The following is a 72089-nucleotide window of genomic DNA, read 5'->3' on the forward strand; positions in this document are numbered from 1 at the left end:
CAAAATCTTATCATCCTTGTTTAAAGTACTTCTGAAAAAAGTGCCTGTGTGTGTGTGTGTGTGCACTTGTCTGGCTCCACTCCCTATGGTTAAAACAAGCTCTTCTATCACCCAATCTCCCCCTCCAAAAGACGAGTCACCTCTACAATGAGTCAAGCCCTGTTACACAAGAGTAATTAGTTTCAACAAGCTCTAAAAGAAAGAGAGAGAATGAAAGAGAGAGAGCAGGAGAGGAGATGGTAAATGTGTGTGATGCTCGAAGAAAACTAGAGAGGCATGTTTTAATGCTTTTAACACATTCAAGCTAAAATTTAAATCGTGGCACTGCCTTTACAAGATTTACATTTGGAACACACTGAGACGTGAGACGTAGAGACATGTGAAAAGACAAAGATATGCATTTATCGGTTTTCATTTAGTGACGTAAAGTGCAGCTCATTCGCTTTGTACATTGGAGAAAGTGGAGAGAGCTGAGAAGGACAGAGAAGGGCTATAGGACTTTCTATACAGAATTGTGTGACCTCGCTTAGCTTAGCTCAGCATACACACACGCACACACACACACACACACACACACACACACACACAGCAAGCAGTGCCTCTCAAAGACTCAGTGCAAAATGCACAGTGGCATGCTAATGAGATAAGTATATAAGATAAGAGATGGGCTTACTCATAAGTTGCTCCTCCCTCAGGGCCAATAGCAATAGGAAGGAGAGAGAGAGAGAAAGTTGCAGTCAGAATGACCCCACTTAACTTATTCACTAAAGGAATTTAAGTGTAAAACAGGGTACACGCATACACAATGCACAAAATACTCTAGCACCTACCATTACGAAAGTCTAATGTACCAGTTGACAAGTCATCAATCAATGTTGCAGTCAGACACATCCCTGTGTTCCTTTCGAAACTCCATCTATCTTTATGAATTAAATGAATGAGGATAATCCCCAGGTTATTACATCTGTTTTAAAACAAGGCCTTAATATGATTACCATTTGGATCCAGCCGCATCCCCAGTATTAACAGTGACTAATGGCTCAAAATAATTTCCCTATGTGAGCGTGTAACATTTGCATTTTCTTTTAATTCATTTAGCAGATGCTATAATTTGCCATGACTCATAAGTCTAAAGGCATCTTGGGCACAGCAGAAAATATGGCTGAGGAACGAACACTCCGGTTCACACACAGGAAATATGACCCGAGCAAAAACAAATCATTTGTCTGAGTGTCTGAAGAGAGTCTGGAGCTCGGTTGAGAAGATGAGCTGCTGTGCTGCCCAATTTAGAAGGAGCAGGACAGGAGAACTGGCCATTACTCTAAGACTTCTACAGCAGTACTGAAGAGCTGCATAGGCCCTTAAACTCCTAAACTCAAAGAAACTCTAGATGTTTACACATTTTCACTCCTCATTGTTATAATATTAACTTAATGCTTTTGAGTTCTTTGAATTGTTGTTGGATAAAACTGAAATATAAGGAGCATAACAACTCTAATGTAAAAAGAAAATCTTTAGGTTCACTATTTTTCCCAAGAAATGCTTACACATTCAAACAATTTAAATAATAACGATCCTTTAAATTACAGATAATTATGAATAATATTAAATGAAAACAAATATTAAATGAAATTTAACAGTATTTTTTATTAATTAAAATAATAATACATTGTTAAAACATGTTAAAAAATGTTTTAAAAAAAACATTCTCACATTAGATTTTTAAGCAATCTTAATCCTAAAGCCCTAGAGAATCAAATAATGTATATTGCAGTAATTTGATCAATGTGAACATAACATGCGCACATTCATGCACATGTGGACTTGTGTTTGACAGGTCAAAACAACCTCTGCCGACCAGAATATTTGCTTCCACAAGGCACCTTGGTGTTTCTTTCTGCTATTACTTTGTTTGGAATGATTCTTCTTCTGTCTGTCAAAGAAAATACATTAATTAACTCTGTCTAAAGTGGCGGCACTGTGGTGCAGTGGTTAGTACAGGTCCAGAATTCTCGGTTCATTCCTGATCTCTGGTTACGTCTGTGTAATGTTCCATCCAGGGCGAATTCTCCCACGTTCCTCCCAGTGTTACCGGGATTGGCTCTGGATCCACCATGACCCTGACTGGGATAAAAAAAAGACTGTCTACAGTAACTAGCTAGAATAACATTTTTGCTTGTGCGAGCTGGTTAAGTTAGCTTGTTGATTAGATTGCTCTTCTTGTCTAATTAGTACCATAGACACACATGATTAAACTCATTAGGAAATAACTTGTCGTGTTGACTTAGACTTGTTCAAGAATATTTTTTTTTGGTATGCTGCTTTCAGTCCTTCCACAGGATCACTCACTTTTGTGGCTTCATGGAATATGGCAGCAGTTGATAGAGTCACTGTCAACACAGCTGGGGTCTTTCACCAGTACCATAATCTGGATGTGTACGTTATGTTACTGTCTGAACTGTCTTCATCTTGGCTACTTGCCACACTGGAGTTAATTTTCACACATTTATGCAGGTATTACACAACAGTTGGTTCTGATCCACTAATTTGATTGGACAAGTGCCCTTCCAAGAGCGATGATTTTTAGCATAACAGCACTGGGACTTTTCACTGTTTGTATCACTCCATTTGTGTTCACTAAATAAAATTCCAATTCTAGCAAAAGTTTGTTACACTGAAACAGTTATTAACTTTCTACAAGCTGTCAGTCAGTCTGTGTGTTGGCATGACAGAATGCAACACTCTATGCAGCTGTGCCTTCTTTGGGAACTATTTTCATTGGTGGAGCAAAAACAAATTATTTGGCCGTATTGTGTTTGAAATGTCAGTTATTCTATATTAATTTCTTGTTTATAGAACTTTTGAATAAAAGCAATATCACTAGCAATTCTGCTGCTGTGCTGAGTATCAGCACAGCTGTGATTACCGAATCATGCTGATATTCAGCACAACTGCACTCTTACTGTTTAAAAAAAAATAAAAAATAGGGATTTAACTCACTCAAGTCACTGAAGAAATGTAAATCAATACTGTAGAATTTTCAATTCTATGCACATATATGCATTTTTAGGCTTCAGATGAACATTCAAATGTTACAATGACATTTGCATTCGCCACGTGGTATAAAAGTATCAACATTTCATTTACACAGATATGTACAGTATGTTTCATTTCATTATATCAAGAAATAATGAAGTGTATACATTAACATCCTCCAAACCATATATCAATAGCCATTAATAACAGGCAATAGTTAAGTATTAACATCTTTTTAACTCATTATGTTAATTACTGAAGTGACTTGCAGTATTTATAAACATTATTTCAATTATTAATTGACTTCATGTACACATTATAGGTTAACCAAACTTTCACTAGGCTATTTATGTAACTTGGGGCAATTCACTATTCAAATTTTAAGTTGCTTTGAGACAACATGGTCGAAATCAAACCAGGTGAAACAGGTGACATTTTTAATATGTATATTTCATTTGTATGTATAACATATTATCTGACATTGTTTTCAAACATATATTGCAAAATACAAATGATCTTTATTACTATTGCAAGCCAGCATATTAATTAACAGTATGAGTTAACAAGATGCTATTTAAATATCACCTTCATTAATGACTTTTCGTATATGACTCAGAGGCTGTTATTGTATATGTTTCATTATTTCCTCCTGTGAGTATTAAATATTAATGCATGATTATTTGTGGATTATATTTATTATATTAGTGTTACTGGTTCATGAATACCTTTATTAAGGGAAAGGGCAAATTTTTCAGAATTTCCCAAATCTCACTCCTGTAACTACCTGTTTCTCTGTAGTTACTGAATAACATGCTTTACAATGAATAACCAAATAATAAGCTAAAACATATAGGTAGTAAATGGTATCTGATTGCCTTCTATTCCTGTCACCATTGTCTCTTATCTGGGATAATCGCTGTATTATCCCAACCTGCACTACCCGATTATTACAAAAGTGCATTATTAGTATTTGTTTCCAATATTGGCAGCCATATGGGACCCCAGTACCTGGTCCGTAGATGTGATCTCATTCTGGTGGTGTGGACCTTTACAACTCCAGTGGTGTGTCAGGTTTATCTCCACAACACTATTAGAGATGACTGCAACGCTTTACTGGGTAGCTATTACAGATAGATAGATTCTTTATTGTCATTGCACAGGGTACAACGAAACTGAGTGTCCCTCCTAATGGTGCATAAGAATAAATATTTATACATTTATACATTTTAAATATAACAATAGAAATTAAAATTAAAATAAAACTAAGGTATTGCACATTATAGTATTGCACATTCGTTTGTTGAATTGCTATTTTGTCTTATGTACAAATTATTATAACTGAAATGACTAATTATTGCAATATTCGAGCAGCATCTCTGTTGAACTAAATTATCTATTGCCCTGTTCATGGCTTCTAGTATTTAACAGTGTAAAGCTGAACACGTCTTCTAAAGCTGGAGTGGAAAGAGGTGGTGCTTCATCTCAAGAGTATCTTTAAAGCATCTATTAAGGCAATGTGATTTCAATATGTGACCACGTGAAGACACCACTCTCTGTCTCTTTCTCTCTGTCTCACTCACTCTCAGCCAATGATTCATTCAGACACACCAAGTGGCTCTGTGGACTGTGTGTAACTGTGTGTCTATATGTGTTTTATGCGCATGTGCAGCTATGTGTTGTGTGTCACGCATATGTGTTGTGTGTGTGTGTGTGTGTGTGTTTGTATTGGCTGGCCGTTAATGATGAGCAGATGGTGGGAGCAAGTCGATGACCGGACATACTCTCAGAGCACGTGGGGGACATCTGCTGCATAGAAACACATGCATGACAGTCGTGGTCACTTCTCAAGCAATGTCTGCTTTCTCTTCTTGTCCTTCACTGACATGTTACTGCACAAAATAACCCAACCTTCTGTCACTACTATTAATTTACACAGCAGAAACACTACAGCCTATTCTATAATAGAAATGATAAGTCATCTTGTCCGCAAAAAATTAACCTGTGTTGTTTAGTTCTATGTTTTGTGGTAATTGAGAATGTTTCTACAGAGCATGTTTTTCCTGTCAGTATGCTTTAAAGCAGTGTTTTTCAAACTAGGGTCCAGGGGACTGGAAAGAATAGTCAAGCAGTTTGTGTTTTGATTCTTCATGTTTTTAATGATGCTGCATGATTGAAGATCATGATCGACAAATATTAGAATCATTAGTATTTTTGTATAGACATAAGCCTAATTGGCCACTTCAATAGATTTTTTAATCCAAACGTCAATAATTTAAAAACATTTTAACACAGCATAACTGCTTTGGGTTATCTGGGTGGCAAGCATAGAAATACAAAACAGTAATTACTCGGTCAAATAAACATGATTTTCAAATAGTTGTATTAAGTTCATCAAATAAATCTGTGCTCTGATCATAAGAGGGTCCATAGAAGTTTTTTCTTTTTTTTTTACACTGAAGATGTCTATGTTTGGAGTTCTCCCTGATTAGTGGGCATTATATGGCAGTTGGGTGAGGTTAAAGAAAGATTTTTTTTGTTGGGTATATTCAAAAATAAATGTTAGTGTACTGAATATTACATCACAATAATACTCCTGGATGCTGAGAGTTAAACTGAACTGAAAAGTGACACATTTCAGCAAGTTATAAACAAGCCCTTGTCAGCATGTTATAAACATGCCCTTGTCAACGTCTTCTCACGACCTAGAAGTGTGTGGGCTTTCACCTACATAAAGTGCGATTCAATCACAACACACTTGCATCTAGTAACAATAACAATGTAAACATGCTTTCAATGGTGACTTCTTGTAAACAGTGTACACTTCAATGTGTAACTATATTATCACCCACATCACTTCCAGCTTTCATCCACAAAAATGTTAACACTGATAACACTGATATCATGGAAATGTGATTAAAATAAGGGGTATAATTTATCAATCATTTTCTAAAGTTGTATGTAAATGTTTTTGCAGGCAAAACCAAAAAAAAATCTTGTCATATTTACAAAAGCACAGTATCACTGATTTTCTCTGATACTCTCATGTGCATATAGATTAAGTGCCAATCAGCTAATGTACAAAGCATATTTACAGCACAGTTGATTTACACTTAGTGACACCTGCCATACTCCAAAAAAGGCAAAGCTCACAGAGAGCTGTAAATGAAAAAATGACAACAGTGAAAGAGTATAAAATTTCAGAAACTCATGATCACAGGTTACGCCCCCTGGTCCTGGAGTACCCCCTGTCCTGTACATTTTTGTGTTTTCCCTGCTCTGACACACCCAGAGAAATCCAATCCTTCCTCTGAACCTCTAGCACTGCTCAGTTACACCACCACCTCTCAGCGTACAAGGAAGGCATGCATCAAAGTTCTTCTCTGTTCTGGCACCTAGGTGGTAGGATGAATTTCCCCTAGCTGTCCAAAAAAGCCAGAGTCACTGTCTGTCTTCAGATGACAACTAAAGATGTACCTCTTGCACTTTGTTATTTGAAGAAAAAAAAAAATCCCATATTATACTAATCTCCCCAAAAGGGTTTTTAGACTGATAGCTCTCATATACCTTACAGCACAGTGAAAATCTTTTCTTGGCATATCCGAGCTTGTTAGGAAGTTGGGGTCTATGATATGGCACCCCTGGAGCAGAGAGGGTTGGGCCCATGAGCAAAGCCCTTAACCCTATTTGTCTTACCCATCATACTAGAAAAAGATGCCATTATTTGCCACATATACATTACAGTGAAATTCTTTTCTTCGCATATCCCAGCTTGTTAGGAAACAGGGGTCGGAGCCATGATACGGCACCCTTGGAGCAGAGAGTGTTAAGGTCCTCGCTCAAGGGCCCTACAATGGCAGCTTGGCAGTGCTGGGGCTTGAACCCTTGACCTTCTGGAGTAACCCAGAGCCTTAACCGTTAAGCCACCACTTTCCAACATCCTGTCGCTCAGCAGAGAAACTTCCAGAGCGTGATTAAGGGGGTGAGTCCTGGAGGACACAGTGCAGAGTGGATCGTGAGTGTGTATGATTTGCAGCCGCTAGGTGGAGACACTGAGAGAGAGTGGAGCAGGAGAGCAGGGGAGCAGGCGGAGCGGCAGCGGCAAGACAACGAGCACTAGCACAAGCGCAGAGAACACACACACACACACACGCACACTCACGCGCACAGAGCACCGAACGGATCACGCTGTCGCTTCATGCCGCCTACACTGCAGCTGCTGGACCAAACGCTATAAGCATCTACACAGCAAACGGGGGAGAAATTAGAGCAATCGCACCATGTTCCGTAGCGGAGGTGTGGTGCTGACGCTCGTCGCTGCTTTGCAGGTAAATTATTTGCAATGTTCGCATGCATGTTGTGCGCGCGCTGGAGGCTGTGACGGTCGGTTCACGATGCTCTAGCAGCCTCTTTGTGTTTGTGTGTTTTTCCCTACTTGTTTTCAGCTCCAGCGTGCTGCTTGAAGTCGACCTTACAGCTTTAGAGGGTTGAGTATGCAGATAGGGCGCAGCTCCTGTGGTCGTGCATTGCTATAGCGGATTTCTCTCATGCAAGAAGAGATGCCCGGGTTGTGGACTATGGCGCATGCAGTTAATATGCTAAACATATAGGGCAAAGCTGTTATATGATGCAGGTTGGTGCTTTGCAGTTTGCCTGCTAGTGTAGTAGTTCATTTCACCTCGACTGTGCTCTGTAGTGCTATAACACTCCTGGAGTAATGCTGCCCGTGCTAACGACTCTGTGTGGGAATGAGAAGGGAAGCATCTATGTTTCCTCCTGGATGTGAAAGTTTTGCACTGGTTTACTGTTGTGCTTGTTATGAACAATGACACCATGAAGGTTTCAATAAGCATGTAATGAAGAGCTCGTTGAAGTCCCCGCAGGGCGTTAATGCTGTTCCCTGAATGGGCTCCATGCTGAGACCCGCTCAGTCCTGCAAATGGGATTTCTCGGCTGGGTATTGAATTTGTTATTTAGTTATTTACTGTCCGGATATTCAGGATAAACAGTGGTTATGTGCATAATATGACAGAGTACTCCACTTTGACATGTGGTGAAGCTATCCATCAGTGTCCAGCATCAGTACTGAGATGCACCAGCACTGTCCTAAAGCAACAGTCCTGAGGGATTATTTTTAAAAATCTGTTTTTTTTAGATTAGAAGAGGTGCATTATTCTTTTAATGTACAAATAATAAATAATACTAATAATGCACGAAAATCTCTTTGCTGAACTCATAAAGAAAAAGATAGTTTTTTAGGTTGTGATGGTTTTTGTGATCTTTTCTTTTAATATTCATTATATTTATTATATGTTTGTATAATTGGCGTATTTGTATTTGCTTGTCTTTGTATGTCGTGTATTCTACAATAAATGTTGCTATAAATTACCCCCAAGGGGGACAATAAAAGGTTAAGTAAGTAAGTTAGATAAGAAAAGGTACATAATTCCTTTAATAATACGAGTAGCATCCTAAAGCGTTCTTCTGTTTGCTCCATCAAGGATCCCTTAAAGGTTCTTCGAGGGTTTCCCTTCAGAAAATGTTCCAAGCACAATCCCTTTAGAAAGCTAAAGCTGTTGACTGTGCAAAGAACCCGCTCAGAACACATTTTCCCCCTCAAAGTGTTAGTAGTTATATCTTGTCAGTGGTTTTGTATGTACAATATACAGATGTTGAAATATTGTGTTGTTCTATGTGTGCTTGTCTTCTCCTGTGTAAATGTGTATATTTAAAGGCTCCATGCCTGTTTAAATCCTGCTGATAGGGACCTAGGGTGGGGGTCTGTTACCCACCATGCAGCCTGGCTCCAGGTTGGGACTCTGGAGGTCACGCCTAAAAGGTCTTGATTAAGGGGAGATGTGATTAAAGGAGCATGCGCTGATGCCGCGCTGTGCTCCTATATCGCGCCTCTTCTGCTTCCTCCTTTTGTGAATCCTGGTGTCAGCAACATCTTGGCCATTCCTATCCATCTGTATGGATATTTGATATGCACCGACAGCATGGTGCTGTGCAGATGCTGACATCCGATTTCAGTCCAGTGATTCACGGGTGCTAAGTATACACTGGAGAACAAAAACCTCACACCAGCACAATCTGACCACCAGCACGTTTCTATGGAAATCGGCGCAAAGTGTCTTATCAGGCATTGTGTGCGAAAGCGAGTAACAGGTCACTCAAGCCCCCTTTGAGGTAACAAGTAATTAACATGTTTGGCGAATCAGCCGTCTCATTAACAAACAAGGCAGCCGTCTCCTCTCCTCCTCTGATCTCACTCCAAAACAAAGAGGCCAGTTCACAGTGGACATCAGGAACCAAATACTGCCTGCCTTTGATCTTTAAATTCACCCTTCAAGAGCCAAAATAGACGTTTACTCACACTGGGGTACAGAGGATATGTCGTACAGCATCTGAACTAGATCTTCAGTGTGGCTTTGGTAGTTTATGTTGCTGCGTAAAGTGAAGAGAAGCTTCGGCTGTTAGTCCTGGGTTGAGCGTTGCTTTGTGTTGCTTTGTCTTGGGCTAGGCGTGTACCGATATCAAATTTTCATATAGTAATTGCCTAATCTTTTATCACAGTTTCTAACAATGTCACAATGTTGTATTTAAAAGGAAGATTACACATTTACCACAACCTGGTTGATCAGGCAGCAATTAAACTGACAAAGAGGCTCAGCGGGCATTTATCACACAAAGGCTGCCCAAAATACTGTCTACCTAGGCAGCCTAATCCACGCTGCTTAGCAGCAGTAGTGACTGTATTTTAATTAAAAAAAAAAATACTTGATGATGCGGTATAGCATAACAGATAATGACACATTCCAGTTATGTGCAATGCTTATAGGACTTAGGAGAGGACTTACAAAGCTCGAGTGTGTGTGCACCAAGTGTGCCTCCAGACCTGGCTTGTAAAGCCGGACCATGTGTTGGACAGTCAGCCCCGCTTGGCAACGTCTCGCCCTCATGACCTCATCAGTCTAATTACACCCCACTCCAAAACAACAGATGCTTCAGTGCCATTGGGGGGTAAAGAAAGAGCAGTGGAGGTGGGGGAGGAAGAGAGAGGAAAAGAGAAGAGAGCGCATGGCAAGCCCTCAGGGAATACGACACTCATGAGATATACTGAATAATTTAGCAGACAGAAGAGAAGAAGGTTATTAATGTTTTTTCACCTGCAGCCACTAAATCAATTGATCGATGCCCAGTGGCACTGCACAATGAAATATACCCAGTCTGCCAAGAGGTCATCATGAGCAGAACTGAGTTGCACTTTGCTGTGATATAGGTCAGTTCAACCGCATTTTTTTTTATAGAGCTAGACTGACCATCGATCAGTGGAAATCATCAGACTGTTCTACTGGGGCTGTCGAAATGTTCAGAGTTTAATCATAATCATTTCATAATTCTTTTTTTGAAAGCTATAATCTACATCAGAATGTTTAAAACCACGTTATACTTCTAATATATTGACATGCTGTTCAATATGACCTTTGTTTGAAATAAGGAAAGAGCTCTGAATAACAGTGTGTCAAATATATATTTTTAAATATATACCTTGTTTGATTTAAAACATATTTTATATGTGATATCTCATGTAAGTTTTTAACAATTTCCAGCAGGCACTTGAGTGAGTTGCTTTTTTTCTGTGTCTGAAAATGAAATGGTGTTTCATTAGGCCCATGGTGCACTATGTAGTGACTGTATATAGTGAAGAGGAAACCTGAGTAGCATACAAGACATAAAATCAAGCTATATATCAGAACTACAAAAAAAAAATACAAGAAAATTTTATGAGTATATGAATAACCCGCAATCTGAATTATTCAAGTTGCTGGTAAAATGATATTGACTTGGGTTTCTCTTTGCAACAGGGTTTGGTGCCTGGGTAAATATGTTTTGATATAAACGCATAGGTCAGCACGACTGCTAATGATCGTTCTGTCTCTGGTGGCTCTCGCCATATTGTTGTGTCTAGTGTTCATTAAGTATGTAGTTAATGATTACTAAGCGAAGTGATTTGGTTGTTCTGGCAGGTGGTTTTGCAGGCTGCGGGGACCATGCCATGCCAGCCAGCCTTCACTCAGCAAGAGTACAGCATTGTCGTCAATGACATCATTACCGAGGGACAGGCCCTGCTTAAAGGTGAGTGAGGAAGTCCTTTGTAATCTGTGTCTTCAATTCTTGTAGCATTTGCTGCTTGATGTTACAGATGGTTGAAGCAGCTGTGGTGGATTGCAGCAGGATTCTCTCTCTAGCTTTCTTTCTGCTTCCCTTTCATCGGCTGATGAGAAAATAGTGTGTGGTTGTGTGTCAGAGTCGGGTGGGGGAAGGTGCCCAGTTTGTGTGCCTGTGTTTGTGTGTTTATGTGAAGGCAGAGAAGGGGGAGGGCTGTGTTTAACCAGTGGGGTGTTTATAGGCTAGAGCACCCGTGTGTGTGTGTGTGTGTGTGTGCGTTTGTGTGTGAAGTAAGAGTGATGATTTTACTTTGGAAGAAATGTGAGTTTGTTGCGAGCGTGAGATATTTGCGGTTTAATATCAAATTGCTTGGTTTGCACACACGGCTGGAATATCCACTGATCAATAGCATTGATTACACACCCTTCCGAGGAGGCTGTCAATAGCACAAAGCCTACTCACCCATACTCATATGGTCATTTAATCTGAGTTCAAAGATCCACAGGCGCTGACTTCAGCAGGGAGGAAATGCGAATGTGTATATATATGGCACTTAGGAATTACCCATGATGCTTTTTGTTTAGGGCTTGATTTGGAGGGGGGTGCTGTTCCACAGCTAACAAAATGACAAAACCATTCCTGTTGTCAAATTTCTATCATCCCTTTCTTTCTCGTTTTGAATTGTTGTTTGACATTTCTCGTTTTGAATTGTTGTTTGACATCACTTAAGATGTCCTTTATCGATAAAGATCACTCGACAAAAATCATCATGTTGACTGTCCTTAAAAGAAGTTAAAAAAAAAAAAAAAAAAGATAGCTAGCGCTAATGAGTAAAAACATGACCAGAGATAAACCAGATAAAGATAACAATCTTCTTTGAGTGTTTAATTTTAATTAATCTGGAATATTTGTATATTTCATTTTCCTGTGTGCATTAAATAGGCTTTTACGCTATTAGGTTAGGTAGCTAACTCACAGGTTCATGTGTTTTTTTCTGCATGGCAAAACTTTTGACACCTTTTAAGGTGAGATAAGTTTGCCTTTCTTACTATGAGATGAGTGTTAGGGCATTTACAGATCAATTTAAGTTTTTTTGTTTGTTTGTTTTGAATGGGGGAAACTTGCTAGCTAAGTTAATCCTGAGGTAAAACATAAATATAATTCTCCTCAATGTCTCCATTGTTTAATTCACAGTCTACCCTGAAAATGTTGACTGTGAAGGTCACATTTACTCCCAGTGAATAGTGTGTTAGTAACTGAAAGTCCACATACACCAGACCTTCAGAGCTCGCATTAGTGATGCACTTTTCTTTGGTAATATAGATAAACCTGTGTGAACAGCGGATTTCTATACCCATTCAACACTTATATGTATTTCTTTCTATAAGATTTTGTCTGTATCTTTTTGAAATACAAAGACACATTTGCAAGTTGTTATCCTGTCTTTACTTTTGATGTGTGGGAACTCACAGCTCCCACACATACACACACACACACACACACCCTGGCTTGCACCTACACTGACCAAGAGCAGTTAAAACAGAGAGACAACCATGGCTTTAGATTTCACACTGGGAGTCAACATTTCACAGCCTGTGGGGAAGTTTCGAGTTTTTTTCCAGTAACTCATTTTACATGTGAATGGGTGTGTGTGTCCAGTAAAACTGCCCCACACTTACAAAGAAGAGCCAGCTGATATCCATGTTGACTCACAGATCTGCTTCCTGTGTTCTTTCAAGTTGAAAGATGGAGCACCATGACATTCACACGCACAAACACACACACACAGTGACTAAAACCTGTCCTTTACTGCAATCTAATCCCTTTTCTCTGGACTCCTCTGTTGGGTCTCTGTTAATACCTTTACTAACAGTATCTTTTGCTAATGCAAGCGTGAAAACTTCATCCTTTTCATTCATCTCTCTTTCTTGGCCAGTGTGTGTGCCTCAGGAGGTTTGACCCCTGTATGCGGATTAGTGGGAGTCTCTTGTCTAACATGAGGAGGATGTTTTGTTTCAGTAACACTCATTCATCACCTCCTTTTTAAAGCAAATGACTCAGGGATGAATACTTTCACCATTCCCCCCTTTCTTTCCTTTTCAGCTGAAGAGTATACAGTTAGAGGTGTCTCGCTGACTACACTCGGTGATCCACACTGATAAAATGCGCTTACGAAGCAGCACTACACTGTGAGATAGGATGCAGACACGCGAACTTCCTATGACTCTCCTGTTTCATCCTTATTCATGTTCCCCCTTCCTCTGTATTTTTCCACTGACACAGGTCACTCAGTAACTTCATTTTAATACAGTAACTAGTAGCTGATTCAATGTTGTGTATGTGTTTTTTAATGCAGCACTCCACTTTGTTAGCAACACCCGAATATCCTGATCCATAGGTAGCATCATGAAAATTGTGTCTTCAAGTATAGGTCTGCCATATTACACACCTCTGCATCACTTTTTTTCTTTTTTTCCTTTCTTGTTTCTAAACCTGTCTTTCAAAGAGTTGCAGCCTGAGAATTATGAGACTATTTTAACCTCTATGTTTGTCATTTGCTTTGATATTCTTTGTCTTCTTTTTTCTTCATGTTTTGAGCACTGAATACAAATACCATATTCCCTTGTAACTTTTCTATGTTATCTTTTTTTTGTCTTGGAGAAAGATAACACAGAAAAACCTCACTTTGTCCTGATAGATGAGAGAGCGTGATCACAAGGAGATGTGGAGTTTGTGAGGTGATTATGTTACTGATCAGAACCCACAAACACAGACAAATATATACACAGAGAACTGCTCCAAAGGTGTGTGTTTGATCATTTCTGATGAAAGGACATGAGAGAACCTTGAGCTTCAAGCTTTTTGTGTTTCAAACCTTACACAAAACCAAGTGAATCTTGGAGAGAGAGACAGAGGGAGCCAGACAGATAAAGAAACAGAATGCCATTTTTGGCCTGGGACATGGAGACTTTCTTGCAATAAGTTTATCCAATCAGAGTGCAGCAGTGAGGTCATCAGCATGCGGGTCAGTGCTTCTCTATGGGCTGACTGAACTGGAATTAAATGAAGAACAGACAGTGTGTGTGTGTGTGTGTGTGTGTGTGTGTGTGTGAAAGGGTATTTTTGGGAACTTGCTTTTGTGATGTCTGGTTTTTAAATGGTAATATGAACTCTTAAGTCCAGCCCCTAATTAACAGGTTTTGACTGAATGAATAAATGGGCAATTGTCCTTGAAGTTCATATGATAGTGCACAGCTGATTATTTCTTTTCGATATAGTTGATATATTTAGTCACTCCAATACTTTGTATGATAAAAACCTTTACTGGATTAAATGATTATTCTACCACAGCAGATAAGATCCATTCACATGAATTAAAAATTAAACTATTAAAATGTAATAAAATACATGAGTGAATTGAAAGTCAATTTGCTTATTGTACATTTAAGAACAAAGTGTCATGTATGAAAAAATGCATCTCATCTCAGTGTATTTTGATAGCTGATGCCATCGTTTTATATCTAATGATATGACGCCACAGAAGACCTTTAAACAATGGAATGGAATGGAAAACAACAATGCTCAAAATACATGTTGAGGCAGGCATCTATGTGAAAGTAAATCCCATTGCTTTAAAATGTATAATGGTAACTTACATAAGATGATGTAAGTTTTATTGATGGATCATTATCTAAGGTAACTCGCTAGCTACATAAGCTAGCCAAACTTTAGTTAGTTATGTTAGCTTGCTAGATTACACTGTGTAGCCAAGTTCATTTAAGGAACTAAGGTGGCTCAGGCATATTGGAGAGAAAAAACTCAATGACAAAGTCATTCTTAATTTAGAAACTTTTAAGAAACAACAGGTTACTGTATAATTTGTACAAGAATGGAAGACCTGAATTTTTATTTTCAAAAAATAGGAACACGGGTGTCAATCCCAAGGCCCAGACCCTCTGTCTTGTTTCATTTGGCCCATGCAAACTTGCAAAATTACTGAAATAGCCCATAGTACCTACTGCTCAGCATTTCCACACTACACAAGTAACATCTAGAATTCACACCAGACCTGTAACGAAGCGACTGAAGGCATTCCTTACACACCACTGCACAGCGTATGTGGGTTCACATCTCATAAGGATGGAATGCTGGCTAAAATCAACACCTATCTGCTTCATTTGATGCAAATCAGACTTGCGTCTAAAACTCATCAAGCACTGGCCTTTAGTGTGGTTCAGTGATATGTTGAAAAAAAGATGATAGTGAGAAGAGAGATGGGAGACAAAGGACATGTATGTTTTTAGCAGAGATAATCCTATGTGAGTTCTTCTTAAATCTCTTTATTAATATTACATTTACAGATATACATGTTAGATATTTGGAAAACAGCTTTTGAGCTGCTGGTGCAGTGTGTCCAGCAGTGTACTACTTCCAGTTATCTTACCAGTTAACATTTCCATCGTGTTAGAGCTCAACTTTACAGTATATAAATTGTTCTATAAATGTTATTTACTTGTATGAATCTAAGTATTAGGATAATCAGATGTTCCAGATGTTGCTTCATTTCTATCACTGTGTGTGTGCAGTGTGTGTGTGCATGATTGGCTGAGTAGAGCTACTGTGTGTGGCAAAAAGCACGCACATTGTTCATACATCAGATCACTGGTGGCTCTATCTGAACAGAGCAGGCAGACGAGCTCATGCACTCATCCCCTTAATTACTGAATTATTGAATCGCAGCAGTCATGAATAATTAAGAGTTTTGTGGAAAGGACGCCTGTATTAAACTAGGATAAAGAAGCTGAAACAGCAAAGCAGTAAGCGAGAACCTTTACTCTGGCGTCTTCACACCAGGGTTCAGAAACCAAATTAAAAATGTAAAAAAAAAAAAAATTCACTCTGAATAGAACCAGTATTTTAACATTTCCAATCTTGTGTTCCAGACCCAGCATAATATTCCTAGACTGGTTAGAAGAAATTAAAAAACTGTTTAATTGAATTCCTTTTACATAGGCTGTATGTAGTGCTAATATAATAAAATGGTAAATTTGGAAAGCTATTAGACCTGGCAGCTGTGTATGCCTTAAGGCTATTCACATGGAATGTGGAATTTTACTGTTCGTGCTCCATCTAGCTATGAAATAGCCCAGTATAATTTACCACAGGTTGTTGTTATCACAGGAAGTCCAAATGCAGTGTTTAAAGTTGCCAACAGAGCCAGCAGATTCCAAAATCCCTAAACAGTTAAGAATGATTACGGGTTGCATTTTTGATCGGAGCCAAATACCATTTGCTTCCTGTTTTCATTTTCGAACTGGTTCGGAGCTCAGCTTCACACTGCTAAATCTCACACATGCACACACACACACACACACACACTAGCAAGCAAACATTTACACACATTGATGTAGTGATCGATGCTTCCAGGGTCTTTGTTTTGCTAGATCGATGTAAGGTAATGAAGTCCATGTGTCAGAGAGAGAGAGAGACAGAGAGAGAAAGAGAGAAAACCAATGATATAATTATGGATGAAATATATAGGAGAATTTGCAGTATTTTAAAAACATCAACTTGAGTAGGTATTGGCAGGTACATCATGATGGACAATACAATGCAATAGGTGCAAGAACACTAAAAAAAAAACTATCAGATGAAATCAGGAATTAGAGATAATGCAAATCATTCATGTCTAGTGATTGATCAGCTTATTGAGCAACATAAAGGTTAATCATAGCCATAATGTAATTTCAACTGTGATGGCAGCAAACAATAGGAAAAGCTAATTTAATATTGGTATTGTACTATGTCTAGTATGTCAATACACACACTGTTGACTTATATGCATCGCCAAAATTGCGTTTTGTACATATGCCTAATTCTAATATGTACAGTTTTTTATCAAAGATGAAATTCATATTATTTATTTTATTTTATACTCTTTATACTATTTTATATCTAAATACATACTTAAATTCAATACCACCGTTATGGCAGATTGGAAGATTTGTTGGAAATGAGCATAAACCTGACAGCGATTCCTCTCCCCTTCAACATTTCTCCATCGGCTAGGAAACATTTGCAAACTGTCAAAGCTAAGGCACCTTGAACAGCCCAAAAATAATCGTCTGCCCAAAAATCCTTATTCTCACCTTAACTGTGTCTGTGTGTGTCACATTTTATTCAGATGTCATGGTCTTGTCAGTCATAGCAAAAGGCCCTGTCTGACCCAGGCTAAGAGCTGTGTAGACTCGGCAGAGTTCCGGCCTCATGGCTGTTTGAGTTGATCTACAGCAGACAGTGCCACGAGCTAGCTCATGTTTTGAACACAAGAAGTATAGCGTGTGTGTAAAGGTGCAGCAGGTCTAAGCCCTAACTAACATCGCTCATCTATGAGCTCCAGCAGGTTCTCATTCTAAGCTGAGCTGATGGTGTAGCGTTAAATTTGGAATTTGGAAAAGTTTGTAGTTGGATGTGGTTGACTTTAGCTACAGGATATGTTTTTCTTTTTTAGATAAGTGCTTTGCTCAAGATCAAACGGCAAAGCTGTGTTTGCACTTAGTACCGAATTGTATTAGACTTGAACAAAGCTGTGAGAGCTGGCACTTATGGATGCTTTTAGACGCAGGGCTGCTGAGGTTCTGGCATTTCTACAGAGGAGACGGGGAGACTGACCCAGTAATGCACCATACAAACAAAAGTCTAACTCTCTCTTTCTCTTTCTCTCTCTCTCTCTCTCTCTCTTTATCCCCCCTTCATAAGCCTCTTTTGAGTGTTAAAGGATTATTACAGGATGCCCTGTTGTCATGGATTCTGTTCTTTCAAGCTTATTGTTAGAGGTCACACTGATTTCTCCTCTTATTTTTAGTGTATATTTCTGAGAGAGTGAATGAAGTTTGTCTGTAAACTATATTTCTGATGCTCTGTTTTTTATGTTTACAAACAGACATTAATATTTTGTAATACATTTGTAATAAACCTTCTTTTCCACATTAACTGATGAAACTCCCAGGACCTGTTAGCGAGTACACATTTCTGACTCTCATAACTACATGCTTTTCCTGTTGGTCTTTCCATATTCACAGAATAAGTCATAGTAGTTATAAGATAATACATGTTAATAAGCTGTGACTTGAAGGGGTTAGATACTTTATTTTTTTTTAATATAAATATTTCTAAACTAAGAGGTCTTAGTTTATGCTTAGGTCTCTATTGTTTTGTACATGAAATTCATACGGTGCCTTGTTTTGCAAAATACAATATTGTAATATATAAAATACACTGTAGCTTATGATTTGAAGATGTATGATATTTCTGGTTAAATTTAAGGAGTTAGTGAACAAAAGTGAACTGGGAAATGTTTGTGCAATGACGTTCTTAAAAACAAAGTATTTGATGGAACATTTGTTATTTTCTTATTTAATTGCCAAGAGTGGGTAAACTGTAAATGAAAATAAAACATAATTGACAGGGAAGTGTATGTATAAAATATTACTTTACAAATAATACTTGCATGCAGCGTTGCTAATAACCCTAGCTTGAATTGAGCACAGGAGAGCGTTTGACAGAGAAAGATGCAGTGAATGTTGGACGGTTAGCCAGCACCATGGGTAAATATTTCTGCACTGCTTGCACTTTTGAAATAACACACACCCTCACAAGGCCTCCCCTTAAATTCATTTGTATGTGATTGCCCTGGTTTCCAGAGTATGATGGATCACTGCTTAGTTTGCCGGACTGTGCTGTATGTACTGTAGCCATCCGAAAGAGAGAGAGAGAGGGGGAGAGGGAGAGGGAGAGAGAGATGGGTGTGGTAAGTTGGCTTATTAAGCCAAGGAGTATTTAATGGCTGTTGAGCAGCCATAAACAAATATTATGAAGTAATTTCAACCATAATTAATGTAGTAATAGCATTTAATTACAGGAAACTCATATGCCTGCTTTGTGTGTCTAGTTGTGTTCTTATCATCGCCTAAACTACAAAGGGGGCTATCCCATCTCTCTCTCTCTCTCTCTCTCTCTCTCTCTCTCTCTCTCCCATCTCTCTATTCTTGCTGAATGAAGGCGTTTTGTGTTTGCCCTCGCTGGTACTGAACACGGCGACCGTTGGAAAAGAGAGCCCGCGGTCAGAAAGCAAACTCATGCATAGAGTACACACTCGAATGGTTGTCTGCAGAGCCCAGGCACCCAGAGGTCAGACTTTCGGTTGTGTGTGTGTGTGTGTGTGTGTGTGTGTGTGTGTGTGTGTGTGTGTAAGAATGCGGGGGTGGGTTGCAACAGCAGAGCCTGGTTTCAATCACTGCAGCTGATGGGATTGGGGGGGCGGTGGGGAGGGGTGGGGTAGCTATGGAGACAGATAAAGCAGAGTGTCCTAGACAGCCAGAGAGGGTTAGTGCAGGGGAGGTGAACTCTGAGTCCGAGTCCACAAGCAATGGCAGGAATTCAGTGAGAGAGCAAAGAGAAGAGAAAAGGTAAAGAGAGGACAGAGGAGCGTAACGGCTGGAGGAGAGGAGCGAGGAGTGGGTATTGTGTGTGTAACGTGTGTGCAGTCTGCTATGTTCGTGGCTTATTTTAAGCTCTACCAAATCTCTGAGTGCCCTTTTGTGAAGGCTGCACACTTTCAGCTGTGTGTGTGTGTGTATGAGTGAGGGATTTAGGTTGCTCTCCAGGAGCTCTTTGCTGTTGGAGTATTAGTGTTTATGGTGAACTCTTGAGATGTGTGTATCACTGAAGCAGACCTAAAGAGCACAGTGCTGTTGGTATCTCCCCCAGCAGACACAACACTCCCACCTTCCCCAACCTTAATCTGAGGCTTATTCTGGTTTATGTTCACTTCAGAACAGGCCAACGCATTTAAAAGAGGGGGAAAATTCACTGTGTGAAACATTGGAATGTGCACCTTCACAATATTTGGCCAGTAGTCATGAATAAAAGCTGGAAATTGGCAGGAGATTTGATTCTCCTGCTATGATAAGATGACCATGTTTAGGGAGATACTGTCTGAGACTTGATGCTGCACACTTAATGTAACTATGTTTCAATTCATTTGAGTTTTATTTGGTAGAGCCTTTAACAGTAGACATTGTCACAAAGCAGCTTTACAGAAATCCAGATGTAGAGTTAGATCTCTAATGAGCAAGCCAGAGGTGGTACTGGCAAAGGAAAGATCCATGAAACAATAAGAAGAAATCTTTGTAGGAGCCATCCTCTTATTAGTAACATGGGGTAGTGTGCTTATATAAATTATTATAAATCATTACAGTGTGCACATGTAGAAGAGTAAAGGCAAACAGGGTTCATGTTGAGAATATTGTGAGTAAGAGTCCTGGGATGAGCATTGGACAGTCTTTATGATTACAGCTATAGTTCTTAGAAAGAACAAATCTGGAGTAGATTATCCAGGTGAGATTATCCACTGAAGCAAAGGACATAAACTTCTTAGGCATAAATCTTTAGGATATCCATGTAGGACCATCTATAGCAGCAGAAGATCAGGCAAAAGTGCTTTGTTTTGTAAAATCCAGTAGTTTATAAAGAACAAAGTAGCATTACTTAGCAAGTTGTATAGTTTTGTTGGTTCGAGACATTTTTCCCGTAAGTCCCCACAGTGGAGATGTTCCTTTAGAGTTCGGGGCAGTTGAGTATTTTTTTGCTATGTAGCTTGTAGTGTAGCTAGCTGGAGTTTTCTAGATGTCACTAAAGAATAACCTTTTAGCAAGAAACTTTTGAGCATATGCTACATTCGACCAAAGGTTTTAACTCGTAATTTCCAACCCCTGACTAGGAAAACCCAAAGAAAGTGCCTCCTCAACTTGGGAACTCGGGGTAGCCTCCTCACCTCTGAGTTCAGCAAGTGACGTCAAATCAACATGGCTGCTCACGGCATCAGCAGTTAATAAAAAAAGGAGCACTTCTTAGCTTTAAATGAGTTATGTTGTATATACAAATATTTGCTTTGGATCAATCAACAAACAGACATATTACCTTGTCAAAATTTATAACAATGACTATACAGTTCGCTATTTTGAAGAGAAAAATATACATGACAGTTAGCTGGCTAGCTTGTTCCTAAAAAAAAGACGAACATGGTGGCATGTATGTGTTTTTTCACTTTGTAACTTGAATGCATAGACGTCGAAAATGACGTCATTCTGAGCTCTGGCTTCCCGCTTCTGAGGGAAATGCAGCGTTGGAACTGTTGAGACTGGAGGCAGAGCTAATTTTCAGGATGGAAAAATACAGGAAAAAACCTGAAACCTGCCCAATACATTGCAAAATTGTGAATCACAGTTGTCATTAAAATTATATGATTATTGTAGGTATAGAAACACCTTAATATTACAGTATTATAAACTTTATAAAATTATAATATTACAAACTTTGTTGCAGCCACTAATCGTACCGATGTTGTCATTTACTGTTGAGTAAGTCGGTTTTAGATTCAACACTGCGTTTTGAGTCATGTTTAGGAAATAAACACCACTTTGGGTGGTTGGTTTAATAGAAAGAGCTAATGGTGTAGGAGTAGTAGTAGCAGGAGTAGTTTGGCTCTCACTGTTTGACAATTATCTTGCTAAAATACCTCCTGTGCAGGAGAAGTTTGGATTAACTTAAAACTAAGATGACCTCAGCCTAGTACAATGTAGCCCTGCTGTGCTCGATCTGAGTTCACTTACTCACACACACACGTGTACACGCAATTTTTTTATAGAGCTGCTGTAATGAAGATGCTTTCCGTGGTGTTTAATGAGAGCAGGCGATAGCTTGTGCAGAAGTTAGCGGGTACAGGAGGTGATAATTGGAGTGAGTCATGTGACTGCCGCTGTTAGAGAGCTAAAAACAGCCAGTGGCACGATAGGAGTATGCAGTCACACACACACAGACACACACACACAACACTAGAATGCACAGAGGTGACGTCATCCTAATGGGCCTCACTTGTGCTTCTCTCTCTTCTGTCCTTCCCTCCTTCCCTCTGATATGCCGTCTTTTGTGTCTGTGCTTTGAAGCACTTTACTGGTGTATGCTTTCACACTCTTCCATTGCTGAAAGCAAACCTGCTGCCCTCTTCTTTGTTTTCTGCCCGTAACTCATCCTCCTCCCTCCTTCCGTCTCGCTCTACCTCTCTCCAGCACCCTCGGTGCTTTCTTTCACACAAGCAATACCTTCCTCAGCTCATATAACCCAGTCTCACCTTAACATTTAGGTTAATGGATTTAGTATTAAGGTGCAGCGTTGTTTGAAACATTTTTGTTTGTATAAGTAAACTGAAAGAATGTTTCTTGTGTTAGCAAAGAGGTCGGAGGTCATGCTTCCTTTGAGCCAGATTTATTGGGCCCATATTGATGTCCTTGGGCGTTGCTGATCGATTTGACACAGCTGACTTTTGCGCTGTGAGATTGGGGGAAGTGCACTTTGTGTGTGTGTGTGTGTGTGTATGTGTGTGTGTGAATGAGAGGCCCAGCCAGGGTTGCCAAGTCTGCGTCACAAAAGAAGCAGCCCAGTACCAAACCTCAAAATCTGCCTCCCTGAAACTTCATGACGAATTGCAGAGTAACATCATAACACTTAAATGAAGCAGTATTACAAACAGACAATTTTTATTTTATGTAATGTCATAACTAAAAAATATTTAATTTAAAAATTTTCATACATTTGTACTTTATGTGATTTACCCTAGTTACAGTACATTACTTCTGCTGATAGATCCGCTAATTGTACTTTAAACCACTGAAAGCACAATAGCTGCATGTGTAATAGTCTACGCACTGACTCCATTTTTTTAAAACAATTTGACTTATACAAATTTATGCAAAATGCCCTTGGGAAAAAAAATCTGTGCCGGTAGTTCAGGAGTAGCTTCTACAGGAAAACTGTAGACAGCACCCGGCCCTCCTCTTCTCTAACCACACCCTCCCCCACCCGAGGAAGCCATAGCGACTCGTAGGTTGTCAGGGGCGACCGGTGTAGAAGCTAGGCAACCTGGCCTACTTTGGCGATCTGGGATTGTGGGGAAAGAAGCTGAGCGTATTGTTGTGTAGTTAATGTGCACAAAGGCAGTGCTGTTCCACAGATCTGATTCACGCACACGTCCACTCGGAGTGCAGAGCACACACTTTTGTGTGTACGCGCAACAGAGGAGCACATTGTGTGTCCGTGTAACCCGCGCGCTCGGCTGCACTTTGCACAATCTTGTTTGGTTGCCGCTTTGAGTGCGGTGATGTGAATATAAGCCATGGTTCATTGTAGATTGGAAATACTGAACTCTCTCTCTCTCTCTCTTTTCTTAATTTTCTCTCTTAATTTTTCCTGTATGTATTTTCCGTCTAGTGTGTGTTTCAGCTGTCAGCATTCACACACTCTCTCTCTCTCTCTCACACACACACACACACACACACACACACACAAAGACACACACACACACATGAGCAGTAAACATTCACTCTCTGAAATTACTACTGGTACATTCTGCAAAGCTCCAACCAAATAGTGTATGCAACTTTCCTCTCTAGATTTGCCTACCCACACACCCTTTCTCTCTCTTTTACACACACACACACACACACACACACACACACACTCCTATACCGCTGTAGGCAGGAGTAACTGGGTCAGGCTCTGCACAAATCTCATTACCCGTCAACGTGCCACCCTAATGCACCATGGGTACTGTAGTGGTGACCCAATACTTCAGACTAGACCTCAGGCAGAAGTGTAGATTTCTAACTGAGTTAAACTAAAGAAAGGTTCACCCGAGCACTCAGTACCTCTCTCTGTTTAATGTTAATGCCTGGTGTTGGGTTCCTCTCTAAGGAGGGGCCTTCGATGGTGTAAGCTGTCCCGCTTTGCTCATTTCGCGGAGGTGTGAGGATGTTGCTCTCTGAGCTGTACTGTATGCTGTATGTATCCTTGTCCGATTAGCAGGTGTCATCTTTCACTTGACTGCATTAAATTGCTGTCACACCTGAGAACCTGCACTCCTTCCTGAGGTTTTTTAACACACACACACACACACACACACGCACACACACTCTTGTTTTTCTGTGTTTGTGAGGACCTTCGATAGACAAAATCACTGATAATTATTTCAATGCTACACCTACCTCTAAATCTAACCTAAACCTCAACAAACAAAATGAAATATTTTGTCTTTTTAATTTTTCAAATAAAAGCTGCAAAAACACTACATTTTTGTGAGGAGTGGGAGACTGTGAGGACATTTAGTCCTTTTTGGTCCTCAACATATTTATGTGGGCTAAATATGTGTACACACCCACTTTTTTGTCTTTGTCTTTCTAATTGTTTTCTTATGACTGTGGTACAAAAAGATATACAGAAATATTAAATGATCCCAATGTTTTCATGATACACTGCATTAATGTATTTAGTGCTACGTACTTTTGTTTTTAAAATAAAGCTTGTGAAAACAATTTCTACAAAGAAAATATACACTGATGCTAACACAGATTTTAACATCTAACATTTAACATCATCCACTAATCTGTTACTGTGGGTACTAGTGAAGTTCGTCAGTGTCTTTAAACTGCAGTTGGTGATAGTTTAGTGTGTTATTGATGTCATATTTTCAGATCTTCAAGCCACGTTTCGCCACCTATGGATTTCTGCACCAGGAATATAGGAGGAAGATGATTGGGCCATTGAATTGTCCTGTATTGTGTAGCACTCTGCATGCCACAAAGTTTTCATATGAAAAAAACTCTTTTGCATAATCACTTGCACATTTGGATGATATAGTATTTATCTGTAATATTCTGCTATTCGGTGTTTAGTTACGTTGTTCAGTACTGAGTGAGGAGCGTAAATGTTAAGGTGTGAGCTGTGTATTTGTGAAAGTTTCTTATATTTTCCCTGAGCAATTATTTAGTTGAGATATTTTAGGACTGTACAGTTAAGAGCTTCCTGCAATCATCGTTTTTTTTTTTTTTGCTTCTGTGTTCCTTCTGCTTGAAATATTAAAGCTGATACATTCCATTTAAGTTGCTCACCTATCAAATTTCTCCAGAGTGCTCCGTAAGCATTTATTAAAATGTACACTAGGCAGCAATTAATAATCTCAGTACAGTATCAGTATCACTCAGGAAAATAGCATCCATCATTCCTGTCAAAGCTGTGCAGAATATTTACATTCTCCGTTTGATGAATCCTGGTGCATCCTCACAATATTCACTGATGTCCTTCCATATCCTGTTTGGCGTAATGCGACTGTTTGTTTTGGCGCTTCTATCTCGTCTCAGTGTGGACACACCTGTGTTGACACCTCTTTCATCTGCAATAGTCGAGTGCACCATCAAACACTTATGATATATGACCATGTTATCTTTCTCACCGAGAGTCTCCAGGGAGCGAGAAGCTGCCAGATAATAGGGTTTTTTTGCTTCACTGTCCTTTGTACACACACGTGCACATGCACGCACACGCACACACACTTTTGTGTAAAAAATTTCGATCCAGCTTTGTCTAGTCATCTTGAGACAGCACTCAGTATTATTCCTAGGAAGTCCAGGGTTGAAATTATAATCCACGTCTTTGTCATATATTTTTTTTTTTTACTGTTGTTTGGATACAGATTAAGATGTTAAACATAATGAAGACACACATATACACAGGGATATTTTGGAAGGAGATAATGACAACCCAGGCTGTCAGGATACTGCTGAGATTGTTGTGTGGAAGATCATTTGCAACACAGATATTTGCTGCTGTGGTTCACAAATCGCACCAATTTACTAGCATCAATTCACAACATGGTGTTTACTATCACCTCTTAACAAAGCCTGTTTATTCCCCCTGCATGTTTTTGCACATTTTAAGGGTGCAGTTTGTTATTTTAAAAAGTGCCTCCAGACCTGTAAAAATCACCTCATATTTGAAAGATACTCCTGTGATTTGCAATGTTATCATACAGCCGATCTTAGTTTCACCCTCATCTGGAACAGATCTTTTTCCCTAAAAAGCAACCCATATGGCATATGTAGTTTCACCGGAGCGATTCCCCTTTCACACATCAAAGCACTAAAAATGACAAACTGTTTCTTTAAGTGACTCTGTGTTTCTTTGTACACACAGAGTGCAATTAGAGTGATCAATGATATTGACCTTAATGAGCTTCCAATTCATCACTTTATTGATACCTGTGCATGTGCACGTACCTGTGCATACATAGTACTACGTACATAAACACAGCCACATACAAGCACCATTCACTGATTTGACTTAGTGACAGCTTCTGTAATCCCCTCCTTCCTGAGAGACAAGCAGCGAGTGAGCAACCGTATGTGTATGTGCATGAGGGTAAATAATCATGTATGCTGTGTGTGCATGGAGATAGGCTAGCACAGCAGAGGAATGCATTCGGCCCAGTTCACGGAGAGAATTGGCGTGACGGCTTTGCCTTATGTTGTGTGAGTGTAGGGGGTGATAAATCTTGAGTCCTCTCTGAGTTCAAACAAACAAGGTCAAATGTTAAAATAGGGCATGCACACAGACATATGTCATATGTTTTTAAAATGAAGGATATTTGAGAGAATAACTAAATGTTAGCTAAATTACTAATAACTAAATTGAGTGCAAAAGTTACGTTCAGGTCTGCTAGCAGAACGCCAGTAGTCCTGGAAAACTTGTTTCAATTAAACATTCCAGTAATATTCTCTTCAAAAATGAGTAATCTATTAGGGAAAAATGAAACAGCTTGTTTCTGAATAAATCTAAACATCTGTGAGTAACAGTAGAGCCGGTTTTAAAAGACATTGTGTAAGATATCCATGAAACTCTTGTGTGAAAAAAGTGCATTGTGATGAAGTCCTATGGTCACATCGCTCAGTCTTACTATTAATGTCCTGGCATTTACTTCTTCCCCCTAATATATAACATCAACATACACCAACTGCATTTTTAATATAAAAAAGCCCTTTTATATGTTTACCCATCGTTGTTCCAATAGCCTTAGGCACACATCCATCATGCTAGCCCAGGTATTGTAGGGTCACAGCTCTACAGATAAATGTTTTCTCTTTTTTAACATGCCACATTCAGCCCATAAAGGCATTGGTAAATAGCTGGTAAGTTAAATAAGATAAGTGCTCTGCAGTGCTGTGGCCGTCTAGGACTGGAGCGTGACACCCCTGTGTTAGCTCAACCAATGAACGATATGGCAAAGTTTATATTAACAGACCACCCAGTGTTTTAATAAAGCTCCTGTAGAGCGTGCACATTTCCGGGAGTGAATCAAAACTGCACTGTTTCTTCCTCCTCTCGGCTAAAACTAATTATAGCACAGCCAGAAAAGTTCACCACAAGAAGATGAGTGTAATAATGGTCCTCTCCCATTGTGTGTGTGTGTGTGTGTGTGTGTGTGTGTGTGTGTGTGTGGGTGGGTGGGTGGGTGTGTGAGTGTGTAATGGACTCGTTTAACAATTTGAATTTAATCAGGTGTGATGTGCACCATGTTCTTTGGATCTAAATTAAAATCTGCACAAATGAGGGGTGAGGTGAGAGAGAAGAAGACAAGGAAAAGAGATACCTGGGGAATGACTATTCTCTCTCTCTCTCTCTCTTGCTGTATCTCGCTTTGCATTTCTTCTGAGCATCTGAGCATTGAAATGCACTATGAGCTGAGTACATAAATGTGTACGGTTGTTAGCTGCCATTTTGGATCAAAGGCCATGCTAATCCCCATTAACAGAGAAGTATGTGAAAGTTGTATCAGCAGATGCCATTACTAAACACTATAACACTTTGGCAACTAATCAATGACTAGCAGCTCGTTAAGGGCTTTACACATTGTGCTGTTTTTTCAAAAGAGATAATGAGTCTCTTTATGACCCGCTGTTTTCTGATGTTAGCTTTTATACCTTAATGTGCACTTTCCCTTCACTATTGAACTGAAAAGTGCACCAGAGGGAATGCTTATATGTATGTGTGTGTGTATTTTGTGAAGTTCAGATTCAGATTGCCATGCACTCTGAGCGACAGCTTGAAGAATGGGGACCATTACAGCAGACTGACCTTTACATAGCTTGGAAAAAGTAAGAGGCATTACAGACAGGCATTGCTCTGGTCAGCCCTGTACAGTGTAGAGTGAGGCCCTTACCGACTCATCACAGTCTACAGAGGTACATTTTAAAGCAATGAAGCCTGTGCAGGGCTCACGGCAGCCATTTCTAGGGTCATTCCAACCTGAAGTACTGAACGTTTACTGAAGCAATTACTTCGAGGGGCTCTGCTAAATGAAAAGGGTCAACACATGGACACTGCTTTCAAAGATTCTGAGGTACTACTACTCTGAATAGAAAAATGGCAGCAGCAATAGTGAACTTATGCTACATTCATCTCGAGGTCACAACTTATAATTTCCAACCTCCAACCAGTAAAAGCCAAAGAAAACACTCCATCAACTTGAAATTCCTACTCGTCAACTCAGAGTAATCTTCTCAACTACCAGTTCCATCCCTGTTTACGGAGTGATGTCAAATCAACTTGACAGCAAACAGCATCCGAAACAAACAAAGTAGCATTTCTTACCTTTAAACGAATTATACTGTACATACAAATATTTGCTTTAGCTCAATCAACATACAGACATGTTTGCTTGTTAAATCTAAAACACTGACTATACCATTTGCTGTTTGAGGGAGAAAACATAAATCACTCATCACAGTTAGCTGGCAAAAGATATCCATTTTTTTCCACTTTGTTTGTCCAACATGCCAAGGTCAAAAATGACATAATTCCGACTGGCGAATGACCACTTACGAGGTCAGTCGAATGCAGCATTAATTATTCACTCACTCATTTTCAGTAACTGCTTTATCCTGGTCAGGGATGCGATGGATCCAGAGCCTATCCTGGGAACCCTGGGTGTGAGGCAGGAATAAGTTCACCAGCATTATAGGTCAGGTTTAAGTACATACCATATTAACAGTCTACTATTAATGCTAGTAAAGTGTAAGCAGTAGTGAGACAATCCATGGATAAATCTAATTCCCATTAGCTACACTATAAGATCAGAAGTATCTGGACACCTGACCATCACACCCATATGTAGTTCTTCCCCAAACTGTTGCCCCTAAGTTGTCCCCTAAAGCACACAATTGTGTAGGATGTCTTTGCGTGCTGTAACAGTAATATACAATTTCTCTTCACTGGAACTAAAAGGCCTGAACCTGTTCCAGCATGACAATGCCCCTATGCACAAAGCGAGGTCCCTGAGGACATTGTTTGCCAAGGTTGGAGTAGAAGAACTCAAGTGACCTGCACAGAGCCGTGACCTCAACCCCACTGAGCACGAATCCCCACAGCTAAGCTCCAAAATCTAGTGGAAAGCCTGAAATGGCATGTTCAAAAAGCACATATGCGTGTGATGGTCAGGATTCCACAAACCTTTGGCCATATAGTGTATGTTAGCCTGCATTCATCCTATTTTACAGTAACTATGCTATATTATAGTAATTATATGGTGCATATAAATTGACATCATTCACATTATTTTTCACTAACATATTTACTCTTTCATTATACAGTAATTTGGACAGTAATATGTTCCACTGGACAGGCTTCCATTTGGTTTTGTTTTTCCATTGCTGTGTCCCATCTTGCAGTGCCTTCTCAAGAGCTTACTTGATAAAATTTGCAAATGAGCTACTGTTATTATACAAACAGTTAACCCCATAACAAAATGTGACTGGGCTATATGAAGTAAGTGTTATTACATGAAACAAGTATACAAAGTGACAAGATTTCAATATAAAACATAATGCACCCTAATAACATATTTTCACTCTATGTTAGCCTAATGATCTGAGACACAGTGGCGTTACAGCGCTAGGATTATGTTGGTATAAGAAATAAACTAGATCACAGCATCACAGCACGCCATTACCGTTTTCTTTTCCCATATTTGTTTCCATTTTCATCTTGCCAGGTTGTAGAGTTCAGGTTATTAGTTTAGGGCTATTAAGCTTGAATCAGCTTAACAGCAAACAGACAACTTTGCGTTTGTGCCTCATGAACAGAAAACATCATTTAAAATATGCAGTGTGATACTAGCTTATGTTCCAATTGCTTTACAAATATAATAGAATTGTGAATATATGGCAGATGTAAGAGCTTTATATCTTTATACTGTGGCCCAGGGCAGCATTCTGGAGCGTTTTAAGCTTTGTAGAGATAAAGAAAGCAAGAGCTGATTGTCATACTGAGTTAACGCTTAATGCTAATGTGAGCAGCCTTAGTGTTTCTTCATCAGCTATTCTCATCAGCAAGCAGCAAAGACCTACTCATCAAATCACTTAACAAATCAGCCCTTCTTGCAATGGGTGTGTGTGTGTGTTTGTGTGTGTCCTCATTTGAGCATTGGTTGAAGCAAAGGTCACTTAGTTGTGTTCATAATTCTCCTGTCAGTTGTGATTCTCCTAGCTGTGGATTGTAAACAGTTTACTCTAAAGTGGCAACTCTTCAACATTTCAGTTCTGTTTTAAAATCTGCATCACAAGTAGCTTTCCAAAAAAAAAACAACAATCACTTCAAACAAATTTTCTCCCTCTTTCCCTCGTTTAACCCACTTCCAACAACATTGTGCTTGTGTGTAATCTAGAATCGTTCTGCACTTTTCCACCACACAAAAGCTGGTTATTGGTTGGGAAAATCAATAAGGCCCTGAAAACATGAATGGATGATGTCAGACGCTTGCAGGTGGCCTTCCCAGCTAACCTACAACATTATCAGACCATTTAGTAAGACCACAGCACTATTGAATTCTTAAATCATGCTTGTTCATAAGGTGTTGATATAGTTTCTATAAATTCTCTGGCAATAGTGCAAGGCAAATCACGGGTTCATATTAAGCTCATTGAGTTACATGACGCAATACACAAATATTATAAACCAATGCATTCAAATTCTCCCTGCATACATCTTCTATCTAGAGAAAGGATTTGCATAGATGTGACATCAATAGAGGCAGGGAGTGCATGTGGGGTTGACCTTTCTCTTAAACTCGTCAAGAAGTCTTTGTCCTTGGAATCAGTGTAATGTTTAGAAAATGTTAGCTAACCTAAAATTGTTCGCTGTTATGACAACCATTTGAGCATGTTATTTTAATGACCGCCACTGAAATAAGACATAAACAAGATGTGAAATCAGTAAAACCGCAAAACTGAAATCCAAGGAAGAAACTTTTTCTTTTTATTTAACTGCAGTGAACTAATATATGGCTATATTATATACATGCTATTCAGCATATAAACACTGTACTTGATATACTGTACATGGTAAATGATTTCAGTCTTAAATTCAATCTAAAGGCAAAATGTGTTATCATACCTTTTTTTTGCATTAGGAAATTCCCACATTTGACTACAGTTTCGTTCTTAAACCAGCAGATATGCAGCTGTTTCTTAAAAAAGTTTGCAAACCTGCATTGACACCTTGTTAGTGGAAAAGACGTCTCTCTGTCTCCCTCCCACCCCATCACCCAATCTGACTGCAGGTGTATATAAAGCCTGCCGTTATTAAGCTGCTAAACCATGTAATTAAGTTCGGGTCCATTCTGTCTGTTTATTTTTACCTCACTCAGACCATTTGCTCATCGGGCAGGGGGATCAGCATGCCAATAAACAGCAGTGTGTCCATCTCCGTGTGTGTGTGTGTGTGTGTGTGTGTGTGTGTGTGTGTGTGTCCCCAGGAAGATAGACGTTAGTGCAGAGGGCGACTTACGGTTATCTCTATGGGAGCAGAACTCAGCTCACACACATATACACACACATACACACACACACACCCACACACCTACCTCTCTCTCCATGAAAACTGCACAAGGAGACACAGCTACAGGCCAAATAGTTGTAGCCATCAAATTAAACCCACCACTCGACCAACACACACACACTTCTGAGATGATTCCTGCGTAACAGAGCCACCAGGGGCCGTGGATATCATGGAACATCAGGCCCATTTGCTTTATGAATCTCCGGTGTGTAAAAACAGACCCCGAGGCAATGGAAATGACAGGACTCTTTTCATTCGTCAGAGGCAGCCCAGTGCAAATAATAGTTTACAGAAATCATTCTGGTCCAGTAGCGTGGAGAGAGAACACATATTCACAATCCAATAAACACAATCCCCCACTCATTGCCTGCAGCAAATCTTTATCTAATAATCACTAATGAGCACTCATTGCTTGGAGTGGCACATTACACTAACTGATTTTTGGAGCCTAGTTTATTATCCTTAAAGGTCTTCATATAATAACCGTTGATTAATCTGAGTGGTAAGTGGAATTTTTCCAACATGTGTTCTTAATTAGTAGACTAATTAGCACGTGCATATGTGCACATGCACATAAAAGCAAAAACCCACACAATTGAGACAGCGTAGAGCTTACCTGAGGCCTTGTGTTTAGTCCTAATAGGAAAGAACAGCAGAGGACGATTTTAATTTAATGGACACACTCAGAGGCTGAAAAACTGTGTTTTAAATGTTGTACTAAATCCACTATCCATATTAAACCTCCTACAAAACTAATAGTCTCTGGTATATGAGCATGTGATTTATTTTTTTATTTTTTTAATAAAAACTGCAATGAAGATGCAACTACACAGTATACACATAAAGAAAATGGTAACACTGTGTGATATTTTCATTTAAATGTTGCAGAGAAGCAAAAAACATTCTCCCTACCAGTATTCATGTCTTCTGGGAACAAGCTAATGCTAACCAACAAATTTTATCATCAGCTAAATAGACTGTTAAGCTCATACTACCAACAACTATTATAAACAGCTAAATAGACTGGTAAGCTAATGCTAACCAACAAATTTTATCACCAGCTAAATAGACTGTTAAGCTAATGCTATCCAACAACTATTGTAAACAGCTAAATAGACTGGTAAGCTAATGCTATCCAACAACTATTGTAAACAGCTAAATATACTGGTAAGCTAATGCTAACCAACAAATTTTATCAAGAACTAAATAGACTGTTAAGCTAATGCTAACCAACAACTATTGTAAACAGCTAAATAGACTGTTAAGCTAATAACAACTACTATCAACAGTTAAATAGGCTGTTAGTCTGGTATATTTTTATTCGGAGTCCTGATGCCAGTTAGCAAATCAAAACCTGTAAGATTAGTATTTTTCCTTAAGAATTAAAGACCACAAATGAGGACAAATACAATTAGATAGATAAATAATAGATAATTTAAGAATTAGCCTGTTAAGGATTTAACAACTTATTTGACACAGAACAGAAAATTTGCTGTTTTTGTTAGTTGTGCCATTAATATATAGATAGATGCTGAAACAAAAGTGTGTTCCAAAATAAACTTTTTTTTTTTTTTTTTTTTGCTGTCAAATCCTTTTTCTTCTACCTTATTTTTGGCTTAACACATTCTAGGTCACATCAGCTGTGAAAACACTGAGGTACCTGAGAAGTCTGAGGTAATTCTCACCTCAGATAATATAAACTATACTGCTACAAAGGATGGTATGTGAACATGGTGTGTCTTATGCAGTGTAGTATAGAAGTATGGCATTTATAGCACAGCATCTGTGTGAATGTATGGGTATGCTTGTGTGTGAAGACAAAGAAAAAGAGAAGGCAACATTTCTGCCCCACGTCCCACGGCGTTCTTTTGAAAAAGCAGCACTCAGGCGGTGACATGTGCTCTGTAGAGAGAATGATGAGACTGATCAATGTAAATAGCTACTGGTCAATAATCGCACTCCACATCCAACAGCAGCGTGGCACACTAATTTATCCTCTTCCTCCAATGAGCTCTAATAATGAGGCATAGCATTCGGAGAGCGGAAGATGCAAAAGCGGGAGCCGAGTCAATACACGCATTCAACAAATGATGCACACTCCCACTCCATCTCTCCCACCGCTAACTGTGTAATTGTTTCGCCTTTAATAGCAGCATAATGAGCGAACGCGCAGCCATTTATTTGTTCTTTGTGTATTTCTAATGCGATTCCCTCTGGTGTTGTAGCCTAGTCTCTATCCTACACTCTACTCCTCCTTTCTTTGCATCTCTTTCTCTGTCTCGTGTCACCTCTGTTTCTTTGTCTCTTCTTCTTTCGTTGAGCACACCTGGATGCCTGCAGGTGTAAGCCTAAGCATAAATAATGCACGAGAGTGTTAGGGTACCAGATATCCTTTCCTTTCTTCTTCTCTCTACTCCTTCTGTGTCTCCCTCCATCTGTCCTTCACCCTTGCTGTCTCAGTATGCATGTTCCCCACTTCCTTGCTCTATGTCCTCTCCTCTGAAATGAAGCCACAATTCCCTTGTGGTCTAGTGAGGATGTCATTTTGTGTATGCTTGTGTATCTTTTTTTAAGACGCTTGTTGTCATGAGGAAAAAGTATGCTGGCTCATGCTCACCAGCCATCTCCCCCTCCCTTTCTCTGTCCTCAGTGAGCTTCATGGACTGTGGCAGAGGTTCCAGTCTGCGCTTTGAGAGTGGTTACCCGGCGGAATTTCGGATAGGAGAAGACGGCACAGTGTATGCCGCACGAACTCTGAGCGTATCAGACAGAAAGGGATGGAGCCTAGAGATCAGTGCAAAAGATAAGGACACACATGAAGTGTGGCTAACCCATGTCACCTTCGCACTACCAGACACACCTAAACAGGTAAATCTGGCAAGCTTATATTGCCATTTTCCATACCGTCTCAGTCATAAGAAAAGCCTTGTAGGCTTTGTTCATATTTTTAACCATTTTAAACCACCAGTGTGTAAATGTTTTTTTGAAAAAATGCAATAATAGATATGGCCCAGTAAAATTTTAAAAATGTATTGATTATGAAGTTTAAATTCAATTTTAGTTTGAGCTAAAGTCTCCTATATAGTATCAACCTTATATATGGTAAGCTGATATTTGTCATGTACCTGATATAAGACAAAGCAAAAAAAAGGCTGTTTACTGGGTAAAAGTATAAGTAAGACTTCTGCTATTGTTTTGCTATAATTTTTAAAAGACCAAAAATCTCGTTATGGATATGACTTAAGTAATGTTTGGTTAAAAAAAAAAGAGTATTTGAGATGTGAAATGATGCAGGTGTGGTGATGGAAACCAAAGTAACTTCACATGATATGTGAAATTCTTGTATCGCTATTAAAATATTTCTGGATTCAACATTTGTAGTTTTTTCCCAAGTATAAAAGTTGCTTCAAAATGTTAGGCTTTTTTTTTTAACGGTGATATGGAAACATATCATAAAGTTTAATTCATCAGGAAAATTCAAATAGCTAATAAGATGTATTCAAATTCATGTAGTGTTGTGTTTCATTTACAACATCCACAATGTATCTTCATCGATACTCAATCTACAGTAAAGCATTACCGGTGCCCTAGCACCCTGAGAATAGTGTTCTAATTAAGTCTTAACTCTGCAAATTGTGGTTGAGGCAATGGAGGGGGATATGGTAGAGGAGATCTGCTCCCTCAGCTAGAGATCAACAGCATTACATACTCTCTCAGGGCCGTCATGTGCTCAGAGAGTGAGAAGAATGCTGCTGCGCACATACATAGGCAGAAGAGAGATGGGGAAAGTACAGAGGTGGCAGTGAAAAGAGAGAGAGAGAGAGTGAGCCTAATGACGGGTGTTTGGTAGAGATGGTCAGAAAATGAGCTGGGACACGAGAGAAAGTGGGTAGAAACAGATAACAATAAGAAAGAGCAAGTGGGAAAAGCTGTTGGGAAAGCTGGATTGAAAGAGGGGAAGAAAGATACAGGAAAGATAGGTGAGAGAGCAAGCAAAAATAGAGTGTATGTGTTCAGAGAGAGAGAGAGAGAGAGAGAAAGAAAGAGAGAGAAGCTGTATGAGCCTGTTGTTGATCTTCATGTTGTTGCTGTTGATATTAATGTTGTTCCACTCTTTGTAATTGTAATGGCCTGGCTCATCACCCGAGTCATATCTACACCAGCCAGAGACTGGAGACAGAGACAGATAGAGACTGAGACAGAGAGAGACAGAGAGTCTGCCTTTCTGCCAGCACTCTTCTGCCCACACTACTGCACTGCCATTACCATCAATATTTAACCAGAGAGAGAGAGAGATGGTGTCAAGAGGGACTTACAATCGAAACTGAATAGAAATAAAATTCACAGGAAGATGCACACATACAAACACACACATGTGTGTCTTACTATCCTTGTGAGGACCTTTCATTGACATAATTATTAATGCTAACCTTAACCACAATAACAAAAAGGAAACCTTTCAGCTGTTTAATATTTTTTAATAATAAATTTAAAAAAAGCCATTTTCCTTGTGAAAACTAGCCAAAGGTCCCTAAAAGATCAAGACTGTCAGATATTACTACCCTTATGGACACATTTGATCCCCACCAAGATATATAACCATGCATGCACTATCTCTCTCTTTGTCACTGTTTTTGTTGGCTATTTCCATGACATGGTTTATTACTGCAGCTAATAATGAAATGCCTGCACACTAATCCTAACCTAAAAGCCAATTTCATAGAGACAAGCCACATCATATTATAGATATACCCACATCATAATCATCGAGTATTCCTATCATCATGAGGACATTTGGGCCTGTGATGATAGGAATACTTGACAATAAATACATTCTCATGCACCCAGATTTAGTACCAAAGTAATGTTAAGCATGCTCTGTGTGTGCCTGTGTTCCTACCTTAAAAATCGCTTAGTGTGTAGAGGACTTTTTTATTGTTCTGCACTTGGAAAACTGACTGCAGTTGTACTGTTCTAGTCAAACATCCACTCTAGTATGTCTGGCCTTGAATCACATGCTCACACACACACACACACACACACACACACTCACACTCACACACACACACACACACACACACACACACACACACAGAGATAATGGAAAACCTGTACTGTAAATTCTACAGACTGAATGCATTACATAAAGTTAACATGTTTTAATAGTGTGATCACTGCGAATAGATTCCTACTACAAAAACTTCACCGATACAAATGCTTACACACTTATACACACGTGCATACTCATACACGCATTCTCATATACGCATGTATACTCATACATATGCAGCATGCAGACACGTGCACATACGCTGTAGGTTTTATATTAGTAGCTTGACTCAGTGATATTTATGACCACATTAAAGAGAGTAGAATTAATGCTGTAAATATTTAGGTCCACAGACAGGAGAGATAAATGCCCTGCAGTAAGTCTGTGTGTGTGTGTGTGTGTGTGTGTGTTGTAAAGTGAGAGAACAGAGAACAGAGAGTGCAGTACCCAGGGGTGTATGAGGATCTAACCGAGTTGTTCATGTTCGCAGGTGCCTGAGATCGTGTTTCCATGGCGCAGCGTTGTTGTCGGAGGCGACGGGAGCGTGAGCCGTGTGAAGAGAGATTGGGTCATTCCTCCCATCAATGTCCCTGAAAACTCCAGAGGACAGTTCCCAGAGGAGCTTGTCAAAGTCAGCATACACACACACACACACACACACACACACGCACACAGGAGCATGCACATAAATCCCTGCAGAAAAAGTAGAAAGTCTTTATGAATCGGTTTTAGTATTTATTACCATAAAAGATCTATAATTCACTTCTTCCTATTATTAATATACAGATTTCTAAACTGCTGAGATGCACAGCATTTAGACTTCATTAATTGTTGTCATCTCTTAATGATTAACAACTGATATTGTCTCAAGTAGCTTGGGTCCCTGGAGGACTAGTGGTTAGACCCCAGCCACTGGGGTTGCGTGCAGCAGTGTGCACTCAGTGCCGGTCCCAAGCCCAGATAAAATTGGGGAGGGTTGCGTCAGGGAGGGCATCCGGCGTAAAAACTGTGCCAAATCAAATATGCAGACCAATGATCTGCTGTGACGACCCTTAATGGGAGCAGCCAAAAGAGGAACATCCAGATGGTCTCAAGTAGCTTGTTCCTCTATGCATTTAGATTACTTTCTAATATATGGCCATGCAAACTTAAATAAATTGTTGATTGCACTTTTTTCTGTTTTCTTTTCTTTTCTTTTCTGTTTTCTGTTGTTTTTTTTCCTTTTTTTTTTTTTTTTTTTTACTTTTGTTAAAAAAACAAAGCTTTTTAACTTTGTGTTAAAATAACTAGCAATCAATAAGAAACTAGGTAGTAGTAGTAGTAGTAGTAGTAGTAGTAGTAATAATAATACAGAAAGGCTCTACAATATACAGTATATGGCCGAAAGTATGTGGACACCTGACCAACAAACTCATATGAGAGCCTTCTCCAAACTGTTGCCACTCACAATTTGGAAGTTCACAACTGTATAGAATGTCTTTGTATGCTGTAGCATTATGATTTCCCTTCACTAAGCACAAAGTCATGCTGGAGGCCCAAACCTGTTCCAGCATGACATTGCCCCTGTGCACAAAGCGAGCTCCATGAAGACATGGTTTGCCAAGGTTGAACTCAAGTGGCCTGCACAGAGCCCTGACCTCAACCCCACTGGGATGAACTGGAACGCTGACTGCACCCCAGGCCTCCTCGCCTAACATCTGTGCCTGAGCTCACTAATGCTCTTGTGGCTGAATGAGCACAAATTCCCGGAGCCACGTTCCAAAATCTAGTGGAAAGCTTTCCCAGAAGAGTGGAGGTTATTATGACAGCAAAGAGGGAACAACTCCATATTAATGGCCATGGTTTTGTAATGGGATGCTTAAAAAGCATATATGGGTGTCAATGTCAAGTGTTCACATACATTTGGCCATATAATAATAATAATACTGATATATTATGCATTGTTTTGCAATATGACGGTGAGTCAAATGAAAACCTTAAAAGTGTGACGTATAATATAATCGAATATATATATATATATATATATATATATATATATATTTTTTTTTTTTTCTAGAGGAATCCAGACACTCATTAAGTGCTGGAACACTTGCACTGAATGATATGTAGAAAAATGATAGACTTTTATGATAACTATTTGTAGTAAGGAATGTAAAATAAAAAAAATTACACCCTTGTATCAATAAACCATCTACTCTACTATACTTCAGTGTTTGTACTGCCTGGTTTCTGACTGGTCACAGAGGTTTCAAATAAGGTTTCTCTTGATGTGTTAATTAATCTTGGCAAAAAAATTTTTTTTGTAAAATTAATGCAGGCTCAGTCTTAAATTATGACACATCACAGGTTAAAAATTTTTTTTAGTGTATCGCTATCACAGTGTGTTCCAATATAATAGAAGTTCTTTGTCTTTGCTGTGAGTAAATAGCACTGAACTGGTTCATTAAAAAGGTTTCAGATTTCAGAGTTCTGTTTTTTTTTTAATGTATTTTATATTATGGCCTTCATGATTTCCTGTAGGTATTATGTTTCAACAATAACATCTATTATTTTCAGAAAACACACACACACACATATATTACAGTGTAATGATTATATGTATTAAAACTCTAAAACGAAACAGATACAAGCAGACTAAAATATGTGTGTTTTTCAGATCCGTTCAGACAGAGATAAGATTAACACACTGCGCTACAGTGTGACTGGACCAGGAGCTGATCAGACTCCTACCGGCCTCTTCATCATTGACCCCATCACGGGACAGCTGTCTGTCACTAAGCCTCTGGACCGAGAACAGATCTCCAATTTCCATGTAAGTGTGTGTTTGTGTGTCTGTTTTAGAGGGCATTCAGCTCCCTGTATGTGTGTTATATGTGTGTCCTCATCCCACAATCCTGCATTCCACTGAGGAGACACTAATACTCCCATTAAACTGCTTATCTTGGTTACCATGGCAATCTGAGAATGCAACTTTTGACCTCTGTTTAATCCACTCTTAGAGAAAAAAGGGGAGTAGGCAGATTTTTTAGCTTAGAAAGAAGAGTTATCCTAACACACACACACACACACACACACACACACATGCCTTGTCCTAATAAGGACAGTGCATATACATTTTAAATTTTAAAATGTAAATTTTAAAGCTAAAAGAAATCACCATGCGTTATAGTACTTGAGCACTGTCCATTGGTTGTGCACTGGATTTATAGTGTATTATTGTATATAAATAACGGTTCACAATCCAGTGAGAATATGGACAGCACTACAAAATGGCTACACTTCAAATAGTGCACTGTGGGATGGTAAAAATGGAACAGATTCAGACACGGCAATTGTCTTTTGTTCACTGGCTTCAGCAGATAATCAGAGCAAACATGGGGGCAGAAACATTTGTAATTGGTTAAGTGCTGCACCTAATGAAAATGGACAGGAAACAGGGCTTGCCACATCTTCAGTTAAATAAATAGCCTGGTTCTAGCACTGTTTTTGGAAATTAACTGAATCCAGTTAGCTTTAATGTTTAATGAAATGTCTCTTGCTATTTAATTCATCTACAAATTTTTATTTAATGTGTTTAATTTAATGTGTAATTCCTCTTATGTGACATAAAGCTTGGATAATAAAGAGAGTTTTTGAATACTTTTTCATATTATTGTAACATAATTATTATCACGGCATTTTTGTAATCAGTTTATTTTCACCCAGTTACTGCATATTGTATTATATTATATTATATTATATTATATTATATTATATTATATTATATTATATTATATTATATCACATTATATCACATGACAGTTTGAGCTACTGTTTCATAATATTAGTACAGAGTGGTGCTTTTGGCTCCCACCACCGATGATTGTATATGAAGTGCAGTCTACACGATGTGCTGGTTATGGTTTGTTCATGAGCTTCCTGTTCTCAGTGTTTGAGTCGTTATATAGCCATATTACTCGGATTAGTAGGAAGCTAGACATTTTTGAGTTGTGTGACTAAACAGTGTGTTTGTGTGTTGCTCCAGCTGCGTGCTCATGCTGTGGACATTAACGGCAATCAGATGGAGAATCCCATTGATATTGTCATCAATGTCATCGACATGAACGACAACAGACCAGAGTTTTCCCATCAGATCTGGAATGGCACGGTGGACGAGGGCGCTAAGCCAGGTACTTAGACACACACTCACCCACTTTTCTACACAGCTGACATTCTAATCCTCACGTATATTGTGAACAAGTTTGTTGCACCTGCTAGTTATTGGTCTGACAGATGGCCGTTGTTGTACGAAATCCAAACCAGATCACTGTTTCTCTCCTTCTCATGCAGGCACGTTTGTGATGACAGTCACAGCACAAGATAAGGACGACCCCAACACAGCCAATGGCATGCTGAGATATAAGATCCTCTCTCAGAGTCCTGAGACTCCCTCCACCAACATGTTCACCATCAATAACAAGACAGGCAAAATCATCACGGTAGCCGCAGGCCTCGACCGAGAGGTGGGTATCTGTGTGTGTGTTTGTGTGTATAGAAAGGCTTTTTCCAGTGTCAGCTTCTTGTGGTACTGTCTTTCACTATTTTTATTCTTGATACCCATTTTCTCACTGTGTGTATGTGTGTGTCTGTGTGTGTGTGTTGTGAGTAGAAAGTGTCCCAGTACACTCTGATCATCCAGGCCACTGATATGGAGGGAAATCCGACATATGGCCTGTCCAACACTGCTACTGCTATCATTCGCCTGCTTGACGTCAATGACAATGCACCAGAATTCACCAGAGACACAGTGAGTTCGTTGTACACGTACACCTACTTATAAACAAAGTGAGAAAGCCAGAGTTTTCTATTCATTCAGAAACACACAAAAGGTCTGTCTTTTTCCCAGTTGAAAAGCAGTTGTGTGTAACCAAATGTGACAAAAAATACCCTGAAAATTGTACATAACATTTAAACTTTTCTTTTTTTTTATTGTGCTCTCTGAAGTTGAAAGTATAAAATCAGTAATATATAATTTCAGCATCACAGGCTCTGGTGTGTGCCCACGTTCAAAACCCAGGACATTACTGACCCTGTGAAACAACTTTGCCTGAATGCACTTTCTCATTTTCCATGAAAACCTGAGGGATTGGACGTTTCCCAAAGCTTCCAAATTTCACAGATTCTGCTGAATCACAGTATTAGGGAACTGTAATGTAACATTTGATTTCTTAAGTGTGTCCTGTCATGTCCATCTTATTCTGGTAAAGCAGATGTCAGCAATACTAATCTTTAGGGAAATGCCATCAGATTAGGAAGTTAATACTGGCAGTTGTTGCGGTTAGTAGAAAGAGAGTTCTGGCAATTGTGTTTAATCCACAGGAAGAGACGTTTCCCCTCAAAATCATAATAACACAACATGTAGAAGATATAAGTGTACACTGTGGAGAGCTAAAGTAGACCCACATGATCATGCTAACAATAGTGATGTTACTGTGAAGCAAATCTGTAACATATGTTAACATAAAAACATGGTTGTTTGCAGTGTGAGAACACTGACTTACTTCCTTCTTAATTCACCACCCTATTAACGACGAGCATCTCTCTCTCTCTCTTTCTCGCTCTCTTTCTGTCTCTCACTCACTTCCCACTGTTTATTCTCACTTTAGTTCTACGGAGAGGTGCCTGAGAACCGTGTGAATGTGATTGTGTCAAATCTGACAGTGACAGATAAAGACAAGCCAGGCACACCAGCCTGGAATGCGGTGTATCGCATCACATCCGGAGACCCGACTGGACGCTTCTCCATCCCCACTGACCCCACCACCAATGAGGGCCTTGTCACTGTGGTTAAGGTTAGTTATACACAATTTGTTTGGCATTGTCTAAAGTGATTTCACACATGCACAGTCAAACACAGAGCGAAAACAGTTCCCATAGAAACAAAGCCGGTCAACAGCCACGACCGCCTCTTCATCAGAGATAAACATTTGTAAGTGTTTTAATCACAAAAGGAGCCATTCGTTAATTATTAGTCCTCACTGGGTATTTATTGACACTAATATCCTCTTATTTTAAAGGGCATTCAGTCTATTTTAACTAGATTTGTTTTTGTGTTTTGTGTGTGTACATGTGTGTGTATTTCTCAGCCCGTAGACTACGAGATGAATCGTTCATATTTGTTAACCGTGGTAGCTGAGAATGAAGTGCCACTGGCGGGAGGGATCCACCGCACCCGCCAGTCGACAGCCACCATTTCCATACGCATCATCGACGTGAACGAGAGTCCCAACTTTGAGCCCAACCCCAAACAGATCAAACTGGATGAGGGACTTCCTGCAGGGTCAATGCTCACCACATTTATAGCTCATGACCCTGACAGACACATGCAGCAGAGTATCAGGTAGACACAAACACACACACACACACACATATTCACTCATTAAAACAAAATTGCATATAACTGCAGCATGATAGACACATACAGAAGAGTGTCAGGCAGAGGCAGATACACTGTTTTCCACATAAACATGCGCCCACACACTCGCTCACTTATAGGTAGTCTCAGCCTCAGATGCTTTGAGGTGTGAAGCTTTGAAAGTGCCACTGAAGCTTTGATGTATGTTTTACCACAATACTTACCAGTCTCAGAATCTTACCACTTTTATTCTCATAAGCTATACACATGCACCTTAGGACAAATTTTGAATGCTGTGACAGCAATAAGATTTTCAGACCGAGAGAAAGTCACTGGATTAAAGTTTTTTTTTTAGGGTTTTTTTACAGTTAGGGTTTCCACAGGGTTTCCAAATCCCATGGGTGGTAATCTTCTGGCTTTACGTTTATGTTATTTAAATTTGCAGCCTTGGTAAATGGGGTTTTACTAGAATTCAAACATTCACATTTGACATGAGAGTTGCATTACTCAAAATGGGACAATGGGATACTTGAGTTTATTTCGCACGGGCATCTTCTCTGTATTTTTAGTCATTTGCTCATAAATGACTCCTTCATCACTGACCTGTGGTGTTTCCTCCTGTTTTTGCATCACAGTGCTACTGTTTATGACATAGGTTACTATCACCAGCTAATTGGCTGGCCTGCTTGTGACCATTTTCCAAATCTTTTTACATTTTTGTTTGGACGGAGATATTTTCAGAAACACTGTTTGTGATGGGAATTTTCAACACTTGTGCATGCACAGATTCTTGCAGTGTGGCATCAGGCAGCAGCACAAACAGTTTTTTTATTTCTAGTTGCCTGGCAGACAGCTAAGCTCAACAAACAGAAGAAGAGGAAGAAATCCGACTCCCAATTGGCTTTCACAAAAAAAAAAAAAAATTTTCATTTAGTATGTATGTTTAAACTTATTGTGCTTTTTTTTATGGTGGCGTGATGCACCTCAGTGCTAGCTCACCATACGGCATTACCTTATGTTAGCTACCACTTTTTTAGCCCTTAGATCACTTATGTTTCCAGGCAACCAAAACTAGAAAAGTGGACTAGCTAATAAACGTATGATTTGTGCATCCATTAGATATCAGTACTTATATACACATTATCATATATATACGGCAGATTGTATTTTAAATGAATAGTCATTTTAGATAATATTTTAACACTTCAGAATTTTCAACAGTGTGTGTGATGTGTTTCTGTGTTTTAGGTACTCAAAGCTATTTGACCCAGCTAACTGGCTCGAAATCGACCCAAATAATGGACACATCTCCACCATCGCCCTACTTGACCGCGAATCCCCGTACGTCAGAAACAACCTCTACAATGCCACTTTTATGGCCTCTGATAATGGTGAGTAGTGTGTGAGTGTGTGTATGTATTGCAACTCGGTTTCAATCCATTACAGGTTACACAGTGGATGAGTAACTCCATTGATCTGAGCTAAGGAGAACAATTATGAGCCAATAGCCACTGGCTTGCACATAGAAACACCCATACACATAGATACACAAATAAGCTCAAACACTTTTACACATAAAACTACAAAATTCCTTACATGTATAAAGAAGGAAAGCATCTGTCTTCTTCTCTCTTTCACACACACTAGCACGCACTCCTGTTTATGTGAACAAGACTGCAGTTTGCTTGACTCTTCCGCTGTTATTGACATTCTCCTTGAGTCAGCCCAGTGTAAAAAAAAACCTCTCTCTCTCGCATTTAAACACACTCATAGCTCTGTGAAGGAGTGATCCCATCTCTGTAAACACTCTGTTAACCTGTGGTCCCAGAGTGCCTCACTCACAGTAGGCCACTCATGGTGTTGGATTGTAACACTCCAGCGGCGCCGCTTCCTCTCCCGTGGCTCCCTTCATTCAGCCTGATCATCTAAAGAGGGCTGACACTTAGTGCTCTTCTCTTTTCAAGCTCTCCCCAAGTGACTAGAAATGTTCAGACGAAGAGGCAGCAGATGCAGAATAGCTCGTGGGCAGTGTCTACTGTCAATGATTGACAATATCATACATCCTCTGATTACACATGTCATAAATATTTCATACAATAGCTTAGTGGTTCAAGAGATTTGCTCTCATGGTCTGACAAATTGACAGCCGCTGTGGTGATGAACAGCTTGTTTTCTGATCTTTTGCTTTCTCTTTTTCACCCTTATCTGCAGGTATTCCTTCTGCGAGTGGAACAGGCACACTGCAGATCTACCTGTTGGATATTAACGATAACGCACCACGCGTCTTTCCCCAAGAAACTGAGGTGTGTGAGAGACCTGAGCCCAACGCCATCAACATAACAGCTGTGGATGGAGACCTGAACCCCAATGCTGGGCCATTTGCTTTCGAGCTTGCCAACCGACCTGCTGACGTCCGCCGCAACTGGACACTCACCCGTCTCAATGGTACGGCACACACCTGAATAGCATCATAAACACCTTACCCATCTTACCACTCTCCCCAGAACTGTTACCACTGTGTAAAATAACAGAAGGAATGAATGACAGATCCTACATTTAAGCATTTCCACAACACAACTAATATGTAGCAAGCTAAAATTCATCTTCTTGGTCTTTATTGTTGCACCGATGTGATGTTAACATTAACATAGATTTTAAACCAGGTTCAAACCAGTTTTTACTCTTCAAGCCTTTTCCCATGTGACAGTTAAACTATGTTTTATAATTACTTGTCTCCCAAATTCATGTGAAAAAAGTCACCTTGGGGGTAAATAACATTAATGAAATTTTTATTAATTCATTCAATAACCGCTTTTTCTTGGTCAGAGTAGCGGTGGTTTTCTACGGCTATCCTAGGCGCAAGGCAGGAATACACACACACTCATTCACAGTTATGAGCAGTATAGTATAGTAAAGCCAGCTACCAGAAGTGGTAGAAAGTGGAAGATCATGTGAAACTCCACACAGACATTAACCCCAGCTCACAATCGAACCGGGACCCTGGTACTGTGAGATGGCAGTGCTTCTTGCTACACCCCTTAATTAAATGTAATTATAAGAGCAATGCAAATTTCAGTTTTAGTTATACTTTAACACATGTGCTTTTAAAATTTTAGTTTTAGTTATGCTTTAACACATATGTCATAAAATGCACTCAGAAATTTAATTTCATTATTATGCAAGCTCATCTTGTGGTTGTGGCTGTTCCTGACTTAGGCGACTATGTCCAGTTGAGCCTGAAAATCGGGTACCTCCAGAGCGGAATCTACGAGATCCCCATCATCATCACAGACTCTGGAAACCTGCCGATGGCCAACACCTCACACCTGCGTGTGAAGGTGTGCCAGTGTGATCACCATGGAGACTGTGTGGACATGGAACGCATCATGGCCGCCGGTTTGGGTACTGGAGCCATCATTGCCATCCTCATCTGCATCATCATCCTGCTGGGTGAGTTATTCCCTGTCGTGTATATAAAACCCTATATGTCTAAAGTGTTTATGCTTTAGGGAATGAGGAAACAGAATGGGAGTTTTATCACCAGTGAGACTCCCTTTATGCTAATGGCTATGCATGACTCATTTTGTATCGCATTCTCTCTCTGTATTTGCCTATCCACGTGCTCTCTGTGTAGTGCTAGTGCTGATGTTCGTGATGTGGATGAAGAGGAGAGATAAGGAGCGGCAGGCGAAGCAGTTGCTGATCGACCCGGAGGACGACGTGCGAGACAACATCCTCAAATACGATGAGGAAGGCGGAGGAGAGGAGGACCAGGTACAAACACAGTGCTGATTTTAGGAAACGCACAGATTAGGTATAAAAAGTGATGTGGCCTATTTGCTGCTGTGGGTCCAATGTGCACGAATCTGTAGGTGCAAATACTTCTGAAATAGCAGAACCTTCATATGGTAGGGTTAAGGTTACCAAAGAAAGCTGTCACTCTTCCTTGTCTTTTCCTCACCATCTGTGTGTGTGTGTGTGTGCAGGATTATGATCTGAGTCAGCTGCAGCAGCCAGACACTCTGGAGCATGACCTGGTGAAGCCAGTTGGAATCCGCCGGTTGGACGAACGGCCGCTGCACCCAGAGCCCAGCTACCCACTTCGCTCTGCCGCCCCACACCCCGGAGACATCGGAGACTTCATCCACGAGGTTTGTGTGTGTGTGTGTGTGTGTGTGTTTGTGTGCGGATGTGTTCAGTCTCCCCATATAAACTGCTGGATGGCACCAGAGATAAGAGCTAATGGTGATTGATTGGTTAATTGGAGCTCAATCCTATTAGTTTAGATGGACATTAGTCTGGCTTAGGTATTCGGTATCATCCTCAGTGGTCTGTGGATGAGCATGTTCTACACACACACACAGGGGGGAGCGAGAGAAAGAGATCCTTTCAAGCAGTAAACTGTATTGGGAGCCCAGTAGGAAAGAGTGAGAAAATCTTTGAAACTGGAAATGAATTAAATATCACATATGAGCTTAAGTAAGTGCACTTAAGCAGGTACTCCCCCGTTTAAGCTGAGTAGAAATATATCTGCTGACTTGCACTATGGTAGATTTCTAGAGTGTATTCCTCTACTACTCTTTCATTACTAAACACTCAGCGGGCAGTATTAAATCAATATTGTGCAGACCAGCTTGTGTGTAGCCCTGCATAATGATATTCTGTTTTCACTATAGATTGTAATGTGAGCTAGGTGTGTAGGGTACTGCCTATAGAATATCATTAAAGCAGCACCCCTAATAATTGGTATGTGTCTTAACACCACACACATTTCAGAAGTAGTCTCACAGCCATGGTAATGTTTTTGTACTACTTGTACAGAGGCAAAAGAAACACTTAAGTAAGTGTGAGGACACCTATTGGATTATTATGGCTGCTTTTCCATAACTTCTGTGTTCTTCTCTTTTCCATGGTTCTTTTCTCATCTACTCCTCTCCTTTCCTCTCCACTGCTCTCAATTTCTCATCTCCTATCCATTCTTTCAATTGCTCCTTCCATCCTACTTCCCCCTCATTTTCTGACCACAGCTGTCCTTTACCATCTTCCGTTTCTCATTTTCCTCCCAAGGCTACAACACTTGAGTGCCCTGCAATATGTTCATGCAGCACATGAGATATTTCTGGATGGCACTCCGCTATGAATATTTTAGAAAGTTGTCGTGTAAGAAGATCATTTTCTAATATTATGGAAAACTCCATGTGTCTGTGCTTTCTTCTTCAGGGTCTGAAGGCGGCCGATACAGACCCCACGGCTCCTCCATACGACTCGTTGCTGGTGTTCGACTACGAGGGCAGCGGCTCCACTGCCGGCTCACTCAGCTCACTTCACTCATCCAGCTCTGGAGGCGAGCAGGACTACGACTACCTCAATGAATGGGGACCACGATTTCGCAAACTAGCCGACATGTATGGCGGAAACGACGACTAAAGCGCCCAGGTGTTACAGAAAAAAATTTAAATAGAAAATTAAAAAAAAAAAAGTGGCACTTTTTTTAACATGGGACATGGGACAGTGTGTAAAATCAGAAAGAAGAATATTTCCCCCATGAGAGAATGAGACAGAGGGGAAGGAAGATCACCATGGCAACACTACTGGCTCCTTCCAGGCTTTGTGCCGAAGCCAAAGAGCGCAAGGTGATGGAATCTGGACTCCATCTCTGGATCACGCCAGTTTGTTGCCCAAGTTTGCGGGACCATCAGTGCAAAAAAAAAAAAATGAACAACTCTGAAGGAATGCTCAAAGAACATTGAACCGAACGCTCAGTTACACTTGAATCTCACAGTACAGAAGCACTGGGATATTATGTGCCTTTTTGTACATTTTTGATTGATTGGTTTCCATTCATTGGCTTTATTGGCTCTGAGTTTTGGAGTAGTTCTGTTGTGAGCCTGTTTATAGAATATGGTTATGCTTCAACATGCTTCTGTTTGTACATCACAGCATGGCGCTGTTAGACGCCATCACGCCTCGCCCCGAAGAAGAAGATGAGACTAAGCATTGTACAGTATGCTAGAAATTAGATGTCAAGTTTCATGTCATTGTTTCTTTTTTTAACTATTTACATTTTTTTTTCCACCAAAAGTTTAACTTATGCAGCCGGTGCAAAAGGGGAAACCCTCATCATCGCTTGGTAGCGGAACTTTTTTGTTAGGATAAATTCCTCATTTTTTATTATTATTATTTTTATGACATCTTGTTTCACAAATAAAACTATTATTTTTGTTCAATCTCCATCTGCCTTAGTCAACCTATGGTATTCTTTTATTTTTTTTTACTGCACTGTAAATTAATGGTGTGTACATAGTTTTTTTTTCTTCTTTTTTTGTTGATGTAGTCTATGAGGAAGTACAAGGAGTATGAAAGAGTTGTATATGTATAATTTGACTACAGACAAAAGGCTTTTTTGCATGTTTTTATCTTTTCAGTATAAAAAGGTATTTCCAAAATTGATTTACCCACAAAAAACATGTCTACATGTCTACCATTGGAGAGACACAGCACCAGCAAGGCAGCAGTTTTATCCAGATATGTGTACAACCCTCCCCTCTGCCTGTTCAGGCTTTATGTGCCAGCGTAAATGAATTAGATTTAGTTTTTAAAATGTCTTTGGCTGACACTTCTCTAAATTCATCTCATTCTAGTAGTCCACTGATACACATTATACAGACTGGTGAAATCTGGTGTCTTGTACGTCAAATGGCTTGAGTCAAGTTTTCAGAGATAGCTGCTGGAGTAACACATGGAGATGAAGCTGGAGAAATTTTGGGAATCACTGCTGCTGTCTCTCCATAAAAAAACTAAAGTGTGTGTGTGTGTGTGTGTTTACAAGCTGTAGTCACAGAAGGGCCAAGCAGTATGGAGGTAATTACCTGTCAAAAGTAATCAGAAATAAATGCAGTGCCAAAATAGTTTTTTTTAATGAATTGCAAGTCTGTAGTAAATTTTGTAAATCTATAACTTGTACCATTTGAGAATCCTTTTTTACACATGTACTTTATAGGCCCATTTGTTACAACGTATTATTTTACATTCATAGCATGTTTTGTTTCAGTGCCACCCTCTCAGCTCTCTGGAGCTATGCGCTTAGATTAAAACGCAGTCAAATGTTTCATTTAAAACCACAGAAGTTTCACATGATCACATTTTAACAGCATAACCAGCTTTTTTTGTAAATGTAGCATGGAAGAGTTCATTAATTATGATTTCATAATTGCAACATACTCACAAATCAGTCAGTTACAGGTTTACAGATCTGACTATGGATTTGTATTTCAACATTGCATTTACATACTATTTGACAGGAAACTCCATAGAGCAGCCTTAGTCTAAAGGACCAGTGTGTGTCATTGCTCAATACACACTCAGGTGACTGACGGCAGGAAGTTGATCAACAGCTGCTGAGTGATTGGCAGCTATGAAGAGTCCAGTGAGCTTGTTTACTGTTACTTGTTGATGTTATGACCCATCGCTGCCCATCTGGCCAATAAAAGTTTAATTTTTGGAAATAGTGCCAGTCCTCTTGGCTTTTTTTTAAATTAGCGAGTGTGTGCTCTTAATGCTTTTTTAAAAATTATCTTCATCATTTGCTTCTTACATTGTTTTATTATATGTGAACACAGTGACAATATTATGCTAAGCTTGTACCAACAGCATGTTGCAGATGATAAATGATAGTTGGCCTTATTTGCAGCTGTTTCCCAGGAGCCTAGAAAGGAAAAATAAAACACATTTCATCTAATATTCCTAATTATTTATAATTATTCCTGTTTGGATCCCACTCACAGTCCATCTAGTCATTTAGGCAAATTATTGTATGCCGGTGGCTGTAACTATTTAATTAGTGAGCGTGTGTCCATGCATCCTTCATGATACGGTGGAAAAATGAACAAACACACACACACACACACACGCACATACACACACAAATATTCTCTGTGACTCCCAAGCACGCCTCTAGAAGCTGTCCTTGGTCTGTCACTCTCTCTTCTTCTTCTTTTCTGCCTTTCCAGGAATTGGGATTATTGTGCCAACATCAAAGTGCTGCCTCCTTCTGTCCCTGCGCTTGTGTGAGACTGAGCGAGTGACAGTGAGCAAAGGCATCAGCCCAGGCTTGATGCTGCAGCTCATATAAATCAGGCAGAATGAGTAGCTCTCATGCATCCGTCCTACCCTTGTGTCTGTGACATACGTTCTATAGGTTTTCTATATTTTATAGGCCGTTTCATATTTATGCCACTTTCTTCCTCTCTTCTCTCTTTGTGCTTGTTTTCATTAAAATCTCAGCTATTCGTTGGTGTCCTTGTTAGGCGAGAGCAGTGTGTGCGTGAGTGTACGTGTTAAGAGAGTGAGTCAGTTGGAGTCTCAGAGGCTAAAAATAAGCCGCGCTGTGCTGGCTTGAGGATGGAGATGACATTGATCAACTGATACAGGGATAGGAGATTGTCGCTCTCTCTCTCTCTCTCTCTCTCTCTCTCTCTCTCTCTCTCTATCCTGCGGTCTTCTCTCCCCCAAGTACGTTCTCATGCCCTGGTTATGTAGACCAGATTTCAACAGCTCCACTGTGGTGTGTACGTAAGACTCTCAAATCTGATTTTCATCCAAGCGCTATCTCGCACATCAGTGATTGCGCTGTGTTTCCCTGGGTTGCACTGGCAGTATTATAAGCTAAAAGCTAAATGCTCCAGATGTCTGCATATACAAGAAGACACATTCACAGCACCCCATTACAATCATCCATTGCACCTCTAATGACTTTAATCCAGGGCTGTGTCTTCTATCTCACTGTGTGTTCTAGCTCCTCACATATGGCTGTGGGGAATGGGAGTGGATGGATTTTGCATTTGTTTGCTAGTCCAAGATCCCTATACTTGTGACTATATTTGAAATGGAAGTATTTCTACTAATTCTGCAAAGTTTGAGACTACACATTGGGCCCTTGCAGTGCAATTAAATGGTACTGCAGGCATTAAAATAGTAATTCTACTTGGTTACAATTTCTCAGCACCCTTTTTTCATCCCTATATATGACTCAGTGATCATAATTCGAAGACAAATTTAATGTAGTGGCAGATACTATATTCTTGATATTTCTGCAACCTTCAAGCTAGGGAAAGTGTTGTAATTTTTAATAGAAGTTGAGATATCCAATCAGCTCCTGTGCTTCTTCAGACACATTTACAAAAAGTTAATTATTGCTTTTCTGAATCTTTTGCCATGCCTTTGGGCATGAGCACTCTAGGACATGGTGAGTATTTTGCCTAATTCCTCATACCTTTGATGGCAATAGATTTGGCATTTAATTTGTTTCGTTAGACTATATAATCTTACTTGCATATCCAGCATATATTCTAAGTTATTTATTCTTATTTCTTATTCAGTCTATTGTCAATTTGTTTTCATAATTTAGCTTCTTGATATTAGCTGTAGCTTCTGTGGAGAATTTACCACCAACTTCCTTTTTTATTGATTTCTGAATTTTTGATTTCTGATTTGAGTTGAATGGGACTATATTTGGTACAGCTTACATCAAGTCTACAAAGTACTGATCTGTATTAACACTATTTACCTAACTTTACCCCACTCACAGAAACGATATCGACTTTTTATATACACTGTTTTAATGTACCCCTGCAATGGCATCCTGTTAAGGGAGAGTCCCTGCCGCACACACAGTATTCCCAGGTTAGGCTCCAGATCCACTGCAAACCTGACCAGGATAAAACGAATACTGAAGATGAATGAATGAATAAATGAATTTAGAAACAAACATGGAAACTGGGTTACAACAGAAAAATATGGCTCATGCCCAACCAGATTACCAATACCCAAATGTTATATAAACAGTTGACATCTATCAGGGCTACAGATAAAGCGAGAAAGCTATGAAACAACATTCAGAACTACAGATGACAGTTCTCTGTGCTCTGTAATGGGTTTCTACAAAAGGATTTTAATTACTTCCAGCAAAAGAAAAAAGCTAAAAGCACTGCTTTGAATTGTAAGGGTTACTAAATGAAGGCTGGTGTGATATATTTCTGCTACAGCAAATAGAGAAGGCTGAAGTATATATTTTATATATTTTACATGGAAATGTGCACATGTGCCTGCAAGCAACACAGTAGCAGATTTCAGTCTATTTCAATGTCTCATACATACATGTGTTGCCTTGCCCTCTTCATCATCCTCCCTGCTATAATATCATGCTATCTGTCTCTCTGCATTGCACTGGTCTCTGAGTGTGTCAAGCATAAATAGCAGGACTTGAACATTAGCCATGTGCTTGGTTTGCCTGTCACCCTTCACTGAATGTCTACTTCTGAATCTTTAAACCATTACATAGCTGAGCTTTCTCAGCAGGCACTTTCTCCATGTTATCTCTCAACCCCCTCCAGTTGGAGGTAATATTAAAGTGAAGACATGAATTCTCAGTTTAATGCTCCTCCTATATCTATCTGGTGGAAGCGCAGGCATGTTATCTCTGCTCTAGCAGTGCTCCACTGTTTAATCCTTTTCCTTAAAGAGAGCAAGACAGTAAGTAGGGAAAAACACAAATGTGCAATACTGTATATATAAAATATGAAACACCATACTGTCCAAGCAGTTAAATATCCCTTTTAATTAGCATGAGCTGATAGAATTCACCCTTTTTCATCTGCTCTTCATTGCTCCAGCTATCGTCACCTCCCTTGATATTTTTTCATCATCTGATTGGCGGCTTTGAAAGCTACGGATTGAGTGTGGAGTCTGAATTCATTGTCTTCTCTCTTTTCTCTGAATCCCAGAGGACAGCCAGAGATGAAGCTTTATTCACTCCGCTACATGGCCAGTATTAGGCCTGCTTTTCTGTTACAGCTGTCCACTGCAAAATTACAATAAAACCACAGGTGACCCATGCCACTCATTATGTTTTTGTGTATGCTGCCATTTTAAGTCATGTTTCAAATTTATTTATTTATTTATTTGTGTGTGTGTCTGTGTGTGTGTGTGTGTGTGTGTGTGTGTGTGTGTGCTGAGAGGAGAACACAACAACAGTTTTATCAGTACCCAGGATTCCTTTGGCTTTCACATATAGATTTCTTTTGTTTTCTTAATAAAATACCCATCCTCACTTAAATCCATCTCATTCATGCATGGTTTTACTTTTCTCACTCAATATTAATTGAACGATTGCTGTCCTGTTTGGAAAATATGCTCAAGTTCATTCTGTTTACTCACATATTTGATGTCCAGCAGATCGTATTCAACCACAAGCCGAGCACATTTTACTTTGATTATGAAAATAAGTTTTACACTGTAAGTTAAAGCTTCACTGAATAGGATTTTACTGTCATCAATGAAAAATGACTGGAAAATGAACAAACAAATAAATAAAATAAAACATGATTATTGAGTCAGGGGACAAAAATGTGATGTTTCTCTATTGCTGTCACTCTAACAATCTTGTAATGGTTATTTACAGTCAGTTATTTACATTGTGTCAGGGTCAGAATTGGTTATACACCAGATCAAATCATCGCAATGTCACATCAGGCATGTAAAAAGTCAGATTCCACTGTGATAGGCAAGAGTAGCCAGCCAGTCAGGGGAGTGAAAGCGTGTGAGAGTATAAAAACCAAACTGGAGTCTGTGAGTGAAAGTGTCAATATGATACTGTAACTTTTCTTGATGATAACTTTTCTTGCTGAATGGGTGAGGCATTTTCTTTTGTTGGGAATCTAGTGAATGATGTCAGCCAGTTTATTCTATTTGCAGAATTTGTATCATTAGGCAGTTGTAAAGCTGTTAGTGACTAATGGGAGGTTCATATCTTTCTCTGTCATTTTTATTTAGAACCTGGTCATATCGTGAATCATTCGAGGTTTTTCAAGAATTAAGATTCAAGATTTTTATTTGTCACATACACAATTATATACAGTATAAAACTTGCAGTGAAATGGAAACCTGGCTTACTCCTCTTTAGACTGTGCATTAAATACCAAATTAAAGTTAAAATAAAAAAATTAGAAATGAATAAGAAATAATAAGAAATATGAAATTTCTTTTGCTAACCTCGGTGCATATATTTACTTTTATACACATATTCACTCTCTGTTTTGGCTAGAGTGCTAACCCTGTCCAGCTCATGCAACATGGAAAGGAAACAAATCAATTCCCAGAAAGAAAAAAAGGAAATTCAGAGATATTTTTGTCAGGTAGAAATGAAAAATAAATCGAGTAGTTGGAACGCTTGAGTTGAGTTAAGGCGACACGAGTGTTCCAAAAGTGCTTTGTATGCATTGGGGTAACATTAAGAGCCTTGTCTAAATTGTTCCCTTTCTCATTGTAAATTATTTACTCTGTAGACTGTTACGTATAGAGTGCTGTGGAGGAGAGCAGTGAGGGAGACAACAGACAGTATTTAAACCACATGCATTATTATATTATTATACATAACTTGCATTATATATAATGCAAGTTATATATAATAATAATATATAATACTAATATAATAATAATAATATATAATACATTATTATATATTATATATAACTTGCCATCTTAAAGTCAGAAATGAAACCATGAAAATGATGAAAGTGTTATATGTTATTTTCTGTAGTAAATGTACAACTAGCAATCATTAAATCATTAAATCATTTTCTCTTACATTTATTTACAAGGTTGGCCACTTCAAAGTCCAGGGTTGCAAAACCCAAAATAGCTCCTTTCTACAGTATTGTTATAACCACAAGAGTTTTGGGACTCAGAAGCAAAACACAGACACAAGGACATAAGGTTAAATAGGTCTTATTGAAGAGATAGTGAAGGTGGACTGTGAGGAAGGAGGGGTCTGTCGAAGCTCGAGTTCAAACTTGGGTTGACAGTATGAGAGTCGGAAACTTTGTCTGAGAACCACAAGGAAGGCAAAACAAAGCTGGGTATGGTGTAGTGGAGTGAACTGGATGGCAGGCAGGCAGGCAGGCAGGGTGAAATGTGGACCTGGAGCACAGGACGGGAAAACAGGATTATGTGGGGAACAAACACAAAACAACAACGAGCTGAACATGAACACAAGAAACGGGCTAATTGCAGATACCGCAATGGTAGCCAGAACAATCTGGCGATGATGAGAGAGGGGTACAGGATGAAGGATCGGGGCACCCAGGTCCGCTCTTCCGGTCCATATCTCTCCCAGTCCGCCAAACATTGCAGGCCCTGTACCCTATGGTGCACATCCCGCAGCCTCCTGATGGTGTAAGCAGGGTGATCATCCATGACCCGGGTGGGTGGAGGTGGATTGGGTGGAGGTGGAGTCAAACTTTCTGACCTGGCTGGTTGTTGGCTGCAGGAGTTTGATGCCAGTTGCGGTCAGTGGAGTGGAGCAGGGCAGAACAGGCCTCTCTCCAAACCTTGCAGCAATGGCAGATGTGGGCTTGCACAGAGGGAACTGCAACGTCGTTCTCCTGGATAGGAAATAAATGAGGCTGATAACTCAGAGAACATTTGAAGGGGGACATACTGGTGGCTGAGCTGGACAGGGAGTTGTGGGCGTACTCACTCCAGGGTAGCTGGGAGCTCCAGGTTGAAGGGTTACTAGCTGTGACAAATTGAAGTGCTGCGTCCAGCTCCTGATTGGCCCATTCCACATGACCATTGGTCTGGGGGTGAAAACCTGAGGACAGACTTACAGTGTCACTGAGGGCATTACAGAATGACTTCCATTCCTGTGATATGATCTGGTGTCCATGGTCTGAGATGACGTCCTAGGGAATTCCATGCAGCCAGAAAACATGGCTGACCAGGAGATCTGCAGTCTCACGGCTGTGGGGAGTTTGGGGAGAGCCACAAATGCCCTGCAAGCAGTCAATGATGGTGAATATGGTGGTGCCATCTAGTGAGGGAGGAAGTCCCGTGACGAAATCCAAGGCAATATGGTACCAGGGGCGGCTGGGAACAGGCACGGGATGAAGCAGGCCAGCAGGTGGGTGGTGTGAGGCTTTACCGTGGGCACACAATGAGCAGGCTGAGATGAAGGCGAGGGTGTCAGCATTCAAAGTCAGCCACCAGAAGTGTCTCCTCAGCAGACACAAGGTATGACTGGAACCAGGGTGACAGGCAAATCGGGAGGAGTGACCCCACTGGAGGACCTGGGAATACACAGTGTCAGGAACAGATAGAAGGCCTGGGGGCCCATTATCTGGGTCTGGTTGGGTGCATTAAGCATCCTTGACTATGGCCTCAATTTCCCACATGACTGTCCCCACCACACAAGAAGGAGGGAGGATGGTATCAGGGCATGGGGGGCCTCCTCAGAGGCAAATTCACAGGAAAGGGCATCTGGTTTAACATTCTTACACCTGGGGCAGTACGTGATAGTGAAATTGTACCAGTCAAATAACAGAGCCCAGCGTGCCTGGCGAGAGTTTAGTCATTTGGCAGTTTGGATGTAGGCTAGGTTCTTGTGGTCAGTCCATATGATGAAAGGTTGTTCAGCCCCCTTGAGCCAGTGTCTCCACTCTTCCAGTGCCAACTTGACTGCCAGCAACTCGTGTTTCCCTATGTCATAGTTGTGCTCAGTGAGAAAGAGACAGCATGAGAAGAAAGCACACAGGTGAAATTTCTGGTCTGGGGCTGTGAGTTGGGACAGGACAGCGCCCACTCCCAAGTCCAAGGCATCTACCTCCACTATGAACTGTCTAGAGTGAATTAATACAGGGGCAGAGATGATGTGATCTGCCTCAGGGGTCCAACAAAGGAAGTGGAAGTGGAGGTGAGCCTGGCAAGGGGTGCCACTACCTGGCTGTAGTCACTAAAGAAGTGGCGGTAGAAGTTAACGAATCATTATAGCTGCTTCAGGGTGGTGGGTCTGGGCCAGTCAGCAACAACACAGATCTTCTTGGGATCGGGCTTCACCCACCCTTTTTCAATTATGTACCCCAGGAAACCTACTGAGCAGGTATGAAACTCACACTTCTTCGCTTGCACAAACAGGCTATTCTCTAGCAGCCGTTGCAGGACTTGACAGACATGGAGGAGCGAGAAAAGATTAAGATGTCATGTAGGTACACAAAGAAAAAGCGGTTCAGGAAATCTCTGAGGATGTCATTCACCAGGGCCTGGAACACTGCTGGGACATTGGTGAGGCCAAAGGGTATGTTGCACTCATCCCCTGTCTGATGGCATTCTGCAGGTCCAATTTGGTAAATATGTTGGCCCCATGAAGTGGCTCGAAGGCCTAGTTGAAGAGAGGCAGGGGTACTTATTTTTAAGAGTGATGCTGTTCAAGCCCCAGTAATCAATGCAAGGATGGAGGGAGTGGTCTTTCTTGGCCACGAAAATGGGTGAAAGACGAGGGTCAGATAATGCCGGCAGCGAGGGATTCATTGATGTACTCCTCTATGGCCTCACTTTCTGGGCGAGACAGGTTATACAGCCAACTGGATGGCAGGGTAACCCCAGGGAGCAGGTCTATGGTGCAGTCATACAGGCAGTGAGGTGGTAAGGAAAGGGCCCAATCCTTGCTAAAAACCTCTCCCATGTCATGGTACTTGGAAGGCACAGCCAAGAGGTCAGGGGGAAGGATAAGTGACAAAAGGAAATAAAGTTAGTTATCTTCTCTGCTGACCCATCTTCTCTGCTGACCCATCAGTGCATCTGTCGTAGCCGGGGTGTGAGGGTCATATGTGTGCATGTGTATATATATATATATATATATATATATATATATATATATATATATATATATATATATATATATATATACTTCTTTAATACTGAGTAAGCGCCAATAAGTGCAAATACTCGTGTCTGTGTCCAGCATACTACATAGTGTGCAGCATGCGTTTTGGGATGCAGTCTTAGTCAAAAACCCGTAATCCAGTGTGACTGGTTTATGACATTTGGTAGTGTTATTGCATTAAACAGTTATAAGAATGAAACTTGAGGATAAAAATTCTGCAAGCAAGCTGTAGGAATTTAAGTGAGAAACAGGTTAAATCAGAGTGTCTCTAAACCAACTGCTAATAACAACCAACAAAAGTGAGTAAAGTAGCCAAAAACTCCAGTAGAAGTATTGCTACTTCACTAAATAACACAGGTACAAATACTCACGTTGAGTAAATTAATTATTGGAAAGACCATATACAATACAATACAACACAATACAATACAATACAATACAATTTACTATATAAAGTTTATGATTTACATGTAATCGAGGTCAAATTTCAGAATAAGCAGTGGACTGGTGATGAGTTCTAAACTATTAAATTTCAAGTGTGCCATGTGTTTTTTTTTAGTTCTCCATGTGCTTGCGTTTATGAAACCATGTGCCTTTGTTTTGGTTTTAGTCTGTCTCCACCTTTGTCTTGTAATTGATCAACTGTCTTCAGCTGTTCTGTTTTTGGTTCTTCTTATATCCTCTGTATGTCACCGTTTCATCAAAAGTTTTGTATGTTACCAAGCCATAGTTCCTTTTTTTATGGTTCTTGTTGTTTTACCCAGTTGGCATGTTGGTGACAGAGTAAACATGTGGCAAAATGTTCTCTGGTCTGTTGAGATCAAAACTATTTTTTTCATTGGCAAAAAGTGTTATGTTTGATGGAAACCTACACCATCCTCACAGTGAGGCATGGTGGTGGTAGCATCATGTTGTGAGGATGCTTTTCATTAGCAGGCACTACGAAACTGGTCTGGTTTGAGGGCAAGATGGATGGATCCAAATACAGGGCAATCCTGGAAGAAACCCTGTTCCAGTCTGCAAGAGACTACAGAACTGGATGTAGGTTCACCTTCCAAGAGGACAGTGATCCTAAGCATACTGCCAAAGGTACATAGAGGTGGTTCATAAACAGAACCTGAATTTGTTAAAATGGCCCATACCTCAATCTGATTGAGAATCTGCATCAAGAAAATTGCTGTTCACCAATGGTCTCCATATAATCTGACAGAGCTTGAGCAATTGTGCCAAGAAGAATGGGAAGACCTGCAGCCAACAATTCCAGGTGTGTAACATTACAAAATATGGAAAATATTAAAGGGACTTAATACTTAGGCCAAGAACTGAACATTGCATGAAGGTACAATAATGCAGAAGGTAGAGGTCTAGTCTGTAAAAAAAATCTCTGCCTGTTAACCTGGCAATATGGTTAATGCTACTGGTTAGCATTAACGTAGCCACCAGCTTAACCTACTGCAACATGTTTTCTCGACGACAAGTTCGAAGACATTTTCTTGTAAGCTGAAATGTCAGTCAAAATTCCTCTTCCTGTGAATATAGGCAGTTCTTGGCCACTTTTACTAATGATACATAATGAATAAACTTATCTCATCTCTAGTGAACAAAAGGAACAGAAACCTTATTAAATCAAAACAAGGCAAAATGCGACAAGCAAATGTAAAAGAAAAAAAGGGAAAAAAGTAAAAGCACATTTTTTGTACTTGAAAGCAAAAGCTCATTAAAGCAACTTTTTTTTTTTTATAAAATATGTTTTATGTTATTGAAAAATATTAGTACACAGAAAAATATTTTAATTAATAAATATGAAATTTTATGTAATTTAAGAGATATTGTCATTTCTTGCCAAGCATTTTCAGTTATTTCTTGTCTGAATGAAGAGGTCATAATGTCCCAGATATGATTTTGTGAGTGAACATGCTCAGCAAGACTCTCATCACCTGTTATGCCATTGTGCAGAAGAGAGCACACATCCAAACAGGCAAGCTTCATCCTGCTAACACACTTGAATTTTCAGATGACACATTTTAGAACACAACACAGGCTATAATGAAAGTTAAATACCAAGATCATGGTCTTGGTCTTGTTCATGGTCCTTGTTGTTTAGACCTGCAAAAAGTGCCATGCTTGATGGAAACCCAACACAGCTCATCACCTTGAGCATACCATACCCACACTGAGGTGTGGTGGTGGTAGCATCACATTGTGACCATTGTGAGAATCCTTTTCATAGCAGGGTCAGGAAAACTGGTCTGGTTTGATGGCAGGTGGACGGACCCAAATTCAGGACATTCCTAGAAGAAAACCTGTTCCAATCTGCATGAGACTTGAGACCTGGATATAGGTTCACATTCCATGAGGACAATGACTCTAAACATACTGCCAAAGGTACACTGGAGTGCTTCATAACCAAGAATCTGAATATGTGATAGAATGGTCCAGTCAAAACCCAGACCAGGTTTTCTCACAGGAGATAGACTGGAGTGTAAAAGAAGGCATATAAACATTTCATCAGAAAATAATCCATATAAAAGAAAGACCATTCTAATGCAGGGTCTAACATCAAAGAACCTTACTGCTTATTCAATTACACTGTTTAATGCTTTATATTGATAATTTCCAAATGTTAGCAGGCAACAGAGGAATCATGACCTTTCATATTGATCAAGTGTGTGTGTGTGTGTGTGTGTGTGTGTGTGTGTACATGCTCATATTTTACCCACCTGACCATCTGGACTGCATCGTCTCTGACCCAGCAGCCATCTGTGCTTAATCCTGGATCCACCTTCATTCTGCTACCATCACACACACACACAGAACCCAATGAAAAGTTTCAATTTGATACTCTCACAATCCCTGGAGTGAAGGGTGTTATTGCAGTAAAAGATATATAAAAATGTACACTTTCACATGACGAGGTCAAGCCAACCTATTTCCAAAAGGTGATTTTGATGACTTTTGATAGTGTTGTTTTACTGAAAATCCAAGAGTGAGATAAGTGAAACCTGAATGTGTAAGCACAAAAACTCTGACACACACATACAGTATTGTCCAGAATCTTAGAGTTACTGTAGAATCCAAAAGAGAACTAATTTTATTTATTCAGTTATTAAAAGCTAATATAATTTAGTCAAATTCTATTTCTTATCTATTATTTGTATTAATATTTCACTAATGTATAAATAAATAACTAATATAAATAAATAGATTAGATTTCATTAAAAGACTATTTGAGTTAAAAAGTTTAAGAGATGACAACAATTAACAGTATGTATTAGTTGTTATGGATTACAATTTGAATTAAATGAACAGGTTATTTAGATATTTTTTCCAAGTCATTAAAGGAATTCATGAAACAGCAAGAAGTAAAAATTTGTTTTGAAAATGATTCAAGGTATTCAGTTTAGATTTCAGTCATGTACTGTAGCAGAGTTTATGTCAAGTGTGTGTGTGTGTGTGTGTGTGTGTGTCCATGTAGTATGCATGCTTTCCTTGCCCCCCTTCCCCAAGTCCCATCACTTCTTCTCTAATCAGCTTGGTTAAAGATAAAAGCCTCTCCAGTGGGACAGTATGTAGCTCATTAATAAAACAGCATTTTTAAAGTTCATCCACTGCCCCACAGCACAAAGCTGTTCTTCTAATGAGATGGAGTTGACCTTTGTGACGCAGCCTGCTGTCCTGAAACATGCACAGCTCTTCCATTCTCCATGCAGGCCTCGGGAAAATACGACCAGACACAGCTTTCATCTCCTCTCTGAAGCACACTGTTCATATTTAGAGCAGTTGAGCCTCTCAGCAAAGCGCAACATGAAGCTCTGTTTAAATTTAAAATTGCAGGAATCATCAAAAGCACATTTTTTTGGTATTTTCTTTGAAATGTGCTGAACAGTGGTGTTGCATGAAAACTCTGCATAATATAAATAAGGAAAAAAGTAAAACATGCACTGGGACTCATTTAATTTCATTAAAGCGGCTTTCAGACTTGATTGTCCAGCTAACCAGTATAACTTTTCTTCTGTGAAAAAGCTCTGACAAAGCTCTGTCTGAAACCACATACAGCCGTAGTAGACCCCCGAGGGCTAGAACCATTAGCCACTAAAGAACTTTTGAAGAACCTTTTTTTAAGCATGAATGTTAAAATACAATTCTATTTCACTCCTAAACACCACCAGGGGCAGTGTTTCAACACCTTGCTACCTTGTAGTGCACACCGAGACCTTTACCACAAGGTCACCTTTTGACCACATGACTTAGTATTTAGCTATAAAATACCATCTTCATCGGCTATCTGTCCTTTTATTCTTTTCGCCTTGTTGGGCCTTTTTGAATATTTTAGAGCTATCTGAGTAACAGGTTGTAACTACTGTTGGAGCTACAAGGAACCTCTGCTCTGCTCCAAAGTTGCAGATAGGCTCCCATCCGTGTCTCAATGTTATTTAATTAACTATGAATTGTTTTTATTAATTTGTATGACAGTCAGTTCTTTGCTGAGGGAAAGGCTGAGCTCCTTTTCTTACATCACCTGCCTTTGGATGCACCACAGGCCTGTAATATCCACCTCTAACATGCTTGAGTGGGTTTCCCTCATTATACCATGCTCACATTGCTAAGCCGGCAAAGTTAGTGGGTTCCATTAAGATGTGCATTCAGGTAGGAACATTTTGCCCTCCATTTTTCCGGTATCAACACAGAGTGGGGCCTCCCTTGTCTAAACCAGTCATAACTAACCTACATCAATTAGATCAGTGGCAGCAGGCTAAGATTGGAGGCAAGTTCTTTTCCTTTTTTCTAATTTTTCCTTATATCATAAAAGTTTGGAAAGTTTTAAAGTTTTGTTTCTGCGTGGTGATTAGTTACAGAGCAATTTTTGCTCTTGATTTATTCAGCTTTGACATCCCTCATGGTCTAGTGGGACTCTGACTAGATTCTAGTGCAGTGCATTTTTCCAGAACAACACATGCTCTTCATGGTTAACCACAGAGTTAGCTGGTTTCCACTATACACACAGCTTCGATACTGAGTGATTACAAGCCATGCTACAGGATTCACTCTCATGTAACCAATGTCTAAGCTCTCTGGAACTCTCTGCCACCTTGGCATTGAACATATCAGAGAAACAATTTTTAATCTGAGCCAAAAAATGGATCAAAGTAGCTGCAACAGGGAGACATTTCCCAGTTGACCGTGAACTGACAGCTGAACCGCAATCAGCTCCGGATTAAGAAGTTTCTGGAAATGAATCCGATTTACCAGCTCACATGTTGCTGGCAGGCTCCAAACAGTATGGGACAGATATCCTCAAGAGAGTGATGACCTGGATTGGACTGGAGGCTAATGAGCAGCTCAGAGCAACCTGTTCTGCACAGCCCCAGCCACAGGGAATTTCACTGTGCCTCAATGGAAGGATTATATGGAGAGCACTGAAGAAGGTTTGTTAAGCTGTCTATTGCACTGCACCCAAGCTTTGCTTAACATGCTTTAGCTAACACAGTGGACTGTGAGCAGGTTGACCTGGGCTGCATACCTGGAGCTGACATTTCCAGATGCTGATGGAATTATTTGCAGTCAAAACAGTTGTTGAGTACCAACTGGATCAGACAAAGTGAACTCTGATGACTAAGCCACTGGGGTATAAATTTGAATTCTGCATCACCCCAGGCTTCAGAGCTCAGGGTCTTGCCAGAGCTCAGGGCCCAGCCCAGGCACAACTGAAAAAGAGTAAACCCTATGGTCAGATGGTTCCTATTCCACAAAAATCTTAGATCAGAAAAAGGCAGTGGTCTATAATTTATTCTTTAAGCCCTGCATACAGTGGATATAAAAAGTCTACACACCCCTGTTAAAATGGCAGGTTTTTGTGATGTAAAAAATGAAGCTAAGTTAGACCATGTCAGAAACTTTTTCACCTTTACTGTGAAATTGCAACATATAAAAATCAAGTGACAAACAACCAGAAACAACCCAGCTTGCATAAGTGTGCACACCCTTTTATAAGTGGGAATGTGGCAGTGTTCAAAATCAACCAGTCACATTCAAACTCATGTTAAATACTAATAATCATACACCTGCCATCAATTAAAGTGCCTGATTAACCCCAAATAAAGTACAACTGTTCCTATAGGATTTTCCTGGTAACATCCAACTGGAAAAGCCACAAAGAGCTTGCAAAGCAGGTACAAGATCTCACTGTTGAAAAATATCAATCAGGAGAGGGTTACAAAAAATTTTCAAGGCATCAGATACACCATAGAACACTGTAAAGACAATAATCAACAAGTGGAGAAAACATGGCACGACAGTGATATTACTAAGAACAGGACGTACCTCAAAAAGTGATGAGAAGACCATGATAAAACAGGTCTGGGATGCTGCCAAGAGGCCTACAGCAACATTAAAAGAATTGCAGTATTGTCTGGCAAGTACTGCTTGCTCCCTACATGTGAAAACAATCTCCAGAATTCTTCATATGTCTGGGCTATGGGGTAGGGTGGCAAGACAGAAGCCTATTTGTAACCAAAAATAACATCCAAGCCTGGCTAGTTTGCAAAAAAAAAAAAAATGCATCCAATCTCCAAAAACCATGTAGAATAATGTGTTATGGTCTGATGACACCAAAGTTGAACTTTCTGGCTGTAATACCAAAAGATATGTTTGGCGCAAAAAACAGCACATCACCAAAAGAACACATCATGCTTTGGGGCTGCTTTTCTTCAGCTGGAACTGGAACTGGGGCTTTAATTAGAGTGGAGGGAATAATGAATAGCTCCAAATACCAGTCAATTTTGGCACAAAACCTTAAGGCTTCTGCAAAAACACTTAAGATGAAGAGGAATTTCACCTTTCAGCATGTCAATGACCTGAAACACACCTCCAAATCAACAAAGGAATGGCTTCACCAAAACAAGATCAAGGTTTTTGAATGGCCCAGCCAGAGTACAGATCTAAATCCAATCGAAAATCTGTGGGTCAAGATGTGCCAAACTGATTGACTCTTACCCAAAAAGATTGAATGTCATGATAAAATTGAAAGGTGCTTCAGCTAAGTATTAGTTTAGGGGTGTGCACACTTATGCAACCAGATTATTGTACATTTGTTATTTTTAATTTTTCTGTGAAATGATTCTTATTGTTTTTCTCTTTAATTTATAGGTTACAATTTCATAATAAAGGTAGAAACATTTCTGACATGATTCATCTTGATTAAAATTTTTTTTTTACATCATAGAAACCTCCAATTTTAATAGGGGTGTGCAGACTTTTTATATCCACTGTATATAAGACATCAGATACAGTTAAGTATGTTAATTATACAGCCACAGACTGGGCCACATTGGTGAGCCTGAGATCAGAGGCATAAGAGTACTGCCTCCCCTAGGCCACAGAGATGCTTGTTGCTTTGTGATGGCCTGCTCCTTTTGCTAGTAGTCAAAAGCATTGCATTGTCCAATTATGAACTGAGGAAACACTCATAAATGCAATTATTACACGGTCCTTGAATGCCCTTAGGTGGAAGCTATTTTGCAGAGAGACAGCAGCATGTTCCCATCTGTATGGGGTAGTGCAGTGTAAAATCATGGATGGCATATCTCTAAGGACTGTCAAACTTATTACAGCCTTTCTTAAACAGTCATAATGCTTCCATCTGCCACAATTCTCTAAGAACCCAGGGTGCAATCTTCCCCTTATGCTGGAGTCCCTCAAGACCCCTCCTATGCACAATGCTGATCTGAAATGGGTGTCTGAAAACTGGCTTTTTGTTAATGACCACTTCAGCATAAAGAGTGGGAGAACTGTTTATTACTACTTTGTTAATAAGCTCACTTTTCATGTGCTGGTGGAGAGATGACTCTTAGTATGACCTTGTGGGTGAACCCAAGTTTTCTGCCCAAGTTCATGTCAGCCAATTTTTTTAATCAATCAGTTGACGTGGCGACCTCCCCTACTCCACTTAAACCTGAAATGCTGGAAATGTTTGTTTTCCTGTCCTTGGCTATTGGGTCTGGACAATTAAAAATGTTTATCATGATTTTTAAAATGATAAGTCATGGGTAGGAAAAAAAAATCAGCATCACACAAGCCTATGGCAGAGTGTTTCTTGTAGTGTCCACTATGCACCCTGTGATACTGTTCCTGTGCTGGATGTCATCACCATGGTCCATAGGCAGACTCACTGCCCCTCCTTTATGAGAAGTATCTCCTCATCACGGGCATTATAGAGGTATACTGCTCCAGCAAGTCTGCACTGGTGCTACCCAGGTGTCACTGTGTACTTTCTCCAGGTTGTAGAAGGATAACATCACCCCTCCCAGTAACTTGTGTGCAGTGGCCTTCTCCAAACTAAGTTGTGTCAGCACATCACGGTGTTGTGACATTTGTTATCCAGGTGATTTTCATGGCACCTGGTGGAAGTGGTGAAATAGAATGCTAGTTACATACTGTATGTAACTGTGGTTCTACGAACTCCTAGATAACCGCCAACATTCCTAGTCATTAGGAACAGTAGACAAGTATATATTAGACAATTGCTGCCCTGGCGAGAATTTGGCAAGAAGGTTCCAGGAAAAGATTTATTGCAAATACTGCATCATACATCATTTTGCACTTTGTTGGAAGGTTTCAATATGTGTGCACATGTGTACCGTACAAACATTTGGCTATTTGGCAACTACAGGTTACACATCTTCAACATCATTGTAGATTATAATTTGAAATAAAGTTCACAGCATGGAGAATGTGGAAGTGTGGAATTTGAATGCATCTCTATGTAATTTATGCTTCACTTATGCACACAATTTAAAAAAGAGAGGTTGCATAAAACAAGCAAGGCAGAACACATGGGCTCACATTTCAGATTTGTCTAATGAAGTTAGTGTGGACTGACATTTGTTTAAATGGAATCACAACTGTTGTATGGATTGGCTGAATGGATTGGCATGTAAGTCTTTGGAAGAAGTGGCTTTGGAGAGAGGTTTGGACATATGACCTGAGATTCATGAGGGGAATCTTTCAGTGACAAATTTTAGCAGAAATTAGTAGTGATTTTAATTAGTAATGCCTGTGGCTGGGACTGCCCTTTCAGGAATGTGGAGTGAATGGGAAATCAAATAGAGGTTACTCATTTGTGGCTTTACATTTCAAATCTTTGACAAAGATTCACTAAAATCCACTGGAGTTCAACTAATATACATAGCCATAGACACAAACGATGTACTCCAATGATAGGCAGTACGTTTTTTTCTGCCTGTGGTGTTAGTAATTTGTTCTTATTAAAAATAACATCACTGACCTTTTCTGCTATGAACAAATAAGACCTAATTGTGTGTTTATGAGTGTGTGTGTTGTGCATTGATTTAGACGCTACTTAAGCCACATGACTGAACTTATGAAAGAAATTTAAAAACCAAAGTACTGACATCCTTTTATAAAACCAAATAAAACTGAAGAAAAAAAAAATAATGTGAATTTGGCATGTGTTTTTCAGACACTTGTGCCTTTTTACATTTCACATTATATTGTGTGAAATTTTCACATCTATTTTCTGACCCTTTGCATGTGAAATTTTTTTTTTCACGTTGTAACAGATTTTTTTTTCTTTTTTTGTAAGGGTAAGACGGCCAGGCTAGTGGAGTGTGAGCGTAACCCCAAATTCAAACTGGACTCACACTGGATCAGGTAAGCCGTGAGACCACCATTTGAATCCACACCACAGACGACAGCTCACTTTAAATGTATCAGGAAATTAACGCAGCTCAATCTGAAGCTTAAAATGGAAGAGTAGATGCTTCGTGTGACGTGCGTCTCACACATCAAATAAAGGCTTCAGAATTGTGTCCATAGTGAATTGGCCTTTCCAGTTATAAACTTCTACATAACTAGACTTTTGAAAATAATTATGGACTTTAAGGACAGACCTCAGGCTCACAGACATTAACAGCTAGGCTAGTGATGTGCAATTGGTAAAAATGTATGTTCTAGTAGGGGGTAAGGGCTGAGAGAAAGAGGATGAATGTGTATATGTATATCCTTTTCTGCATGAGACACTGCTTGGTACACATCACTAAGCTTAGAAAAACAATAGAAAACTCAGCAATGTACTGACTTTAGATGTGTAAACACTTGTATTACCGTGCTAGTGGAGAAAAAGTGCTGATTAATTCCAGCAAAGCTAATTAAAGAAGTTTTCTTGGTGAAGCCACTAACTGAAGAGAACTTTTTTTAAGAGAGCAGCTTAGCATATTATTAGCCTACACACAACAAACCTGTTGAGAGGCTAATTAAACCGAGTGGCCGACACACAGACAAAGCTCCATCAGCATCACTCAGTGAATTAGCATTAGTATTTACTTAGCCAGTGGAGGGGAATAAAGCCGCAGGAAGCTGAAATTAGCGTAGAACGAGTACTGATAAGCCGACCTTTACCTCCACCATGCTAATGCTCAATTCTGCACACATGTGCATGCAAAGATAGGTCTGTGCTGGGAAAATTGCTCTCTTGTGACAAAAGTAATAAATGTTACAGCAGTGCTGCCAGGCTGGGTTATAATAACATAACATAAAGGAAACTCAGTTGTAATTAGAAATATTTAATGAACAAATAGAGGATTGTAGAACTGTTTAGATACACAAGCATTCTGTTAGGCCAAATCTCACGAAAGAGAATAACCTATTATTATTTATTTAGAGTAGCATTATTGCAGATGGAGATAGCATTTTTGGTCAGACTCACTGAGATTGTCTTGTTGTGTGTTGTTGTAGGAGCTGTTAGTCCAGTCAGATAGCTGTAGAACGAAAGGAGTCATGGTTCGATGGTGTAACATAGCTTCAGAGCATGTTGCAATAAAATTTTGACAAGAAGTCAAAGAAACTTTACAAGTTTCAAATCAGGGCTTGCAGCCAGCCACCAATCAGAAATATTGTATTTCACGCTGTCAAAGTTAAGTACGGAGTATAAATCCTTGAAATACAATCCATAATGATTTCTGCTTGTCAGACCATCGTGACTTTCTCAGGGGTACAAATCATTGCATCATGTCGGATCTGGGTTTCTCTGCAGAGTGGCATATATGCAGAATGGATGTACACCCACACACACACACATGTAGTATTATATTTATGAGCTATTTCCATTGACTTGTTCTGTCATTGTGTTATTCTACCTAAATATTGTACCAACTCATGATGGAAATTCGATCTCTTTTTAGTGAGTCAATGCAATTGGCTCTTTTGGCTCCCAAAGTGCTTACTGCCATTGTTTTTCAAAGCTGACAGAATTTACTGCTATTATAACACAATCAACTCTCCTTCAGGTAATAGACCTCTACAAATAGGCCTGCATCCATCCATTCATTCAATTGAACAAATGTAATACAGTAAAATATTTTACTTTCTCTAAGGAATATTGTGAATGAAATCAATTATCAACACCACAAAAATGATGCATTATTTTTCTATAAATAATATGGCTTATCTTATATGGTTGATTATAAAAGGAATCTACTGCTAGTAAATCACTAGAATATAAAAAGAATATGGGGCACAGTGGCTAGTGGTTAGCATGTTAGCCTCGCACCTCCAGGGTTAATCGGGATTCAAATCCTGCCTCCACCCTGTGTGCGCCGAGCTTGCATGTTCTCCTCCTGGTACTCTGGTTTCCACCCCCAGTCCAAAGACGTGTTGTTCCAAATTGTCAGTAGTGTGTAAATGTGTGTGCAGTTGTGCCCTGCAGTGGGTTGGCACCCTGTCAAGGGTGTCCCCCACCTTGTGCCCCCAGTTCCCTGGGGTAGGCTCCAGGCTCCCCTGCGACCCTGTGTAGGATAAGCGCTATGGAAGATGGATGGATGGATAAAAAGTATGTTCCCTGGCATGAATCCAATTGAAACAACTGTACACCTTACACACATTTTGAACTTAAGACTACCTAGCCTATAGAATATTACACACTACATCAGGGTCATCCTCTGGCCATTCTCCTGAGCCCCTGTCACCAAGGTATCATAGTGGTCCTAACGTAATAGTAAAACCATGGTAACATATGTACATGTTTGACTTCCTTATATTCCAGACTTCCATGGCAGTTTCCTTCATAATGACAAAACATCCCAGTTTTCTCTGCCTATGAGCCCCCAGATCTGTACCCCTCTCTAAGAGAGGACCTCTTTAACGAAATGCCTGATTAAACAATTAGGATTTCAGCTTAGACCTAAGTGTTAGTCACATATTACCAGGAAGGCTATTCCAGAGCTGGGGGCTTTGTAGGAAAGTACTGTAGTTTTCATTATCCTAGGTACTGATAAAGAACTTGTACCTTTTGATCAAAGCAGATGTGGTGGAACATAATAAATCAAAAGTTAAGGTACTGTGGGATAAGACCATTCAGTGATTTATAGGTCATTAGTAGCATGACCTAATCACAGTGAAATTTTAATGGGAGCCAGTGTAGCGTGGATAGAATAGGGGAAATATGGTCAAACCTTCTGGTTTTAGTGAGGCCTCTGGCTGCTGCATTCTGAACTAACTGGAGTTTGTTTATGCACTTACTGGAACATCTAGTATTTCAATAGTCCAGCTTAGAAGAAAAGAATCTAAAGGCCGTCATAGTACTGTTTTCTACATGAGCTTCAAATGATAGACAAGCATCAAAAAGGTTTTGCACTGCCGCTCGTGAGTCATTAAGAGTTCCTTAGATGGGTCAAGGTCAGGTTTTTAAATCATGGTTTAATAACTGCTAGTTTGAAAGATGTAAGTACATAATGGAAGAGTATATTTCTATTAAAAGAGATTGAATTGTGGTAAAATTTCTTAGGTATGGAAGCACTCGATCTAGTGAACAATTTAATGATTTTAAGGAAGAGATAAGTGAAATTTATTCAACTTGTTGGATTAGGGGCAGCACAATGGTGAAGCGGGTAGCATTGCCACCTCTGCTTCTGAGTCCAGTGATGGTTCAG

At 39.7% G+C, this 72089-nt stretch overlaps 1 protein-coding gene across 1 annotated transcript; it reads left to right on the forward strand.

The window, feature by feature from the left end:
• Positions 1 to 7119: 7119 nt before the first annotated feature.
• cdh2 (cadherin 2, type 1, N-cadherin (neuronal)) lies at positions 7120 to 50935 on the forward strand. Its single transcript, XM_026944591.3, has 16 exons — positions 7120 to 7361; positions 11064 to 11172; positions 34637 to 34854; positions 37527 to 37667; positions 39693 to 39848; positions 41061 to 41205; positions 41366 to 41538; positions 41685 to 41822; positions 42682 to 42867; positions 43162 to 43415; positions 44679 to 44821; positions 45642 to 45875; positions 46647 to 46880; positions 47065 to 47204; positions 47417 to 47581; positions 48651 to 50935. Exons 1-16 carry the CDS (start codon positions 7314 to 7316, stop codon positions 48855 to 48857), a joined length of 2691 nt encoding a protein of 896 aa, XP_026800392.3. The 5' UTR covers positions 7120 to 7313; the 3' UTR covers positions 48858 to 50935.
• Positions 50936 to 72089: the final 21154 nt, after the last annotated feature.

Source organism: Pangasianodon hypophthalmus, chromosome 19, assembly GCF_027358585.1.
Source record: "Pangasianodon hypophthalmus isolate fPanHyp1 chromosome 19, fPanHyp1.pri, whole genome shotgun sequence".
Classification (NCBI taxonomy): domain Eukaryota; kingdom Metazoa; phylum Chordata; class Actinopteri; order Siluriformes; family Pangasiidae; genus Pangasianodon; species Pangasianodon hypophthalmus.

What these genes read in the sequence shown, in the direction of transcription:
- cdh2 (XM_026944591.3), top strand. Translation starts at nt 7,314, where the DNA reads ATGTTCCGTAGCGGAGGTGTGGTGCTGACGCTCGTCGCTGCTTTGCAG. An exon ending in AACAGATCTCCAATTTCCAT is followed by an intron (nt 39,849 to 41,060) that starts GTAAGTGTGTGT and finishes GTGTTGCTCCAG; the next exon opens with CTGCGTGCTCATGCTGTGGA. An exon ending in CCGCAGGCCTCGACCGAGAG is followed by an intron (nt 41,539 to 41,684) that starts GTGGGTATCTGT and finishes TGTTGTGAGTAG; the next exon opens with AAAGTGTCCCAGTACACTCT.